This window comes from Meriones unguiculatus (genome assembly GCF_030254825.1).
Source record: "Meriones unguiculatus strain TT.TT164.6M chromosome 13 unlocalized genomic scaffold, Bangor_MerUng_6.1 Chr13_unordered_Scaffold_37, whole genome shotgun sequence".
Lineage (NCBI taxonomy): Eukaryota > Metazoa > Chordata > Mammalia > Rodentia > Muridae > Meriones > Meriones unguiculatus.
Window position 1 is genome coordinate 4088694 of NW_026843647.1, and position 72089 is coordinate 4160782.

At 39.5% G+C, this 72089-nt stretch overlaps 1 protein-coding gene across 1 annotated transcript; it reads right to left on the reverse strand.

The window, feature by feature from the left end:
• Positions 1-7014: 7014 nt before the first annotated feature.
• On the reverse strand, positions 7015-44880 carry LOC132650985 (zinc finger protein 556-like). The gene is made up of 5 exons (XM_060376312.1): positions 44773-44880; positions 43397-43671; positions 13014-13140; positions 12772-12832; positions 7015-11151 (listed from the first exon to the last, which is right to left on the reverse strand). Exons 1-5 carry the CDS (start codon positions 44876-44878, stop codon positions 10734-10736), a joined length of 987 nt encoding a protein of 328 aa, XP_060232295.1. The 5' UTR covers positions 44879-44880; the 3' UTR covers positions 7015-10733.
• Between the last annotated feature and the right edge of the window lie 27209 nt (positions 44881-72089).

Below are 72089 nucleotides of genomic sequence, written 5' to 3' on the forward strand. Positions count from 1 at the left end.
AGATAAATTCCCACAAGTCCCTGTTAAATATTTTAAAAAGATTATCAGAACTTGCAGGTCATGCCAACCCTTCCTTCAATTACCAGCCCTGCAAAAGTCAAGTATAAATCATAGAGGATTGTGTCCCAATAATCTTTGGCAGATAGATGTGACTAACTATTTCCCGTTTGGCAAAATAAAATACATTTTTCTTTCAGTGGACACATTCTCACATACATGTTGGGCCTCAGCTCATGCTGGAGAGAAGTACAATAATGCTATTAGTCATATGCTTCAGTGTTTTGCCACCTTGGGTCTACCTGACAATATTAAGAGAGACAATGGTCCATGCTTTATAAGCAAACCATTTCAGGAATTCTTACAGACATGGAAAATTTCTCATACTACTGGAATTCCTTATAATCCAAAGGGCCAAACCATAACAAAAAGAGTTAATCATACTTTAAAGATTCAATTACAAAAACAAAAGGGGGAATCATTACCCCCTCATGATCAATTGAAAAATGCATTATTTACTTTAAATATTTTAAAATTTTCAAAAGATAATCAGTCACCGTTTCAGAAACATTGGTCTATATCTACTCCATATAGTTCCATAAGAGTCAGATTGAGAGATTCATTGGAGAGGACCCAACCCTCTTCTCACAGCAGGAAGAGGATTTGGATGTATATTCCCCAAAGATGAGAAGAGGCCCATGTGGGTTCCAGCCAGAAATATAAAATATTTGCCACCACTAAAAGATGAGGATGACAATGGTGACCCCTCTAGGAGGCTATCTACCCCTGAGAAGCATTCTTTTATTCCCCCAGAAACCAATGAAAATGTGGAAGACGATCCTTTTCCTTGTGACCCTTATGATCAGTGAAGGGGGATTTGGAGACCTTGCCAAGGCCCAAGAGGTTATAGAAGAATGGGGCCTAGCTCAGTCTGCTTTGGCATGGAAGGACAGAGGGTCTGTTGGAACTATCTGGCCCCCATTGGCTATACAGACGGTGAGGGTGTTCAAGCCTTAATTACCATCCACTGGTTTTATTTGAATATTTAATATTAAATATTTTAAATTACTCCCCTGTTCCCTTTTCCATGACCTTTCCACAGGGGACTGATTTCAGGTACTACCTCATCCTGATAATGGCAGCATTGATGTTAGGAGTGTCCACCCCTCCCTCTGTCACTCTAACTCCTTCCTGGAGTTGCCTCCCTTCTTTGCCTCCCCCTCCAACAGTGTTTTGTTGTGGGGAAGGAATGGCCTTTAGACTCCCTGCCAGAAGTAGTTCTTCAAAACAAAAAGGTTTTGGGCCCACTAAATGCCAAAAAAGTTGGCATCTGCTTGTTTTTGCAGGAAAAAATGCTGCTTCTACACCAACAAATTGGGCATTGTCAGAGATCAAATCAAAATCCTCTAAGAAGACTTGGAGAGATGATGCCATGAACATCAAGAAAAATCCCTGTGGAATGGCTTTCATGGCCTCCTTCCTTATAGTCTTCCTCTACTTGGACCCTTGCTTTTCCTCCTTCTCCTACTTACCCTTGGGCCATGCATTCTTAACAAGCTTGTGCAGTTTATCCAGCAGAGGTTAAGGGCAATTAAGCTGCATTAAGTAGAAATATATTATCATCCGTTAGTTACTCAGGAATCCAATTGCGCCTAGGCCCAGGCATCTTCCTAGAAAAGACCCCTCTGCTCTACATCTGAACAATAAAGGGTAAGACCCAGATGTGCTAGGAAGACCTAAGACAGGTCCTGGAGGAGCTCCTGACAAGCTCCTGACATGGTACTCAATGAAAGGTAAGATCTCCATGTGGGGTACAACCTAAGATAGGGTCCATGTCTGCTGTCAAATAAAAAAGGGGGAAATGTTGGGCCTCATAAGGCCTGCTGAATCTACCTGAGCCTGGCTCGAGTTTGGAGAACTGTCTTTAGCTTCTGATTTAAGAGTTGCCACTTCTGGGCAAAAGTGATTCAGCATATCTGCCTTAAAATTAACCCTGCCTGGTAACTGTTATGTGGAGTTTTGTCACTGGCCCATCTCTCCTTGCACTACCTAACCTTTCCCTCTATGTCATCTTACCTCACTTCCTTAATGCTGACCCTTGACCCAAACCTATAAAAAGCACTACTTTATTCAATAAACTGAGTTCCTGTTTCGACAGATCTCCCAGCTCGGTAGTGTTTTATTCCCTGGGGCATCTGGGGAGGTTCAGGCTTTTGACAATCATCATCTTGCTTAGCCACAGAGGGCATCCAGCTGGACTGGCCATCCTCCTCTCAGCTCCACCTGCCAGATACTGACCTGGCACACGCCTAAAAATATATTCAAGTTCTAATGAAAATATTTAAGGAAACTATGGGAAGAAAAATGTGAATTTGACCTGTAACTTTTCATTTTATGTGCAAAAAATTAAATGAAACAGACTTCACTGTTCCTACAGAAACAACTGAAAGTGATACCTTAACTGTTGTATTTCTAACCCTTCAGCTACTACTGATCTCTCTTCCAAACAGGGAGGCCCCATAGAAGACGTCTCTCTGGAACATGAAGGTTATCAAAAGATGGGCTATGGCTCTGCAACCTTTCATCCCCAATTGTGTATTCAGGCAAATCCAGTCCTATTGAAGCCCATATACATAACAAGGATGAAACATTATTTAACAACTTCTTCCTCCCACATGTACTGTGTCACAGAATGTGGAATCTGCAATATCCAACCTACTTAACACCATCTACACCTGAGAAACCTCTGCATCTCAGAAATTGCTTTAGTATCCTGAAATTGAATTTCCCTCAATTGTGCCATTAAACCTGGTGGTACTAGAAAGGCAATAAAAAGTCTAATCAAGTATTACTGAAGCATGATCCCCATAACCTTATGTCTACTACTTTCAAAACTTTGTATAGAATTTCTCACACAAATTGGGATGTAGAAAGCAAGGTTCAAAACTTCTAGGAACCAGATATTCTGTTTTCTAATCTGTCTTCCTATTGTACAGCAGAAGCAATGACTGTGTGTGCATACTGACAGTACTAGTATAACAACCGCAACTTTCCACTGCCATGTCTGTAGAGCCTCCATGTCCCCAGGGAAACCACACACTAGAAGAGTCAGACAACAAGGGCTTCTGCCCATCTCACCACGTAGACCAACAAAACCACAGTATGACCCAGGTCCATCTCATTCCCAGTAGACTCTTATATGTAGTTCAGTAGACTTGTTCATACTGGCCTGTGGAGAGCACACTTTACACACATAAAATAGTGTGGTTTGTAGCCTCCCTCCTTCCAATACCTGCATTAGAGGAGAATTTGGGAAAGAATTTGCACACTACCTCCTACTGGTGTTCCTGATTATTAGGGCTTGCCAGAGTCTCTTATTAACTTGGACAATCCAACTGGACATCAGGACACTAGCAGTGAGGAGCTCCTCTTCTTGGGAATCAGAGATCAAGTAACTCAGACAGCTGAGGCCTTCCCAGCTAAGGGCAGACAGGGTCCTAGTCTGAGAAATATTTTTTTTTCTGTATGATTTTCCATTCTCCAGGAGCTCTCCCTGTTCCTCTTAAAAGGCACATTCATTTCCACATTCAAGTCCAGTGTAGATATCCCTACCTCATTGCTGAGAACTCTTGCTGCCAATTTTTAATCAAAGTCAAACAGTAACAACAATTAACAAAGACAGTCGTCATCGATTTAAAATTAATGAGCAGTAAATGAAACTTGCCTTCTGGCTTGACAGGCAAGTCTCCCTGGAGACACTGATTGGACAGAGTGTCTTGAGTGACATGAGCCCTTCCCGTAGGGTTAGTGCTTGATGAAGATATACAGCATAATAGTCCCAGTCCCAGTTAGCCATTCATGCCCATGCCTTTTCCAGACCTGCAGAGATGTGCATTTCAGTAGCAAATGTGTCTGTCTTCTATCTATCTTCCCACCTGTCCCACCAGGCAGGGACCATCATTTCAATCAGCCCTGCTCAGTGGCCTACTCCTACCATTTATGGGCAGTAACACTCCACTCACCATGCTGGGACTTTGGAACTTGCTTGAACTTCCCTCACAACACCTAGCAGCAGTGCTTAGAGCACTTCACATGGAATCATTTAAGCCTGGTCAGCTACAGAACAAAACTTCCAGCATAACTCCCTGAAGAACCTGCCTCTTATCCTGACAGTCAAGTCTACCTGAAGGCCCTGATTGGCCAATTTGTCTTGAGTGATATGAACACTTTTGTTAGGGTTAGAATATTCTGAAGGTACATAGCCTATTGGTTCCTGATTCAGGTTATCCTTTACAGGGACAAAACATTTCTAGGTATGCAGAGATTTGTAATTCAATAACATTTGGTGCCTTATCTAATAGCCTTTCCATCCAGTCCAGGGAGTACCCACTACTCTACCTAGTGATGCACACCATCCTGTGCCTCCCATCTGTGAACAATGACCCTCCCATCACCATTTGGGGCCTTCGGAATGTCCTCGAGCTTGCCTCAAAATCTGTGGTGTCCACTCTCAAATCTCAGAACACTGGGGCTTTCAAGCTTGCTCAGAAACAGAGCAGAACCTAGAGTGCTGCCTCTAGAAGGACCTGCCTTCTCTTCTGCATGGAGGCCCTGATTGGCCCTTTAATCTGGAGTGATATTAACACCTCTGTTAGGGTTAGAATGTGCTTAAGGTACATAGCATATTGGTTCTTGGTTCAGGCTTCCTATCAAAGGACAAAACTTTTCCAGGTCACTCACGAATACTTCCTTCCCCTTCTTCTTACTGGAATCAAGGTGGATAACTAGTATAATGAAATTGAAGTGGAGTTATCAGTCTGTCCCACAATTACAGAGAGTTTAGGAAACAAGGGTTTGAGTTTTTTCTTATGTTGGGTTCAGGTAAACTGCAGCTACTTTTTAAATGGTAGGCATGAGACAAACCTAACAGAATAGCAAGAAAGTAATGATAAACACTGAAGTCCATTATTGTTAGCCTGCACATCTTCCTCAGTGAGGAATGGAAAACAAAACAGATATACACATATATATCTTTCAACGTTCCATAGATGAACAGAACTCATAGAATAAATCTCTATGTATATAGAAAGTTTATTCATTTGAATATCTCACAAGCTGTCGTCCAACTAGTCCAAAAAATGGCTGACTATCAAAGGAAAGTTGAAGAAGCAAATAGTTATTCAGTGCAGGTAGCTGAATATCTCAGATGGTCTTCAGTATATAACAGAATTCCAAGGAGTAGCAAAAAAAAAATGAACTGGGTAGCCAGAGGTAGGGCAAGCAGAAAAAGAGAAAAAGCTAATACTTTCAATGTCCTTTACATAGACAGGATATAATCAGACTAGACACAGCTGTGGATGAGACTAAAGGTGAATTTTATCACCTTAAAACACTCAGATTAAAGAAGGGTTTTTCCACTTCAAAAGCTGTGAGTATGAAAAATTCCCCACAGTACCCAACTCTTTGTGTTTGCCGTAGGTCCAGATATAGTCAAAATGACTGCCTAGACTAGCCAACACACTAGGCAATGCAGAAGAACTGAGAAAGAGTTTTTTGCTGGGGCAGGCAATAAGAGCATGTGAGCCATTTCCAAAGCAATGGTTTTCTTCAACAAAGCAAGCACTGGGATTTCACTTTGGGAATATGGATAGGACCAAATGTGGGTTCAACTACTCTGAGCCATGCTAAATAATATCTATGCTAAATTAAATCCTATTCTGAATGTAATCACAATGTAAAATCAGAGCTTTAAGGGCACACTTTGCACAAAATCATGCTGAAATATATGCAATTTCAAAGAATGATGGACAGAAATGCCTTTGGAACTTTTATTTTGGACCACAATTTCTTACCTGAAAATTAAGTAAATGACTCCACTAAAGTAGATGCTCAGGAGGTAATGCCTTTTAGTAATCATGATTTCTGATCTATCAGATTGATGTTTTAATGCAACATTTCCCACTTATACAAAGGACAGAGAGCACCAATTCAGAAAACTTCAATTCAAAAATACATCTGTCAGCACTGTGGACAGTATCCTTGAGGGGAAACAAACCTATAAATTGCAATACACTGTTTATTTTTTAAATCATTTTGATACATGATACTTCCACATAGCAATGAATATTTTAGAATTTGATCTGTGGATATTGGCATGGCGGCACACACCAACAATAACAGCACTCAGGAAGAATGAGGCCCAAATTTGCTGCCAACCCAGTCTACAAATTGAGAACAGGACAGCCAAGGCTACACAAGAAAATTCTGTCTGAAAAACAAACAAATAAGCAAACAAAAGAATTCACTCTGTGGACCAAGCTGACCACAATCTCAGAGAGATTAGCCTACCATGGACTCCCAGGTCTAGAATGACAGGGATGCACTTCTGAGCCAAGTGGAGATATTTTTATAAAATGACCTATACTTGAATCAAGGAACAAAATTATAAAATAAGATATACAAAGGAACCATTTTTCTTTTAATGAACAGTACTAAGTCTTCAAATGCTACAATTATTTACACCTGAAAAACATTTCTGCCATCAATAAGTGTTATTTTGCTTTAATATTATCTATTTAAAATGTTTTTGTGTATACAACTATGCTACGGTATATATGTGCCAGTGAGAGGACAACTTGTTATTTATTATCTACATCCCATATGTGAGTTCTCAAAATGGAACCCAAAGAGTCTTAGCCGGTGACCAAAATGGCCCTCATTTAGGTTGAAAAAAATTATGTATGTGCTAGTGTGTGAGTTTGCATATACAGCAGCAAACTGTAAAATTTATAATTAAAAGGTATAAATTTTTTAATATTTATACAAATATTAAAAAAATTGTAAGAGTGATAATTGCTACCCAGAGGTTGAGCTCAAATCATCAAGGTTAGCAACAACCAACTTTACCCACTAAGACAATTCTCTGACATTCACTTGTAGTTCTGAGAAAGTGTTAAGAACAAGTATTTACTCCTGAGAATGAAGTAACACATTTCAAACCAGGAAATCAGTAAATTATTTTCATTTGTTAAGAGCATTTATTATTCAAATCACATCATTTTCTTCCATCCTCAGATGACAATTTGTTTATAATCTGAATAGAAGATAATATTGTATGAATATACTCTTTCAACTAAGTTTGAGTACCAATGAGTTCAGGGGGAAAGTTTGTGGTATGTAAAACTGGCAAAGTAACCTTGAAGATCGTGTAACAATGGCAAAAATAATCCCCAGTGTCACACACCCTTCATATATCTGCCATGACCTAAGATCCCTTACTTACATTACAGACACATAACATGCTTTTTTTGAAATAAATCTCGTTTCTGTTACATTATCTAATATCTCTAGATAATTCTCTTAGAAGGCAGTTCTTCAAGATGTGACATATAGTAAATATGGGAACATAAAGAAACATGGGACATCAAACAATATGTACATACATAAACACATACTATTGAACATTTTAACATTAATTAATTACTGACATTTAAGCAAGGCTGAAAGCAAAGGAATTTATGAAAACATTAAAAAAGTACCACGCTTTCTCAGAGACCCTTCCTTGAAAACTATGATCACACACTGCCTGACAGAAATAAGCAATGGACCACATAGATGATGATGGAGATCCCATTCTATACATTCCAGCAGAAAAATACCTATCACGAAGTAAATGCATTAGAACATGAACAGCCGCCACAGAAAGATTACCAGAACAGCCTAATAAACTTCTGTGAATGGATTTGCTACACATACAAAAAACTTCAATACCTACTCCAATGTCTCAAATTACTAACTATAACCACTGTTGGTGATCTCCTCCATTACATTTAAGCGAACATGGTAAATCATTTAATTCCTCCAAGGCTATAGTAAAAACAAATTTAAAAGTTTATTTTCTCAAAATTGAATACATTTACTAAATCCAAAGTCATCAAATCTTATAAACAAATAGGGTCGCTCTCTTCTATGAGTTCTTTTCTACTTCTCGATCTCAAGATATATAAAGATTTAAGATATTTACAGTACTAGAGACATGGCTTGTCAGTGAAGTTCATTCCCAGAACCTAGGTCAGGTTTTTACAATGTTCTATAATTCCTGTTACAAGAAGTTCATAAGGTCTGTTCTTCATGGAAACCAGAATGGACAGGAACATAAACTCAAAAAGACATACTGAGATCACATAACAGAAATTAAAGCAAATTCTTAAACTAATATGTTTACTCATGAGTGTGTTGGGTAGGCATTCATTCCTGGAACTCAGGTGTTGAGGCATCTACCAGTTTCTACAGAGTTTTTCTTCATAAAGTCCTTCATGTAATAGAAATCAAACATGTAGTTTTGAAGTCAGAGAAATGAATCCTCATTGTTGGAATCATTTGTGAATGTTTAGGAAAAGCAGCACTCTTGAAGAAGTATGTTACTTGGCGTGGGATTGATAGTTTCAACTGCATAGCATCTGTAATTGCCACTCTCTGCTTCATGCTGCAGGTTGAGGATGTGAGCTCTGAGCTTCCTGCTTTAGCCACCATGTATGACACTTGCGATTCCCATTTCACAGAGATCCCATATCCCACTGGATCCGTAAGGCAAAACCAACACATTTGGAAGTTGACATTGTGTTTTGTTACAGAAATAGCACTAATACACACACATAAATTTTATAACTGGATGATTTATTTCAAGTAATTGAAGAGAATTGAGAAATCTAAGAAGGTTACCTTACGGTTTAAATTCCTAGGCTTTTTTTCCATATCGACTTTTAATTGGAAACAAAAGAAGGATGGAAGGTCATAATGCATGAATACTTGTTAGAATTTTCCTCCCAAATAATCTCCTGTAATTGAATGCAAGTTAGTTGATCAAAAACCCTAACAAATCTTTTATCCTAACAGATTTTCTTGAGAATGAGTTATTTCAGGTTCTCAAAGACTACTGTGATATGCAAAGGCTTTAAGAAGTTGCTCACACACCAAAGCTTTTACTCTTCTATAACGGTACCATGAAGTGCAAAAGTTTACCATACTGATTGCATTCATAGGGTTTCTCTAGAAGATGACTTTTTCTTCTGATTTCAAAGACAATTCCATGAAAAGGATTTACCACATTGCTTATCCAGAGGGTCTTACTTCAGTATGTGTTCTTCTATGTATGTGAAGATAACTGCAGTAAGAAAAGGCTTTATCACATTGATTACATGTGTAAGGTTTGTCTCTTGAAGTTGACTTTGACATGCAAAATATGAAAGATTAATTTGTATGTTGGAACATGGTAAAAAAATTAATTCCTGTGTATTGCTTTTTAGATACCAGCCTCCACTAAATTTTAGAGTGACATTTTACATCAGGTGAAACCTTCAATGACATAAACAAATCCCATATCCCTAAATCATGACTGATTAAAAAATTAGTTGTAACACAGTACATATATTATGACTTTCAAGCTCAGAACCTCTATAACTTTCTGGTTTAATGGTTGGGTATTTATCAGAGATCAGTTCCCAAGAGTGTTATGTTACTAATCATTCAGTAGTTACTGGTGACAATAAATTTTTGTTATTTGCATTGACCTAGTGTTTGAGCTATTTTGGATTCAGCATACTGAAGAATACAAAGGCCTTACCATATTTCTTATATTCTCAGAATTTCTCTCCGGTATAAACTTTTATGATAATGAAGAATATAGATATGTACAAAGCCCTCATATTTTAACACATTTATAATATTTCTCTCGAGTAGGAATTCTTTCATGATGATGAAGAGTATACAAATGTAGAATAGCTTCACCATGTTAAATGCACTCAGTCTTTTTGTCCAATATGAATTCTTTCATGAATTTGAAGATGATTGTGAAGAGCAAGTTTTACCACATTGGTTACATTCGTGAGGCTTCTTCCCAGTATGTGTTCTTTATCTCATAGGAGATTACTATTACATTGAAAGGCTTTATCGCATTGTCTTCTCTCCAGTGTGTACTCTTCAATGTACATGGATATTATTATGGCATTCAAAGACTTTGACACACTGGTTACATTAATAGGGTTTCACTGCATGAGGTGTTCTTGTTCAAGATGAATATTACATGAAAAGACTTTATGATATTGATTATATTCATAGATATTTCCTGCAACATGCATTTTTTTATAATTAGGAGATGGCTGTGTTGTACAAAGGTGATGCCATACTGATTACATTAATAAAGTGTTTTTTTTTTTCTCCAGGGTAAGTTATGTTTTCAGAAATTACTCTGAAATGCATACACATTATCACGTTGGGTACATTCAAAAGATTTCTCTCCAGTATGTGTTCTTTTATGGACTACCAGATGACTGTTCAGTGCAACGGCTTTACCACGTTGGTTATATTTATAAGGTTTCTTTCCACTGTGGGTTCCTTTAGGTCTTAGGAAATCACTGTTACATGCAAAGGATTTACCACATTATTACATTCATTAGTTTTCTCTCCAGTGTGAGTTCTTTTATGTATTAAGAAAACATTCTTGTACGCAAAGGCTTTACCACACTGGTTACATGCATAGGGTTTTTCTCCAGTGTGAGTTCTTTTATGTACGAGGAGATCACTATTATGTGTAAAGGCTTTACCACACTGGTTACGTTCATAGGGTTTCTCTCCAGTGTGAGTTCTGTTATGTAATAGGAGATTATTGCTCTGTGCAAAGGCTTTACCACACTGGTTACATTCATAAGGTTTTTCTCCATTGTGAGTTCTTCTATGTCTTAGGAGATGACTATTACTTGCAAAGGCGTTACCACACTAGTTACATTCATAGGGTTTTCCTCCAGTGTGAGTTCTTTTATGTGATAGGAGATTATTCCTCTGTGCAAAGGCTTTACCACACTGGTTACATTCATAGGTTTCTCTCCACTGTGAGTTCTTCTGTGTCTTAGGAGATAACTATTACTTGCAAAGGTTTTTCCACATTGATTACATTCATGGGGTTTCTCTCCTATATGTGTCCTTTTATGACTTAGCAGATGACTGTTATTTGCAAAAGTGTTACCATATTGTTTTGATTCATAGCGATCCTTACCAGTATGCATACTTTCATATATGTGGACATTCCTGGGATGTGTAAAGACTTTGTCATATTGAGTATCTTCAGGGGGTTTATGTCCACTATGACTGTTTTCATACCTGCAAAGATAATTGGCACATATGAAAGCTTTATGACATTCATTACACTGATGAATCTAATTGTCCATGTCATATAATTTTACAATTTGGTTTAAAGGTAAATAGGAATTACATCTTGAGTTTTCATCATTATTTTTACGTTCTTGGTGTTCTCCTTCTCTAGGGATTGTTTTGCATATTTGAAAATACCTGTGATAGTAAAAATTTTCACCTGGCTCATCTTTATATCATACTTTTTTCTATAAGATATTTTACCACAGATTTGTAGAAAATTGCAAGACCTCAGAGCTTTATCACAATGGCTGGATTAATAAATTTCCCTATACTGTGCTCCATGGTAAGTTGGCAAAGATAACTGTGACAAACAGAAGAATTTTTATATTCCTAAAACTACATTTTCTGATGTGTGATTTTGTGCGAATTCCTAATGAAGTTGAATTGATGTTTGTGTATATTGTGTGAAAGTGTGTCAATGTGTGTGAATGCTGATTGCTGAGCCAGCAGAGAGCTAAGTGCTGACCAGATTGCAGAATTGCTCTTTTTATGGCCCATTACCTGTCCTATATTTTGTAGACATTTGTCCATCCTTACTTATCTATTGTAAATAATAAAGAGCTGACAACTGATAGCAGGGGACAAAATGGAGACCAGAGCTTCTGAGTGAGAGAGGATTGCTGGGAAGAGGAAATCAAATGACAGGCGATTCACCAGCAGGACACTGAGGGTAACAGATGGACATGAACCTGAACAAAGAGGTACAGCTGGACATGTATTGGGACACTGTGCTAGGTTCATTTGAGTTAGGGAAAAAGAGGGTTCAGAATCTGCCTAAATTGCCTAAGCTGTAAAATATTAAAAAAGCCTTTGTGTCATTATTTGTACTGCTTGCATCTCTGAATACCCCATATAAAGCATAATAGGTATCACCTTTTAAACATCTACTCAAAATGGGGAATACTATATATTTTATTTGTTCTGGGTGGTACATTGTTTCTTTCAATAAACCTATACTAATATGACTTGTATTCAGTATGATATATGATAGACCTATTAAAAGAAAATTAATAAATGACATGGTTTTATGTTGCATTTACACATTTGATTTGTGTTCATCATAGACATGTGCTATAGGGATTATGGTTTTTCCACAACAACATTCTTGACTCTAAAAAACTGCACTTCTCACAAAACTTAGCAACATAACTATAAGTACATGAGTAATCCCAGCTTTACTATGGACTAGTTTATTAGTATAATGTTTTGGACATACTTTCATCACCTATTTAATGTGAATACCTTTGGCAATATCTAAATTATAGGAGATTAAACAAATTGCAGATTCTACCTTACAGTGTTAACAAGGCTATGATTTAAACACTGATCTTGTGTAAGGTATGATTTCCATGTATTCTTTGTTAGAGGAGTGCCTTGCAAACACACATCAAATACCTAACATGGAGGTACATGGTTTAGTAACAAGTTAGTAATCCTCAATAAATACACTTAAAACAGTTCATTGACACTGTTCTTTCTTTTTCAAATATGTCTTTAATATGTCTTCCAGGACATACTAAAATTTTCACAGAACCATATTCACATCAGCTTACAGATGAATATTACCTTGCATGTCTTCTAGAACTTTGACAATGCTCTTCAACATTATGACCTTCCCAATTATAACCTAAAATATATTAAAAGAAAATGTATGATTTATTATTGGAAATAAGGCTAAATTTAGGTCATGATATTGGTTCAATCAAAGAACCATTGACCTCCTTCATCCCCAGAAGAAATTACAATAGCGTCCCAATAATGAATATTTTCCCCATATATGAAAAAGTAAAGAAAATTAATTGCTCTACCTATAGCAGTGAGGTTCCCGTAGGTCTCCAGCATCACATCTTTGTAGAGATTCCTCTGGGAAGGATTCAGCAAAGCCCGCTCTTCTCGAGTGAAGTTCACATGCACATCATTGTAGGTCAATGTACTCTGAAATATCCGTACATGTGTACAACAGAAAGCATGATACTTAGAATACTGGAAACATATACTTCATTTACAACATTTTCACAAAATTCTGTTGTTTCTTCTGCTTGTTTTCTGACACAAAATTTCTAATGTAATACCTAACTCCTTTCAGTAGGAAACTGTATAGTGAGGTTCACCTCTCTAATTTCTGTATCTTTTAATAAGGATATATACTTTCAAGAGAAATGCCAATTAAGAAAGAGAGAAAGTATAAAGATCAACAGTAGTAGGCCCACATAAGAGAAATAGTATAAACGATTCCTGACTCTAATAACAATGGACAAGCTGGGTGTATTTTCTGATGTCTTTAATTGCAAAATCATTAGGCGACAGAGTCAGGATTATCTCATAAAGCTGGATGCTATGCAATAAGTTCCAGGACACTCAGAGGTACATAATAAGACCCTGAATATTCTGCAAAAATTGATCAAACAAAAAAGAAAGAACTTAAAAATCTTCTTCAAGTTTCTACAAAGAGTTATACATTCTCTCCAGTTCAGTATATATGTCTAGAAACCTGAAGTGCCTCATTTTAAACTGTAACATTAGTATGATCTTGCTAAAATGAAATATATCATTGAACACTTACAAAGGACAGATGAAAATTTTAGCAATGTAAATGTTGATAATAATAAGCAACATGGGAGATGGAGGTATGGCTCGGTGATTAAGAACACTGTTCTTCCAGAGGACCCAGAGTAAATTCCCAGCACCCACATAAGAGCTCATAGCTGTCTGTAACACAAATATACTCAATAAAAATACTCAAAAACCAAATCCAAGAACACATCAAAGATATACATGATGAACCCATAGGCTTCATCTCAGGGATATAGGAATGGTTTGACATTCATGGTTCCATCAATGTAATCCACCATATAAACAAACTGAAAGTATCAAAAATCACATGATAATCTCATTAGATGAGAAAAAGACTTTGCAAAAATCCAACATTCCTTCCTGTTAAAAGACTTGGAGAAATCAGGCATGCAAGGAATCAAGCACATACTTAACATAATAAAGGCAGTAAAATGCAAGCTGATATTCAACATCAAATTATTTGAAGAGAAACTTTAAGAAATTCCACTCATATGAGGTACAGGACAAGGATGCCTCCCCTCTCCATATCTCTTTAATATATTTCTTAATTCCTAGCCAGAGCAATAAGACAACTGAAGGTTATCAAGGAGATACAAAGCAGAAAGGAAGAAGTATCACTATTCAAAGATGACTTACTAGCATACATAGGTGACCCAAGAAATTCTACCAGAGAATTCTTACAGTTGATATACACTTTCCACAAAGTGGCTGAGAATACAATAAACTAAAATTTCACTAGCCCTTCTGTATACAAATGAAAGAAAAAATTGGGCTGAGAATGAAATTTGGGAAACAACACCCTGAACAGTAGCCACAAACAGTATAAAATATTTTGTTGTAACTCTAACCAAGCAAGTGAAAGACCTCTAAGACTAGAATTTCAAGTATTCAAAGAAAGAAACTGAACATATCAGAAGATGGTAAGATCTCCCAAAATCATGGATATATAGGATTAACATAGTAAAAGAGCATTCTTTAAAAAACTTCAGTCTACAGGTTCAATCCATTTCCCAAAAACATTCCAACATAATTCTTTACAGACCTTGAAAGAGCAAACATTAACTTCATATGGAAAAATAAAATACCCTTGATAGCAGACCAATCCTGTAAAATTGGAATAAGGACACAGAAATAAACCCACACTCCTACTGGAATTTTACTTTCAACAAAGATAAAATCATATAATGGGAAAAAAGACAGCATTTCAACAAATGGTGGTGGTGCAACTATATGTCTGCATGTAGAAAAATGAAAATAGACCCTTTGTATCACTCTGCAGAAACTCAAGTCCAAGGGGATCAAAGACCTTGACATAAAACCAGAAACTCTAAATCATTTAGAAGACAAGGTGGAGAAAAATTTGGAACTCATTAACACGGGAGATAATAGAACAAGAACAGCACAGGATCTAAGATCAACAATTCATAAATGGGATCTCAAGAAACTGAAAAGCTTCTATAAGTCAAAGGACACTATCACTCAAACAGCAGTCAACAGTTTGGGAAAATATCTACATCAACCCTACATCAGACAGAAAGATAATATCAAAAATATACAAAGAACTTAGGATATTAAACACTAACAAATCAAATAATCCAATTTAAAAATGGGGTTCAGAGCTAAACTGAGAAGCCACAAGAGAGGAATCTCAAAAGCCATAGAAGCACTTAAAATGATTGAAGTCCTTGGACATCACACAAATGGAAATCAAAATGACTCTAAGATTCGATCTTACACCACTCAAATGACTAAGATAAAAAACTCAAGTAACAACACATTCTGGTGAGGATGTGGAGAAAAGGGAACTTTCCTCCACTGCTCATGGGAGTGTAAACTTGTACAACTTCTCTGAAATCAATCTGGTACATTCTCAGAAAACTGGTAAGAGTTCTACCTCAATACCCAGCTATACCACTCCAGGGAATATATCCAAAAGATGGCCCATTATAGAACAAGGACATTTTTTCTACGATGTTCAGACCTGTTTTATTCATAACAGCCAGAAACTAAGGAATGGATAAAGAACTTCTAGTACATTTACACAATGGAATACTACCCAGGTATTAAAAATAAGAAATCATGGAAATTGCAGGCAAATGGATTCAACTAGAAAAGATCATCCTGAGAGAGTTAACCCAGACATAGAAACACATAGTTTGTAAACTGATATTAGACCTATAGTACAGGATAACCCTAATACAATCCATATACCCAAAGAAGCTAAGAAACAAGAAGGGTCCATGGGAGGTTGCCAGAATGTCACTCATAATAGAAAACAGAACAGATAGAAGAAGTAGATAAAGAGAGCGAACTGGCCAGAAGTTGAAATGGGGAGGGAAACAAATGTGGGCATCAGATGTGGGAAGAATTGTAGTAGGAGGTGAGAGGGCTGAGAACAAGAAGGGAAACTGAGAGGGGCATCTCTTTGACAAGCTGGAGTCATTTGACAGGGAAGGTTCCAGAGAGGATATGGGTGTGACTCTCACTGAGACTCCTAATGGAGGGGCAGAGGAAAGAGACATGGAAACTGAAGTGACCACCTCCTATCAGACAGGACTAGTGGAGAGAGGGAACAACAACTGAATCACAAAAATCATGATCTAAAAATTACTCTGCCTACAAGAAGTTTAGGGATAATGAGGGAATAAAGATTGAGGGAAAGTCCAACCAATAATTGGGCCAACCTGAGACCCACCTTACACTAGAGAGCCAGCCAATAAAACTGTAAATGTTGCTTTACTGTACTTGTAGAAAAGAGCCTAAACATGCCTGTTATCTCAGAGGCTCCACCTAGCAGCCAATGGAGACAGATGCTGGGATTTGCAACTAAGCATGGGGTAGATCTCTGTTATCTTATGGAAGTACTAGGAGAAAGATGGGAGAACCTGGGGGGATAGAAAGCCACAAGAAGACCAACAGAGACAAATAATCCAGATCCAGGGCCGGGGGCTTACAGAAAATGTGACATCAACTAAGGAGTATGTTCTAAACCTAGTCCTCTTGAACTTATCTGTACTGTTCAGGGCTTGGTCCATGTGGTTGAATGGCAATTGAAGGGGACTGTTTCTAATATAAACTCTATTGCCTGCTATAGATCCTCTCCCCCTGTCAGGGGTGTCTTGCCTGGCCTTAGTGAATGAGGATATGCTCAGTCCTGACGTGACTTGATATGCTGCAATTGGGTGATACAGGGAGAGTAGGGTTCCCTTTTTCTGGGTGTGGAGAAAGAAGAATGAGGGTGGGTTGAAAGCAGAGGAAGGAGGGATTACCCGATGGATGTGAAGTGAAAAAACAAAGTAATTTCTTTAAAAAAATTAATACAATCAGAGAGAGACAGTGGGCTTGAGAGGGGATAAGGGAGGGGGCTATAGCTGGGATACAAAATGAAAGTAAAACATAAAAGAGAAAAAATAATATTTATACATTCTCTGAAAAATGCAGAGTGAAAACTGGCAACATGACCTTGACCATCAAATTAGAATGTTCAAAATGAACCCCCAAAAGTGTCATCAAGTTTTCATATAATATATGTCACAGCCTAAGAAAACATAGTCATATTACACACATACAAGTTTTTTTTGAAATAAATCTCATTGTTGTTGCAATATCTAGAACCTCTAGAAAATTCTCTGACAAGGCAGACCTTTAGCATGATGTGCCATATAGTAACAAATGAGGACATAAAGACGCATGTAACTTCAAAGAATACATACATACATACATTCTATTAAGCATTTTAATATTAACATTGGCAAAATATGCTGACAAAACAGAAAACATTGGGGGTACATCTTCCATCCTTGCACTTGTACTCAGAAAGCTGACACATGAGAATAAAGAATTCAAATGTAGCCTTGACTAATTACTAACATCCAAGCCAGGTTTGAAAACAAAAATCACCATCTAAGAAATCAGTCCCGAATTTTTAGTTCTCCCTTACTTATTTTAGATCATGAGCAGGATAAGAAATATCTGAGGCCAAATTACCACACAAATGACCTCTAGCTTAATTATTCATGGAGTCTATTTTCCACTGAAATCCTATCACCTCCCCTTCCTATGTATGTACACTCAACATTCTAAACTTCCAGGTCCTACAGGAAGTGCCAATTAAGGTTTGGACTTTTGCCATCTCAAGTCCTGAAACTTTCCACATTCCTCTAAAAAGAACATTCTCAGGTCTTTCCAGGAGCAAAGACACTTTTGATATAACTTTTTTTTTCTACTAACTTACTACTGTGCTGCTGTGATTGAATCACCTAACCACAAACATCTCAGGTGATGAATGGGTTTACTTGTTTGGTCCTGTCAGACGACAGTCCATCATATTGGAAGCATAGGATAGAAATTCAAGTTTCAAGAAAACTTAGGCAAAAACCATGGCAAATATTTTTTCCTGCCTTGCTCTCGTTTCTTCATCGTCTCATGCTCAGCTAGCATTCTTGTCCAGCTCAAGGCTGCTGGCTGAGGGATACTGCCACCCTCAATTGAAGATCCTTCTATAAAAATGTCAGTCAACACAGTCTCTCACTTTCACAGAAACCAGCCATTTTCTTATTACTTTATATATTTTTTCACTTTATATTCTTCTTACAGCTCGTAGTCCTCTTTTCTAGGTATCATCCTCCCACCCACTTTGCCTACTCCTCCTCCCCTTCTTCTCAGGCAAGGGAAGCCTCCCCATAACAACTCTACTCATCACGTTAAGTTGCATGCGAAATAAGTACATCTTCTTCCACTGAGGCCAGACAACACAGCCCAGTTAGGGCAAAGTGATTCATAAACAGGCAACTGTGTCCATGTCACACATAGTGCCCATTTCAAATGCTAGGTGACAGACATGAAGACAAAGCTGCCCATCAGCTAAATATGTGTAGGGTGCCTAGGTCCAGTCCATGCATGCTCTTTGGATGCCATTTTATGATGGCATGCTGCCAACTGAATTTACCATGTGAAAAAAATTCAGAATTCTCAGCAGGATTATGAAGATGTATTAAACACACAGACAAAGTATGACTTCTGTACTTACTTTACAATGACAATGATGAAAACTGTGCACAATTTTGTGAAAGAATTAAGAAAAAATGACAAGAATATAAGCCCAAATATATAGTCAAGATTTCAACAAGATACCTAAGGAAACTCAACCAAGAAAAAATGTGAAGTAGACCAATGTTACCTATGATTGTAAACACACAGAAATTAAATAAACACAAACATCACCACTCCCACAAAATAACTCAAAGTGACCCCTACACTGTTCAAATTACCTTCTAGATATAACTGATTCTTTTTCAAAGAAAGTCCCCATGCTCTAGACCTCTCTCTGTAAATGGAGGTCACCATAAAGGTGGGCTATGGGGCTATAGTTCATGGCCCCCTAATGATTGAAGGTAAACCCAGTCCTACTGATTCCCATAAACAAAACAATGTGAAATAGTAATTTTATGTCTCGTTCTTGCCACATGTATTTCAGCACAAGACATGAAATCTGTACTACGTGACTGCATAACAGCATGTACACTTGAGACATCTAACACCATGTATACTTGAGACATCTCTGCAACTCAGAAACTCCTTTTAACCATGGAATTGAGTTCCTTAAGTCACATCACTGTGGTTCCTGTTAGTGGAAAGGTAAAAGGATGATAATTAAATATTGCTGAAGTCTGATCCACATTTCTTCCTTGACACCATTTTGTACCCTATTTGTAAACTTGTAACATTTATCACAAAACAACTGAATAAGGAAACAAGGTTTAAAACTTCCAGAAACCTGACCTTCATTTTTTTTCAAGCTGTCTTCCTACTGCACACACAATAGAAAAATCACTATATCTCTCAAATGAGTAATTTTTAAAACTCTGTTGTTTATAGCCTTTAACTTGAGAATTTAGGAATTTTAACCAAGAGGAAAGCAAAGCCATGCATATGGAGAACAATAGATTGTGATCAATGTAAATTGAGCCAACAACACTTGTCTCAAATATTTTTCTAAGAATGAAGATGCAGCTATTCTAGAATATCCACCACCAGGAAGAACGTATGCCACACACAATTAAATGGTTAATTAAAAAAATTTTCTTTAATAGTACCATATATCTAGTTCTAGTTAATGCTATAAGAGAAGATAGCCTAAAACTGATTTTGTACTCCATACATGCAGTCCTCTTTAAGTCTCTACTATGTTCCAGGTTATATATGAAACAATTTCAATATAGATTACAGAGTTCAAGTGTAGCCACTGAGCCACTTGAGCGATTTACACAACAAACATATTCTTAGAATGATTTATGTACTCCACTCTCCTAATACAGCAGGTCATTACTCAGTGACATGGTATAAGTGAGAGGTCTCAGAGGTTTCAAATTTTCAGAAAAGTAGAAGGCAGAAAATGTAAAAGCTAGGATGGGAAAGTTTGGCATAAGCTATGTCTTATCCTAAGTAAGCTTCTTAAGAAGTATAGCATATTGCATACTACCTGGGGAAAAATGGAAGGAGATGGGAAATATCTGAGTTGATCAGAAACACTCATACAATGGCATAAAACCATGAGGAGTCTAATAAAACAACACTGCACAAGGGGAACACAGGATCTCAAGAACATGATTTACCAAGACCACAGTGACTTTGGAACTGATGAGGGTATCTCCATGTGTTGCACAGAGCTGGGTTCTCAGAATCAGAGGCAAGCCCTCCTTAAATGCCCTGACCCTGAAGATCACCCTATTGCTGGTTTTAGAAAAACAAAAACAACAACAAAAAAACCACTGCTTTATTTTAAATACCTCAGAATCTGGGGGCAATCTCCCAAAGCCTAGGCCACAGGTTGTACTGGCACTGCCAAGCATATTTGAGGACTTTGAGAAGAAGTTAAATGATTCTACATACATGAGGCTCTTGGGGAAAGCTTTATTTGATAAGGGCATCCCTCAACACAATAGGGCTTTCCCTGTTCAATTGGTTTTCACTAGATGTCTTCCACATATGACAGAGCTATGCTTTTGGTTTTCAAGAAAAAAAAAAAACTGCAACTTTATGGTACACCAGTCTTTAATTGCCCCAGGCTGACCCAGTCGGGAGTCCCTCACCCATGGGAGAATTAGGCGTTCAGATATCAGGTTAGACATAGGTAGGCGAAATGACAGAGACCACACCACGTAGTGTTGGTTTGGATCCACTTCACTTTACTAAAGTCAAGCCAACACTTATATAGTGATTACATAAAGAAGCACCTGAAGTTGACATATTTCCCAGAGCATTCAGACTTTTTACCAACAATATAAAGTTTACATTTTAACTGAAAGAATAACCTGGTAGAAGCAGTGTCTACAAAAAATCTTGGCCTAAAAGCTTTTAATCAAAGCAAATACAAAACCTTAAACTAGTGGTGTTTACGCAGTTTACTGCTACTAAATAGTGAGTGGAAGGCCAGGGGCTGTCATTGCTCTCTGAACCAAGTTGGCTAAAGATTTACAACCCCCCTAGAGTTAAGCACGGAGGGGAATTCCTCCTGTTTGTCTTGCTAAAGATTTAAAATCTTTCCTTAGAGACAAGATGCTGGAGCTAGCCTATCCGCAAAACTCATAGTACAATATAAAACTCTCTGACCTCCTATGTTTGCCTATCTTCTTTTTGCCTCATCATAAACACCTGTGTTTGGTAATGATGTTATAGTAGTTTTACCGCAGTGGGAATATCCAGAGCATTTATCCTAACACATCCTGATTAAACATTTTCTTTAGAAAGCCCTAAAACTCTTGTCGTTTTACTACCTATGTTTGGTTTTTCCAAAAGCAATTCCTGATGCTGAATCTGATTTATTACCTCTCCTAAAATTTTATTTTCCTTCTACTCTTATTTGCTAAAGCTTTTAGTAATCTATTAGTAATGTTTTCTTGAATAAATAATTGTGCTGTTCCAGGAATCATAGAGAAACAGCAAAAAGGCTCATCGATACAATCTTGCAACTGCATAAGCGTGGGACTTTCAGAATATGTCTTTTTGGCTTAGATGGCCATGTTAGGGTTCTTGCTAGGGACCTCCGGGAAGAATATTTCCGAAGAAAAGTTATCTCCCACCTAGTAGCACAATCTATTGATATGCTACACAGACAACACTGGAGAGGGTGTAGCATTTAATGTTGGCTGTGAGTATGTAATGGCAATTAAACAAGTTGTTAGATGCTTTGACATGGAGATGGGCCAATGGTTGGTATGAATCAGGGCTGAATTCTTGGTTATGGTTGGAGACAAATTTGTTGAATATTTACTTGAGCAAATATGTGTTTTCTAGCATCCTAATCTCTAACAGGCCTGCTTGTCATATTACTTATCTACTTAGCCCTTTGCTAAACTCTATGTGGTGTGATTTTCTGTCACCTAAATATTGGCAAATCACTTACATCAACAATTCTACTCATTTACATCACAGCTTTATAATGAAGTGCTACTCAACACATGTTATTTACAACCTCCACAAAATTAACTACAAAGGAATCTTATACCTGAATGTTAAATGCCAAGGTCAGAACTTGTAATAGATACTAGAATCTAGGCCTCTCTGAGTTTTCACACTACCAAGGACATTTCTATGATCAAGCCCCTGCTGCAAATACTTTGTGAACATGCAACCCCATATTGTGTAAGGAGGCAGCCTCCAGAGCCCCAGCCCTCTCTAAGCAGCTCTTCCATTTTACTAGCAAGATTAAACTAACTACACATTCCCAAGCTTGCAACGCCATCTCCCACTCAACCCCTTGAAACATTTTCCTAATTGTCAGTTAAGTGGTGAAACTTGCTGTTCCCTTAACCAATGTGCCTAAATTGCAAAAATATATCACTTACAAAGCCCTGCCTTATTACGGACAGAGCACTCATGTCTTTGTTTCTTTATCACCTTGAGCTCCAGAACACATGTCAAGGGATATAAATGAAGGGCCTTGGAATCCAGACCAAATGTCTTGGAAAACAGTTAAAGACCTTGAGCCCAGTGACGTGGATCAACACAGCCTCCAACAGAAACTCCCTTGCCTAACCCACAATGTTAAAATTTAATTGGATGACCCCAGGACTCACCAAGGGGCCCTCCCCTTGTGGATTTAACTCTTTAAATATACAATAAAGCTTAATCTGGGTCACCGTGCAGATCCTGAACTGGTTGCCTCCCTGAGCTCAGAAAATAAAGATTTCATTTTAAACTTCTGTTCCGGAAATGAGTTTTCTCTGCTCCCAACCAATATAGTCAAGATATTCAGATGCTCTGCTCTGTTCAGGGCTAGAAAAAGGAACATCTCCCATGGCTGATTCTGGCTGCTGGTTCCCACCCAGCCTAATGAAAGACCCTACCCAGCAGCTCCTGTCATTCAGCCTCCTGCTCCACCAGGATGGGGTCACTGATGACAAACTCACCACGTTGCATCTTTGGAAATTGTCTGAAATCCCCTCACAGCACACAGCAGCTGCGCTCATACCAGAGCACACCAGCCATTCAATCCAGCTCAGCTATAGAGAAAACATGCACCATGGCGTCAGGAAGAACCGGCCTTTTCCTCAAATGGAGCGATGGAAGATCCTGATTGGCCAGTGAATCTTGAGTGACATGAGCACCTCCCTTAGGTTTAGACTGTACTGAAGGGACAAGGCTTAGTGATCTATGGCTCAGGCTTTCCTTTCAGTACCAAATCTTCAGATCTACAGAGATTTGCATTTCATCATCATTTGTGCCTGTCCTCCCCTAGCTTACCCTATGTCTTCCAGCATTCAGGATGCAATATCCCTCTTTCTGCTGGAATCAAGGTGGATATTGCACAACTGTTATTCAACCTGTAGCAGAATGAACAGTCTGTCCCACAGGTGGAAGGGTGCTAAGAGTATTAAGAATTAGAGAGAGATTTTAGAAAATGCAAGGAGATTTTTGTTCTGTGAATTCATGCTGGGGTTAGGTAAACTGCAGCCACTTTTTTCCTGGAAGATAAGAGACAACACAGGAGAAAAAACAGCAGGAAAAACATGACACATTGGAGTACTAGTATCAGGTAAAAATTCTTCTTCAATGGGAAGATGAAGAAAACAGAAAGCTGTACTAGTGAAGGCTCTACACATAAAAAGAACTGACAGAATAAATTTCTCTGTGTATGTATACAGTTAATATATATATATATATATATTACACATACACACACATACACACACAGATATATATATTATGATTTGATATTTTGAGACAGGGATTCTATTTTAGCATTCGCTGTCTTGGACTAGATCTGTAGACTAGGCTGACCTTGAACTCCCAGAGACTGGCCAGCTTCTTCCTGCCAGAGGACTGGGATTCAAGGCCTGTGCCACCAAATCCATCTCAGATTTTCTGTTTTATTTTTTTAAGACCGAGTTTCATTGTGTAGGCCTGTCTGTGTTGGACTCTCTTTGTCAACCAGGCCAACATTGAACCCACAGAGAAAAGCCTGTGTCTGCCTTTCATGTGCCTAGATTAAAGGCTTGTCCAAGCATGGCTGGCAAGACCTTAGGCTTTTAAGTATTTGTTTAAGGGAGGGTTTCTTATATAATTAACTTTTTATGAGATTTCTGAGGGGGTGGATGAGGGGACCTCTGATTATTATTATCTGTGTGTATCTGCATGCACAGTCATTAAATCAGACATTGTTGCCATCCTCACAGACCTTAGATCAGAGCTTTTATTCTTATGCTTAAGAAATTGTATTTTATTTTTTTAGAAAAACATCTTCCAAGGCAGTGAGTTCTGTGCTGAGCATCACTTGTACTGTGGGTCTGGTCCTCTGAGGACAAGGAATCATATGAAAAAAGAGAGAGTATGAGTATCACCTGGAGATTTGATCACAAGAAACAAATACATCTGGGCACAGGGTCTTTTATGAGACTGTATCTCCAATCAAGGACCATGTATGGATATAACCTAGAACCCCTGCTCAGATGGAGCCCATGGTAGCTTAGCATCCAAGTGTGTTCTCTAGTAAAGAGTACAGGGACTATTTCTGACATGAACTCAATGGCTGGCTCTTTGAACACACCCCCTAAGGGAGGAGCAGCCTTGCTGGACCTCAAAGGTGGACATTGCAACCAGTCCTTAAGATACCTGATAAGCTAAGGTCAGATGGAAGGTGGACTTGGAAAGGTGCATGGAGGAGATGAGGGAGGGTGGGATTGGAAGTGAATGAGGGAGCAGGCTACAGTTGAGATAAAAAGTTGATAAACTGTAAATGATATTAAAAAATAAAATAAATTAAATTAAAAAAAACAGATTGCAGATCTCAACAGGAGAATCTCAGATGGCTGAGAAACACTGTTCAGGTTCAGCATCCTTAGCATTTAAGGAAATGCAAATGAAACTACTTTGAGCTTTAATTTTATACATCAGAATGGTGAGGTTTAACAGGACAAGAGACAGCTCACTCATACTGACAAGGGTGTTGGAGAAGGGGATCACTCCTCCCCTACTGGTAGGAGGGCAAACAAATATACCCAACATTGTATTTTCTCAGGCAACTGGGTTGTTGTCCCAGAAGGTCCGTATGGAGATGCCTAAAAGCCCAGGCTCATGTTAGGCAGAGCCTTGCTCTCTGAAAAATAACAGGGCCAACTGGGGAGGAGAGCTTACACACAGTGCTTTGAAGGTTGAGAGGTGGACCAAATGCAGGCTGAAAGACTTCTGCCTTATGTTTTATTCTCTTTGGGGTGACACAGTATTGTACAGGCTACAGAAAGAGAAACCTAGACATGAACCCAGGATAAAAACCCTTCCACCTAAAATCTGTACTGCTTGCAAGATGTAAAGGGGGCACGGTGGCACAAAACTTGCTTGAGTGGTGGCAAGCATTTGTATGCATGTGTCAGCACCAGGTCCTCTGCTGAGATGTCATGGCTTTTAGCTCAGTACTTCTGTGGGACTCCTAACATTAGGAACAAGTGTAGCTTTGACTGTCTCACCTGCACTTGAGATTCTTTTTCCCCTATTAGGTTCCATTTCCACCCTCAGTGTGAGGTCTGTTTGTCTTGTCTTTTTTGTATCTTGTTTGGTCTTGTTTGGCAGTCCTATCTTGGAAGCCTGTTCTTTTCTGAAAAGGATGCAGAGGTGAGGGAGTGGATCTGGGGAAGAAGGGAGGTATGCCGGAAGTGGGAGAAGTAGAGGGAGGGAAAACAGTGGTCAGAATATATTATATGAAGGAATAATCCTTTTCAATTAAAAAGCATTAAATCACTTTTCCTACCTAAAAATGCAAAGAAGAGAAGTAATCAAAGAGAAGTGAAATAGTGAAGACGAGGAAAACACAACCATGACATACAGTTATTGTTCTGTGTGCATAGAGGGAAAGCATCACTCAGGAATTTAACAAGCTTATTCTTTAGTCCAATCTAGATCTGTGAAATCAGAAATTTTGCTCTCAACAATGTGAAATATATATCATGAAGGTAAAAAAAAGGTAATTTTCTGTTGTTATGTGGAATTACAAGGGTCTCTGCTCACTTAATTCCAAAAGAGTACTCTTTCATCTCTATAATAAAAACCAAAGATTGAAGATGGAGAGATAACTCGGCAGATAAGAACACTCTGTTCCTTCAGAGGTCCTGAGTTCAATTCTCAGCAACCACATTTATCACAAATATCTATACTGAGATCTGTTGCCCTCTTCTGGCATGCAGGCACACATGCAGACAGAACATTAATTAAATCAATAAAATCTTTAAAAAAAACAAAAAAACAAAGTTTGTATAATATTCACAATAATAGAAATAAATACATAATGTTATACACTATACATTAACTATATAATACATTAAGTATATACAAACTGATATTTTAAAATACTAACTGAACATGTTTTCCCAATAAAAATAAAAGTGTTACCATCTAAGGCAGGGTAGCTGATCAGAACAAAACTATGAAAAGTGTCACTTGTCTAAGACTATTACATTTTTACTCAACTGTAATTTATTGTCATTATTTGAATCCAAACAAAACAAGTCTGTCTTTTTCTTAAAACTCATTTTCACTTCATGCAGCATGACTCATTGGCAGAAAGCTCTCATACCATCAAAATAAACCACCTGCTGCATTTTTATAGTATGCAATAAAAGCACATTTGCTTTTTATTCCTATAACAACTTTTTCTCTAAAAAGCCTGATACTTGATTTTCCTTCTCCACATACCAACTAAAAATATGTTTAAAAAATTCAGATAGGTTGTGTTGTTTCTGCCTTTCATTTTCTATTGTGAACCATAAGGCAGACAAGATAACTGAAAGTCTCCTACCCAATGGACAAAAAGGAATGCAGCAAGAGTGAAATCAGAGAGAGAGAGAGAGAGGTTTGTTGATTTGACACTGCTTACGCTGTAATTATACACTGTTTCATGACCAATAATAGAGCACTGACTGTGAAAGTCTTTTATAAGTGTGTAATCCTTTAACCATTGATATGGTTTTCATTCATTTATCATACTGTCCTTCTGAGGCATCAAGCGTGACTTCAAAAAATAAGGAATTAGTTTATTTTAAAAGTTGTGCCACCACAAATATAAATGCAGTAAGCATGAGAATTCAGATAATTCCTTAAAACTAATAAAAGTACATGAAAAATTACTGAGAAGACTGTTGGGATCCATAGCAATTCTGTCATTTTATGAGAGCGCCATGCAATGTAGGCACACATAAACATGGATACAATGAGAATGTGTGAAAACATGGTTTATTTTGTTGTTTTTGGTAATGAGAGGATGTGGGTGTAGGTATTATCTGCAAATGCATCAAATTACAAACACTAAATATTTGCAGTTTTACATGAACTATAACAACACAACTTAATGTTACCTAATTTTAGTTTGTATTTGTGGGAAATCCCAAATTCTTCTATCAAGAGATTATTTTGTATGCTAATACACGATCCCATATCACATTCAAATTTATTGTTCAATTCTGGACCATTTTTTATTTTCACTTTTTGTCTTCTCAAATTATACTTGGTGGGATAGCTTTCACGACCATAATAATGTATTTTGTGTCCGTAAACTCTATTCTGAAGTCTTCTTTCTATGGCTGTGTAAATTATTTCATATCACTTTCAATTTTATATACTAACCACAGTTTGCTAAAGAAATGGTCATGTAGGATATCATTTACCTTTTTATACTAAACAACACCAATGGAATGATGTATTTAAAAAAAACTAAGATGATGGCTATTTTCTATTTCAACATGAATTCAACAGAATCCAAAGAAAATTTCTATGAATTTCTAAGAGGAAAGCTGATTCCAAAGCTATGTGCAATGAAAAACAACACAGAATTCCAAATAGGATTATGAAATAAGAGTACACACATGGGCAGCTGTGACCTCAGAATGTATCTCAGAGCTACAACTATCAAGAATGTGTAAAACAGTTGTGACAAATTGGGAGATGAAGAGAAAAAGCCAAAATCGTAAGCCTAAAAAGATATTCAAATTTTCCTCAAAAGACCCAAGTAAACTCTGCCAGGAAAAATGTGTACTTGACCAAGGTTACCTATAGTTATATGTATATAGAAATTAAATAAACAGACTTCAAAATTCGTACAAAAGCAACTCAAACTGACCTCTAAAGTATAATTCTGACCCACCAGCTACTGTATATCAAGTTCCAAAAGGAGAGACCACATGCTCTATGCTCTGGAGCGCTCTGTGGAAATAAATTGATCAAAAAGTGAGCTATGATTCTACAGCCCCTAATGCTTTCTTGTGGTTTCAGGCAAATCCAGCCCTACTACTGAAAGCCACACACTAACCAATGTGTTGCGTGTTTTCCTGTTTGCTTACTTCCACATGGATTGTGCCACAAGATGTGGAAACTGCCTTATCTACTTACCCAACCCCATGCACACCTTAAAAACCTCTGCATCTCAGAAACCCCTTTTGTGTCCTGAAATTAAATTTTCCTGAATCACATCACTGTGGTTGAAAGTTGCGCAATTAAAGTTTCTAAACAAAAATGGCTGAAGAATGTACATCGCCCTCTTTCTACCAGCTTCAAAACTATTTATAAAAATTGCCACACAAACCTGAATGTGGAATGCAAGGTTCAGAACTTCTAGAGAGCAGACCATCAGTTTTCCAATCTGTCTTCCCACCACACACCAAAAGCAATGTGCATGTGGACACTGGACAGTGATATTTTAAGCATCACAGCTTTAAACTGCCAGGGCTACAGAGGAATTCTACCAGCCCACCACCAACCACCCCTAAGGAATCCACACTCAAGGGAGAATCAGCAACCAAGGACTGCTCCCCAAGCCACCACATAGATCAACAGAACGACAGTTGACCCTCGGTCTCAGCACCAACATATCAGACTCTGAGATCTTAGCAGACCTCTTCCTCCTGGTTTGGGGAGAGTGATTCACATACTCAGCATTGCATGCTTTGTGGTACCCCTCACAGTTCTCTTCAGATGCATCAGAGAAAAATCCTGGAAAGAAACTATGAGCTACCTCACACTGGTGCTGCTGATTGGCAGGTCTGCCCAGGGTCCCTCATTCCCTCATTTCCTTTGACCACCCAGCTGTGCTTAAGGACACTAGCAGCTACTCTACTGGGGGATCAGATCAAATGACTCAGGCAGCTGAGACCTTCCCAGCTGGGCCCACACCTTAGGCACACACAGAGCCCTACTCTAAGAAATCTGTATTTTAGTACAACGTTCTAGTCTCCAAGACACAAGGAGACAGTTCCTCATCCAAGTCACAGGGTCCTTTGTGTGCACATTCCAACACACAATCATGTTCAGTGCAGTAATCTCTACCTCATAGCTGAGAAGTCCTGAAGCCAAACCAAAGTAAAAGAGTAACAACAATTAAAGCAAAAAGTGACCATGAATTTGAAAGTGAGGAGTGGTAACAGGGAAATGTATGAAAAAAAAAAAAAAAAGGAAAGGACATAGATGATTCTCGGTATGAGAGGGTAGAAAGTTTATTATACATAAAAGGGACAGAATAGCCAGAGGCAGGGACATCAGGGAGAGTCTAGAGGGTACATGACTGTGAGCCTTATGAGGAAAGGGAGGAGGGGACAGGGTAAAGACAGACCAAGCGTCCAGGGTAGTAAATGATAGATGAAAAAGACCAGGTAACCAAAATGGCCTGTTAGGCTTGGCCACACCAGTTTGTCCAGAACTGTGTTTGTTGAACCAATGTAACTACGGAAATTTGGTTTCTAGAAATGAGTTTAGTTCCTCTTCCAGAATCTTGATTGACTTGGTCTGTGAACTCCAACTATTGCTAGTTTGAACTTTTCCTAATCATCTAAAATTGAATAATTGACACTTCCTGTCCAAGCAGGAAAGTTCTCAACATCCTTCTTCTCCATCCCTTTCTATGCTTTGATGACATCAACTTCAAAGTTGGTCAGTGAGCCCGATTCATACACAGATCCCTCTTTGTTTGTAATTGCCCACCCTAGGAAAGCCAGGGATGTTTGAGGAACCTCATTCACTGGTCTCTTTTCACTGACCAGGTTAAGGTCCAGCCTGAAATGAGTGGCAAGACATTGGGACACAGAGGCAAGATTAGGTGTTCAAAGAAAGTCTTAAATAAATACATTTCATGAAGAAAGGCTGAATTTTGGGAGACATTGCTCTAAACAGAAACTAATAAGAAATCCCTTTTGAAATAGGAAATAAACTATTTTTTTAAAAAAAATATTTAATTTTATTTTCTGTACATTAGTGTGAATGTGTCAGATCCATTGGAATTGGCATTACAGACAGTTGTGATCTGCTACATGGGTGCTGGGAATTGAATTCTGAAGAGGAAACAGTGCTCTTAACCAGTGCTTCATCTCTCCAGTCCCAGAAATGAAATTCTTAACGACTGGGAAATGTTGGAGAAGAGAAAGAAATAAGAGATTAGAGCAGTGATGCATAAAGAAAATAAAACTTAGTAAATAATACCAACAATTGGCATTTTTAGAAAGATAAATATAATTGAAAAAATATATAGGTATACTGACTTTGAACAAAAGCAGGCCCTGCTCTGGTAGAGCTAATGGCATTAATCAGACACTGTTTGACCTTGATTCTACCTGCAGTGTTAGCTGCTGAGATTGGTAACCTGACATATAAAGCTACTGCAAATAGCTGAGTCTCAAATTTCTGAGCAGCCATAGCCCTGTCTACGAAGACTATAAATAAATGTATAGGATAGACCTACTTGGAAATTCAATATTCACTAGCTCCATCTAATTGAACACTCACCAATCTGGTTTCACTCATATGCAATAGTTAATACATGCTAGAAATTTAAAAATCACCAAACCTGTGGGAATCATGTCCTTCTTCATAGGGTGACTCCTGCAGCTGACTGCCTTAAACTTTATTCTTTGGTTTTGCTATTGCCTACCCTGTTTCACCCAGCAATTGTACATAATTAACTGTTCTTCCTGTTCTGAACAGAAGGCAGAAACCATGCTCCACACGCAAATCCTTTCACTGTAACTACAATGGACAGTATTACACTCCCAAATATGTTCTTGGCTTTTGAGAAGGAACTGTATTTTATTTTCAATACATGGATAACTTAGTGAAAGCTCTCAAGGCCTAGGCCTCAGTCTGTTAGTGGCTATGCCAAGAATGTTAATGGATTTGAGAAAGAACTATGTCATTCCCCTTATTCATAGGCTTCATGGAATGCCTTCATTATTCAGGTCAGACATGAACACAAGTTTTGTTTTGTTTTTCCTTTTCAAAGCATTGTAAACCAGTATAGACTTGACCCTGTGGGGAAAAAAAAAAAAAAAAAAAACTATTCTTTAATCAAAAAGAAAAAATGGAACTTTAGGTAAATGAATTTTAATTCAGAACATGGCTGTTCTGGCAAGAGATCATACCCAAAGACTTTCTAGGTCTATATGATCTGGTTGGAATACAGACACACCTTTAATCCCAGGAGAAAAAGATAAACAGATCTTTGTGGTCAAAATCAGCCAGGTAGAGAGCAAGCTTCAGGAAAAGAAAAGCTTAGGTCAGGGTGTGGTGGTACAAACCTTTAACCTAGCCCTCAGGAAACAGAGAGATGCAGATGCTTGAGTTCTAGCCATTTCTAATCAGGCTGTTAAGCTGAGTCAGTGAGTTGAGAGGCAATGCAGTCAAGTTGAGTTTTCAGAATTCAGAAAAAGTTTTACTGGGAGCCTTTTACAGACACAAGTTGAAGAGAGAAACTAGACACAGGTGAAGACAGAGCCAGAGAATGAGAAGCATCCACAAGATTATGACATATTGCCAAAGTCAGTATGAGGCCAAGTGGAGCAATTCAGTCACAAACTATGAAAAGCCAGATTGATTCAGTCACCTTGGAGGGGAGTCTGAGTCAGAACAGCTGAGTTGAACAGGCCAGCAAGAGTTCAGAAAGAACTAGAAAGGGTGAGCTTATTCAGCACTAAGTCTCAGAGGATGAAATCATTCTAGGCCTAGATTGGATTGTTTGGAGGCTAAAAGTATGCAGCACCAGGCCTAGGTTAGCAGATGAAGGCAGTAGGCTCCTGGAGGACAATTACATCAGGGGAATAAAAGTTACTTTAACACCTTTATGTCACCACAGGCTGTAATGTTGGTAGTGACCCTATAAGACCGCCTTGAGCACCTTGGTAGTGCCCTGTTCTTTGATATGAGGATCTGCCTGGTAGCTGGTTGTAAATCACAGTTGTCTCTCTCCTTTGCTAGGGTTGGGGCCAAATTTCTGGACAAGCCCGGTCAACATGTATATGCTAGTATGCTAATCTCTAACAGGCCTGGTTAGCATACTATTTACCTGTGGGGTGATTTAGAGTCAGCCCTCCCTTGGCTAAATTCTGTTTAGTGTCACCTATTATTTCCCACACACTGGAAATCCTTTACATCATCAATTCTACTCTTCCTCATCACAGCTTAATATTTGAGTGCTATTCAACACACGAGATGCCGTTTACAACCCCCACAAAACTACCTCCGAATGGATCTCACACCTAAAGGTTAAATGCTAAGAGCAAAACTTGTAGAAGACATGAGAGAAACTGGAATAGCGAAGACAAACTGATGTACTCCGACTTTTGCATCCAGCCACAAGGGTGATTCTGCCCACAAACCCCTGCTGCAAATGCTCTGCGCAGATGCGGCTCCTGCACTGGAGTGACTCAGTTGCAACCACTGGGTCCAGCGAGTATCGAGGACCACAAGGTCCCTCCCCAGGGGCCGCCATTGACCAACCAGTCTTGGAAGAGACCCCAAACACCAGCTCCCACCGATCAGCCACCTTCTCCTCCCCGAACTCACCATGCCGCGATTTCGGAGCTGAACCAGCAGAAAAGCTTTCTGGAAAGACACGCCCCATCTCATTACTGGGGGGTCCGGCCGGAGGCCCTGATTGGACAGAGAGACTTGAGTGACAGGAGCCCCTTCCTTATGGTTAGGATGTCTCCCTTAGGGTTAGAATGTGCAGAAGGTACACAGCCCAGTAGTCCCTGACCCCGGCTTCCAGTCCAGGACTGAGTCTTCGCCAGATCTGCAGATTCACATTTCAGCAGCGCTAATGCATGTCCTCCTATAGTCTACACATCTGCCTGCACACCCAGCCTCAGAACAGCCTTGGGACCGCCTAGCCTTCCCACCCTGGCCACTCAGCCACTACTTGCTCCCCTCTGTGGGAGGAAACCCTAGGCTCCCCAACTCAAGCTCTCAGGGCCTGCCTGAGCTCCCCCACAGCACTCAGTAGGGTGCTTCTGCTTCTTCCTCCTGGAGAATCAGGCTTCTATAGCCCATTACTCAACTGCAGTGGAGATACCCATCTGTCCGACAAATGGAAGGGGTCCTAGAATAATTAACAGGTAAGGAGAACGTTTTTAATTATTCATACATTTTATAATTAAGGAACAAAATACAAATCAAGGTGACTTCTCTATTAAATTGCCATGGTGTTTAAAAGCTTTGGCGGTAATATACATATATAATATATATATATATATATATATATATATATATACATATATACATGTGTACATATATAATATACATATATACACATATATACCTATGTATATATTTATATATGTGTATATATATGTATATATGTATATATGTATATTACTACCAAAGCTTTTAAACCTAAAATATAAAAGGTAGGAATCACATACTCCAAGAACCCCATTCTTGTGAGATGATTAACATATCTAGAGAACATATTCAGTACAATTAAAAAATTCTGACAAAATGATTGCAGTATTCTTAAGTTGTGCTAAATCATATTCATCTTTGGTGGAATGTCTAGTTTATAGTGATTTACAAGTACTACAAAGGAATTTATTAGATCTTATAAATGACTCTCACAGGAGTTATATAGTCTTCTCAGAGAACAATATGAATTGTGTTTTGTAATAAATGCAAAATGCACGCTTGGCAAAAAGTATAAAAGCTGATAGCAGAATTTTGGTTGGGACTGTGTGTTCCTTATATATTTCATTTCTTAATGTAAAGAATATATTTATTTTTTATATTAATTAAAGTTTATTCACTTAGTATCCCAGCTGTAACCCCCTCACTCAATCCCTCCCAGTCTCATCATCCTTCCCTCATTTCCATCCATGCCCCACTCCATCTGTCTTTTCTGAGACTGATTCTCCAACCAAGGACCGTGCATGGAGATAACCCAGAACTTCATCACAGATGTAGCCCATGGTAGCTCAGTATCCATGTGGGATCCATAGTAATGGGAACAGGGACTGTCTCTGACATGACTCAGTGGCTAGCTCTTTGATCACCTCCTCCTAAATGGGGAGCAGGCCATAGAGGAAGACAATACAGCCAGATCTGATGATAGGCTAGGGTCAGATGAAAGGGGAGGAGGACCTTCCCTATCAGAGAAATTTCAAGAAACAAGATTTGTGTTTTGTGGCTTCATACTGGGCTCAGATAACTGCACCTACATTTCACCTGGTACCTGTGAACACCCTGAGAGAAAAACAGTTAACAGATGGCAAACTTTGTGGAGCAGGGTTTTTAGCAGCCATAGGCAAATGGGAAGGGAAACAAAACAAAACATCTGTATTAGTAAAGATTCTCTAGCTGAACAGAACAAATGGAATGAATGTACATATGTAGAAAGTGGGTTTTTTACAATGGCTCACAGGCTGTGTTCCAACTGGTCCAACAATGCCTGTATACCAATGGGAAGTTGAAGAACCCATGTTACAGGATTATTTAGTTATACTGTGAACCCTGAGATGGTATCCTGGAAAAATCTGTCTCTAGTTGTAGTGGTTTAGTGTAAGCATATACCTTTAATCCACAAGCTCTCTGTTGAAACAGGCTTAGATAAACTCAACCATAGGTCAACAGGCCAAGCAAGCATCCAGTTGGGAAAGATTCACATGAAATAGAATGTAGGGACATTCAGTTTGAGAGGATTTTTAAAAAGCATGGAAGGAGAAGTAGTTTTTGTTTTGTTTTGTTTTCTGAGCCTTTGGCTGAGTAGGAAGGTAGGCTGGGTACTTTCTCTGCCTCCCTGGGATAGTAAGTTTTCACCCAGGTATCTGACTCCAGCATCTTTATTGGTGACATCATGTTTTGGATTTTGCTTAAAAACAAAACAAAACAAAAATACAGTAATGGTTCAGCCAATGTAGCTGGATGTCTCAGATGGTCTTCAGTATATACCATAATTCTTAAAAAATAAGCTTTAAAGCCAGGTTTAAAAAAATGAGCTTGCTAGACAGAGGTAGGGCCAGGAGACAAAGAAAAAGAGCTGCCATCTCCAATATTATATGTATGTATTGTGAGTGTGTGTGTATATGTATGTATGTTACCATCAGAGACTGTGGATGAGATTAAAGGTGGGTTTTATCACATCAAAAATCTAGATCTAGATTGAAGAGTTTTTCTACTTCACAACAGTTTGGGTTTTAGTTAATTCCAGACATATAGTCAATTTGACTGCCTAGAATAGCCATCATAACAGTGAAAACAGAAGAGCTGAGAAAGATTTTTTTTTTCCTGTGGCAGGAAAGGAGAGCATGGGAGTCTTTTCCAAAGCATGATTTTCTTTAATAAAGGAAGCTTTGATGTTTTACTTAGGGAATCTGGAAAAGTTCAATTATAGGTTTGCCTGTGTTAAAGCATGCTAAGTTAAATCATTTTCTTAACATGGTGGTAGTGTATAAGGAGATATATTTAAATGCATCTTAGCTCAAAGTCATGCAGAAACATATGTAAATTATAAAAGTGGACAGAAATGCCTCTGGAATATTCATCTTGTACCACAAGGTCTTAGATGAAAATAAGGGACAGTAGAAATCATTTGCATGAGGCCAGCGCTACCTGTCAATCATGTTGTATGATTTCACAGATAGAAGTATCAAGGCCATTTTCTCACACATACAAAGACAGAGAATACAGATTCAGAAAATATTAAGGAAGTCACCTATCAGCACCATGGACACTATTCTTAGAGGAGCAGCTTTGCTGAGCTAGTCTAACTTCACAATGAGCCTGTTTTTGCCTATGAGATGGCTGGTTCAGAGGAATGCTGCAGCTACTTTCATACAGAAGTAGAAAGAGTTCGTTTTAACTAGCCCTGGCTGCTGTCTGTCTCACTGCTGTGATATCTCTGTAGAGATTACTACAATTTTAAGCTTTATTTTTATTTTATATACATGGGTGTTTTTCTGCGTGTGTCTATGTTCAGTAACAACAGAAGCCAGAAGATGGCAGGAGATGACATTGTCTGGAATTAGAGCAAATGGCTAGCTACCATGTGGTTTCTGGAGATGGAACCTCTATCTTCTGTACCAATATCCATTGTTTTTTAACTGCTAAACTATCTCTTTAGCCATGTTCTAATTTAAAATGTATTTTTATATATTTTAATTAAAATATATTACATTGCTTTACTCATTTCTTGTCCTCTCTCTATCCCTTCTTATTCTTCCCAGGCGAGTTCTTCCATGCTAAGTATGGGTGAATAAGTATGCTCAAATATTTGAAGAAAACTTGCTGAGTCCCTTTCTGTTGATTGTGTATATATGGTTTCAGGACTGACCATATTGTATTGGAAAAGCAATTAGGGAGCTCATCCTTGTTTGATGCTAATTATCCTACTTTCAGGAAAACTCCACTTTGAACAACAGGATGTTGAACCACAAAGGTCCTTGTACCCACAGATCACTAGGGAAACCAGGAATGTTAAACATGCAAAGGCCTCTTCTCAGTGCAGAAGATAAACTATCTGCATTCAATCCAAAAGGCTGGGAGTGGAATTTGTTAATGACCTCTTTACTAGCTGTGGGGGCAGACCTCACCTACCTCTTGCTACAGAGGCAGACTTTACCAAAATTTTCCAGAATGATTATCTCGGACTATTTCTTTCCTAGACAGTTACCTATCTGAGTGACCAAAGATGTGCCCCTATATGTAAAGGGTGACAGAATACCCAGTTTTCTATGATCTTTGGATCTTGGAGGGGACAGATGCACCCCTATCTGTAAAGGGTGAGAGGGTACCCAGTTTTCTATGAGGACAAGGTAGGTATGTTGTGCCCGATCTGAGAGATACCAAAAGACCACTAGGAGTCCAGTCCATTGAAAATCACAGAAGGATCTTTATTCAAGCTAAATCTCAGGCCGCCAATCTTCCCCAACATAGCAGGTTAGAAACTGAGGCTCTGAATCTCAGGGAGGCAGACTTTTTAAAGGAAAAAATGGCAAGCGGGGGATTCCAAGCCTTAGAGCTACAGAGAAGAATAAGTTTTGGGTAGGAGGTTCAGCAACCTTTTGGTTAATTGTTCCAAGCCACCTGGCCAAACCTACAGATAGCAATCTCTATGATAGCCAGCTGGGTGGAGTGGAGGATCCACTAACACATTCTGTGGCATTTATGATAACATGTGGGGTAGAGGCCTGGTTATAATTATCTATTTACACATTTTGTGGTATCCACAAAACCTGCAGGGGTGGAGGGCCATGTGGCCCTTTTTGGAACCCAAAGGTGGTGACCAAATCATTCCAAGGTCATTCAACTTAAGATAGAGTCTGAGAAATAAAATGGAGCCACCCCTGCCATCCTCAGTTCCTTCAATACAAACAAACTGCATCTGAAAAGGCCAGAATGAACCTGAGTTCTGTGTTATTTGTATACCACTAGCTTAAGACAGTCACACTGTGAATCCCAAATCTGTCTATAGATTAAGAAATTCTGTTGCCCTGGAACTCAGTATGAGTGGTGAAATTGCCATCCTGACTCACAGGGACCCATAGCCCTGCTAATGCATTCTCTAGTCCATGTCTCCTCACAAGTGTCAGTGGATGTTCCCCTGAACTGTAAAAGACTGAAGAGCTAGCAAAGAGGGAAGCTCAGGCAGCAGGTCTCTATGAGTTTGAGGCCAGAAGGGTCTATGCAATGAGTGCAGGTGTCCTCAGACTCCCAAAGAAGGCCTTTTGCACAACAGGAGCACTGCAGACACAATGGATTGTCACAGGACACCGCATAGATACATGCAAATTTTTAAATGCTCATGGTGTGTACTGTTCGGCTTTAAATTGAATGAGTGCAGATGAGAAATTGGGTAGGTGATGCATTTTCCATTGTCAATGGTTTTTAAACTATGAGAATATTCACTCCGAGGCATTCCTGAGACATAAACAAAAGGCTGGGAAGATGACTCAGCAGTTAGGACATTGGCTCGGTCGCCTCCCCACTATCTCCCGGGCGACCACGTTTCTGAACTGTAAACACAAAGCGGCAAAGCACAGGAGCCATTTACCCCTTTTGTTGATCAATACAGGGCTCACCAAAGTCAGGGAACTACAAACAATCCCAGAGTGCATTGTGCCCACAGCAAGCTTCTGTGAGAACTACAAGCATGTCTCCTCAATGAGAACTACAAACATGGCGGGCTGCAGAGCAAAGACTTCTGGGATTGTTTGCAGTCATCTCAGCTTATGGCCAATCTGTAACATGATGCAGGCGCAGAAATACAATTGGCAACCTGGACAGGAAGTCGCCCCGTTTACCACCGCTGCAGAGGCCCCTGACTGGGAAGTTACCGGCCGACCAGGGCACACAGCATTTAATAATCAAGACCTTTCTAGGAGCATCTCCGAGACGTCATCAACCCGCCCACTGGTAATGGAAGTAAACACCAGCTGCTGGAAGTCGCTGGTGTAGAGGAAGAATGTGCAGTTTGAATTCTCCTGCTCAGAGGCCGTCCAGCTGGTCTATGGAAAAGGAATCCTGGGTTCTCGGCCCCCCTTTTTTGGAATTGCGGCCCTCCCAGTCAAAGCAACGCTGCTCTCTCGGGAAGGCAGAAATGGGCTCACCCTGATGCGTATTTTTAAAGATTAAAAAACAACATCAACAACAAAAGGCGGCGCAGTGACATACACCTGGGATCCCAGCACTGGGGAGGCAGGGGCAGGCGGGTCTCAGTGTGTTCCAGACCAGCGTGCTCCAGAAAGCGAGTCCAGGACAGACAGGGACACAGAATCCCTATTTCTTTCCCAGGTGCCAGGTTGGATCCCCAGGGACAACAGGGTGGTGCACAAATGTCTGATTCCCTCTGGTGATGCGCACGTGTCCATGAAGACAGAGCGCTCCTGCACCTAATAGCTAGATTTATATATGTGATAATTTTAATACTATATATTTTAATTTAGTAAAGACAGAACTGTCTTGAGTACCCACATCCTCTAGTCCTGTGGCATCGCTGGATGAACCACTGAACGATAATGGCCTTATTCCGCCCTAAGCATGGAGGGACCCTGTGCCAGAATTAAGCTCAACGGAGTGGAGGGGAGGGGGATGCTATGGCGTTTACCTGGGCCCCTGCACCTGTATTCAACCTCTAAAAGTTGTTGCTGCAGGCTATGGAAGACACAGGTTTTCCCTTAATTTAGAAAAAAAAAAAAAGCCTGAGAGAATTTATTCCAAATTTTAATACAAACAAGTAATTGACCTGTATTATACATGCACAACAATTTCAGTTCCTCTCCTCTGGTCACACACAAAAAAAGCAAATAGTGTACATGACACTACTTCACTCTTGGAGGAAAACATGGCTGTGCTTTGGGCTGGTTTTGTGTTTCTGAGTTTTCTGCAGTGCTGTGGCAGTTATGATCCCACAGGTGATAACACATAGGGTGATCAGGTGTACCCACCCAGGTACATAAAGGGGCAAGGTGCAGCAACTTTGATACAAAGGATAAAGACCAAACAAGCCATTCCCGGATGTGTAAATGGACAAACACACACACACACACACACACACACACACACACTTGAGGACCACTTCATTCCTTCTCAAATAACAAGGGTTCCAAGTCCAGATGTAGTTTTGAACAAGTTTTGTTTCATTTTCATTTTAATGGCCCATATATAGATAAAAAATTGGCCAGGGATTTGGTTCTGGCTCCTGATTGGTATCAAATGAGAGCAAATTCCCACTGATCTCCATTTATTGAGGAATATCTGAGGATGCATATGTCTTCAGTCATGGCCTCTTAAAAGACTATCATATTATTTAGTGTAGTTTAAATAGCAAATGATGATGTTATTCCTATTACTCAATTTCATCTCTGGTGAAAATTCATATTCTGAGGAACATGTGGAAGGTTTTCTAAAAGGACTCTCCCCTACATGCACCACTTTCACACACTCAAAAAAATACAGCATTATTCTTTTCCCATGTCTGACAAAATCATAATTTCTGAAGAGCCTACGCTGCCAAAAACTCACTAGCTAGCACCCAGAACACATGCACCTATCATGAAGTATAAGAACCTTTGATACAATGACCATCATCATGTACCAAATTGGCCAGTATGAACCAGACCATCAGTGAGGCTGCCCACTGACCAGTGTTATAGTGGAATTCAAATAAAATTATAGTCTTTAGCCCAATAATCACTCTGCATGGTAGACTGTCCAGGTGAGTCAGTGAGGGTGACTTGTGCTTGTGAGAGTAGCATCACTCTCAGCAGCCACAGAAGTAGACATGCAGCTCAGCTCTTCCTGCCAATCTTCACATTCTCCCAAACTGTGCTCAGCCTAAACCCAGAATACCATCAGTACCCCTACCTTCCAGCTAGCTCCAAATGATAGTGAAGCATCTCCAACTGTTCCAAGAACATGAACACTGCCTGATGTGTGCTTGACATCACTGAACCAGCCAGGAAAATGTCTGTTATTATCCTGGAAGTAGGAACTGCTTGGCTTTCACCACGATCATACAAAATGTTTAAATAATGTGACATCTTCCAAAATACACAACAGAAAGCATCAATGTAACTTGGTATTGTTGCTTTTTTCCCCCTCTCATTCATCACAGCAAATTCTCAGTGTAGCTATGATTTTCTAGGTCCCAAAGTTCCTTTCTTACAATCCCAGTATCTTCTCAAACCAAAATGAATGTTATAACCCAGCAGCTATTTGTTTCCTACTGAGGAAACGTAGTTATCAAAATGGAATTGGTGAATTCCTTTTTGATGGGTCACCCAAGCTGGTGCACCTCTCCAAAGAAGATGGAAAAGAGTAAATTCTCCAGGATGGTGTCCTAAAGTGAATCAAGTATGGCAAAGCATGATAACAGGAGCCATGTTGGACCTGCCTTGATTTCCAGAGTCTTCAATATTTCACAAGGACAAACAGTGAGGTCAACCAAATCTCAGCATACGGTTCCTATATTATCATTTAAGATATGCTCAGGAAAACAATAGGTTTTTTTATTAGGATTTCCCCCAAATACCTTCACATTGGCTGTTTTTGCACGAGGTGCCCACAAATACCCAAAGTCTCATGGGTCTGAAAAAGGTAAGAAATAATGGTGAGAGAACCAAAAAACACCCTTGAGAGAAGACAAATCCTGTACAATTGGAATAAGGACACAGAAATAAACCCACACTCCTACTAAAACTTTACTTTCATCAAAGACAAAGCCATACAATGGAAAAATGACAGCATCTTCAACAAATAGTGGTGATCTAACTAGATGTCTGCCTGTAGAAAAATGCAAATTGACCCCTTTGTATCACCATGCAGAAACTCAAGTCCAAGTGGATCAAAGACCTCAACATAAAACCAGAGACTCTAAATCATTTAGAAGACAAGGTAGAAAAAAGTCTGGAACTCATTAACATGGGAGACAATAGAACAAATCAGCACAGGCTCTGAGATCAACGATTAATAAATGGGATCTCAAGAAACTGAAAAGCTTCTGTAAGTCAAAGGACATGATCAAAAGAACAAAATGGCAGCCAACAAATTGGGAAAATAGCAACACCAATCCTACAGACAGAGCATTAAAAATTAAAAATATACAAAGAACTTAAGAAATTAAACACCAACAAATCAACTAATCCAATTTAAAAATGAGGTTCAGAGCTAAACTGAGAATTCACCACAGAGGAATCTCGAATAGCTGAGAAGCACTAAAGGAAATCATCAACGTCCTTAGTCATCAGACAAACAGAAATCAAAATGACTCAAGGATTCCATCTTACACCACTCGATTGGCTAAGATAAAAAACTCAAGTGACAAAATATGCTGGTGAGGATGTGGTAAAAAGGGAACATTCCTCCACTGCTGATGGGAGTGCAAACTTGTACAATTTCTCTGGAAATCAATCTGGTGCATTCGCATAAAATTGGGAATAGTTCTACCTCCAGACCCACCTATATCACTCCAGGGAATATATCTAAAAGATGTTCCATTATAGAACAAGAACATTTGTTCTGCTATGTTCATAGCTTTTTATTCATAACAGCTAGAAACTGGAAACAACCTAGGTGTCCCTCAAATCTAGAAGAATGGATAAAGTACTTCTGGTACATTTACACAATGGAATACTAATCAGTTATTAAAAATAATAATTCATGGAAACTGCAGGCAAATGGATTGAACTAGAAAAAATCATCCTGAGTGAGGTAGCACAGACACAGACAGAAACACAGAGTATATACTCACTTATGAGCAGATATTAGACCTATAATACAGGATAACCGTACTACAATCCACAGACCTAAAGAAGCTAAATAACAAGGAGGGTCCACAGGAGGGTGCCAGAATGTCGCCCAGAATAAAAAACAGAATAGACAGCAGAAGTGGATGAAGAAAGGGAACTGAGCAGAATTTTTTTTTCTGACTCTAAGACAGGCTATTTATTGTCCACAAAAGAATCTTTTTATGTTTTTTTTTTTTGCCATAAATATAGATTCTATTTTATGTGAAATGGTTGCTTTGGATACAGTCCTCTCGTATATATATCTTATGGCACTGGACATATTCCATGAAATCATAAAAATTTTGGTTATTGAACTTGCCATATTTTTACATATTTACACATATATCTTACAGAATTTCATCTCACACTAGGAAAACATTTGTTGAAAGACATTCAAATTAAATGTCTTCAAATGAGTGCTTTCAGTCTCCAAATCATTTAAGATACAGATATATACACATACACGTTGTCAGAACCTTTTTCTATTTTAATTTGTACTTTCAACTATAAGGTGAAAATGTTTTATTGGCTTGATAACAGTGAATTACTACCAATAATATAAGATCCTGAGGCTACCCTTGCTTACCAGTGAGGCTTACCTGGCATGGAAGAAGCCGGTCCATGTTTCTGTATGCTTTAGATCCCATTTCAATTTTGCTCAACAGAGTTCTATGGAGGGCACGGGCCACTACATAAACTGCATACCATATGGAATAGCTGGGCTCAGAAACGGTCACCACATCATTTTCTTCTGGTTTAATCTCTACAGAAATTGGGTATGGGTCATGATTTTCACATAGCAAAGCAGGAGGTGAGCAATTAAACCTGTCAATCCAGAATTTATGGAAGTAAAAATCTCCTGGGTACTGGGAGGCTGTAGAAGACAGAAAGTTCATTAAGCCAGTGATAGCTCTTGTTTTCGAATATGAGAAGCTTCCTCTGAAAAGGTTCATCAAGTCATTCCTATCTGATAGGGACTCAAAATAAAATGTGTTGGTTTGCCATGTTCTACACCTTCCTTCTGGTTGAAAATAATTTATTTACCATGTGAAAAAACTTCAGTTTCTTATATGACTACAGAATACCTGTGTATGTTGGTTCAAATTCAGCAAATCAACAGCAAATAGTACCCAAGTTTCAATTAGCTGGCTGTTTTTCTGCACAACCACACAAATCTTTCTTTCTTTCTTCCTTTCTCCCTTTCTTTCTTTCTTCCTTCCTTCCTTCCTTCTTTCCTTCCTCCCTCCCTCCCTCTCTCTCTCTCCGTCTCTCTCTCCTTCCTTCCTTCCCTCTTCTTCCTCCTCCATCTCTTACTTTTTCTCTTTGCCCATATGTATATGCCTTTAGAACAGCAGAGGTGGCCAGATCCTTCTGCATTGAGTCCCCAGCATCCTAACAAGTAAGCCTAGTGCACCTTACCTACTCAACCCCCAGCCCCCTAAACATTATTTATAGGGTCGTCCCTGCTCGTGCACCTGCGGGCCAAAAGAGGGCGCCAGAACAACCAATACAGGGTCGTGCACAGCCTCACCCAGGACCGGGTGCACCCATCTCCCCCAGGAAGCATGCAGGCCTGGAGGGAGCGGACGACTGTGCGTCTTCTTGTCCCGCCATCCCCCTGCCTACAGTTCTGCCCCCGCACCAGCAGCTCGGGGACTCCAGGCAGATGGATGGAAGGCGAGGAGTGGAGAGGGGAGGGAGGCGGGGAACCCCCAAATCCCTCCTACTCCCCTTCCTCCCCGCCACCACCCCACGTGTGAGCAGGACTATGATTTCATAACTGCTTGGGATAAGAAGATTGCTGACCTGGGAAAACCGTTCCGAGTAGCAGCGCGTCTCTGGCGGAAGTCCCGCCCCTTAGGGCTTCGCTTCCAGATCCGCCCTGCAGACTTTCTGGCTTGGAGGCACAGAGGCCTCCCTGCCATCTCCCTGGCCCACGGGGCTGTAAACACAAACCCTCTACTCACAGACAGACCTTTATCCCTTCGTTTCTCACTTCGGAGCTCTTGCTGGTCACGGAAGTCCCAAGAGTCCCAAGATGAATCGCGGCAGAGACTCAGAGGCGCGAGAACTACAAACATGGCTTCGGAGCAAGGACTTCTGGGATTGTATACTAGAACTACAAAAATGGCGTCCAGGCGGCGCCATGCATACTGGGATTGTTTGTAGTCACGAGCCTGCTTCTCTCCCTCTCTGTTGCCTGGACCGTGGCCCCAGAGTCGCCTACAAATCCCAGAATCCGCTGCGTGCCGTTGCCAGCATCATTTGCATGTGTTCCTTAGGATTACCACCATTTGGCTTGGCGAGGAGCGTGGAAGTAGGCGCGGGAAACCTCTTTGTCCTCAGACCCCACACAGCCTTTCCCCTGCTCTCCGTGTCTGTAAATCTCTCTGCCACGCCATACCGTCATAGGGAGCAGGAGCTTTGTGACGTCATTGCCCCGCCCCTTGTCCACGAAGTCAACACACTTAAGCTGCTCCTGCTACTACAGTAAAAAGTCCTGTCCCTGGTAGCTTGTCCTTGGGTCTCTGCACCTTTGATTATGTCCCTGGGAGTGAGACACAGACAATATTTTTTTTTTACATGAATACCACTCTGCCTTCTTTTGGAGGGGGACTTTTTTTAAATTTTTTTATTAATTACACTATTCATTTTGTATCCCCCATGTAGCTCTCTCCGCCCTCCCTTCCCAATTCCTCCCTTCCTCTCCCCTTCTCCACACATGCCCCTCCCCAAGTCCACTGATAAGGGAGGTCTTCTTTTCCTTCCTTCTGATCCTAGTCTATTAGGTCTCATCAGGAGTGGCTGCATTGTCTCCCTCTGTGGCTTCTCCTTTCAAAATGGAGTCACCCAAGCTAACTTAAACTCTTCAATCACATAAGTAGAAAAGTAACTAAGATACCATGCACACATGATATATACCCAAAGTTAAAACGTAAGATTTTGCTGGAGACATAAATGTATTCTACTGCCAATCTGTGACTAGTGTTTCCCTTCTGTATCGCTTGTTTTGACTGGAGTATGTTTTCACAAACTCCACAGGAAAATGAGTGTCACAAATTACAGGCTAAAAATCGGGACTGGAGAGATAGCTCAGCAGTTAAGAGGACTTCTTGCCCTGCCAGTGAATTGAATTTAGCTTCCAGCATTCATATTGGGCTACTCCCAATGGTCTGTAACACCAGATCCAAGTGATCTGACACCCTCTTCTGGCCTCCGTGAGGACCCACATTGCTCTGTAAACACACACACACACACACACAGAGAGAGAGAGAGAGAGAGAGAGAGAGAGAGAGAGAGAGGAAAGTGAGAGGGGGAAAGGATAGGTTTGTGTGTGTGTGTGTGTGACAGGATCTCCCATCTGTATTGTCTTTTAAAATCACATATAAACTAAAATGACCTTGATCCAATCATCTTGCCTCTAACTCCTGGGTGCTTGGATTCCAGGGGTGCAGCACCACACCTCAGTTCAAGCATTGGTGAAGATGGGACTCAGATTTTCTTGTGGTTGCTAAGCATTTGGTCAACAGAGGGATCCTGAGACCATAGGTACCATTTCTCTGTAAAACAACTTAAGTCTTTTCAAGGGAGAAAACTAGTTCAAGCTCAAGGCATGTGCTCTAGGCCAGGCACATGGTCTCACTGTGGGAGATGGAAATGAGGTTTACAACAGGTGTTAGTTAGCTTTTTAAAATGAGGTTTTCGGTATTACACATCAGTGCCTGTGATTATGTGGAAGTGTTCCATCTCTTTGGATAAGCTGCTGTATTAAGATCAGTGGTGTGGGATTGCAGAAAAATCACAGGCCTGGCCAGGCTCAGGTCCAGCAAGCCAGGAGGCAGATACAGTAAGGTGCAGGCCTCTTGGACTGAAAGGCAGGTCTCAGCCCAGTAGGTGCTTCACCTGAGGTCAGGAGAGTTTGTGGATATACTGCACTATCCAGCCACCAGAGCTGGCGGCCAAGCCCTGGGAATTCAATGGCAAATCTCCAGAGAGGAGGGGAGTACTCCATCCCCCCAGGATAAATGACTGACAAATTTCAAGTAGCCATGGTGGAAAGCTGATTATATCATGAAACACAATTTTGTCATTTTGTCGTGTGATATCAAGGATTTATAAACCTTGGGCCATGAGAGGGGCTTAAAGGGTACATGTGTTTGATTGCCTGGGAATAGAGATACTAGGGATAGTTGATTTACATATTGTGGTACAGTACCTCATTTGCATGTAGTATCACAGTACTATTACAAGGAGAATATGTTAATTAATGATCCTATTCATGGGGGAACATCTCCAGGTAAGATCTCCTTACGATAGGGTGGAGTATTTTCAGGAATCCACAGGTGCTTGCTGAACAGGTTTCTTATCAGGAAAAGGACAGGCCTGTAATCTTCACTTAAGGCTATGTGATGCTCCTTATAGGATCTGAGGTTCCCCAGATCAGGCAAAGAGAGAATCCCACTGAGAAAGTGAGTCCACTGTTACACACCAAGCTCAGAGGCTATCTGGAATTGTCATACTACAAAATTATATTCAGAGTTCCCCAACTGAGGTTCTGCAACAACTCCTCAGTATCAACAGTTTGTTTAACAGTGCTCCTTATGCATTACCAGCCTGTCTGTTGGCTGTTCTGTGATGATGAGAATCAAGGCCAGGGCCTTCTGCCCCGGCAGGTCCTCTAGCAATCACCAACATCATTTTGTTTCCATTATCAGTGACAGCATCTTATATACTAATGGTTTTGCATTTCTGTGAAGATTTTTAAATTGTGCAAACATATATTTTAAATATATTATATCATAAAAGAAATCATGCCTTGTCAACACCAAGAAACACTTAAGAGCAGTCAAGGTCAGTATGTAAACTGTTACAAGACTGAAGGACACACTGGCTGCCTGAGTCAACAATCCTTAGAAACTTCTCTAGGTTGTAGAATTCAGTCAAAAATAGTTACAAGAATCAGATGATAGTGTCTTTAGTGAAGGAAAAGGAAAGTAAGAATGTCCAGATGAAAGAACACAGAAAATCGGAGAAAACTCACTCTTGCCATTTTTACACAACTAGGGTCTTACACAACAGGGTCTGACAAAACTTATGTACCTAAAATAAATCAATTTTAATTTCTAAAGAAAAAAATAACATATAGAAGAAGAAAACTTTAGGAAATTACATGTGCGTGTGTATTGTCACTATTTTCATTATCTTATCCTCTAGGATGCCAGAAGATTACATTCGATATCCTGGACTTGGAAACATACACTTCTGAGCCCTTGATGTAAGTGCTAGGAATTAAAATTGGCGTCAAAATGGAGTAGTACCACTAACTCTCTAGTTCCCAATGATGTCATTATAATGCAGAGGGTGAAGATGCTGCATTACCCCTTCTTTCTCCTAGCACTTAAAGGTGATGAAGACTCTGATAAATGGCTGCTGGATTTCTCTCCCTTTGTGAATGGACTTCCCATATTCTTATTGTCATTGCTACCACAGTTCTCTTGATATGAGTAAATGTAACAAAAGGCTTTGTTGAAACCAGTCAGATTATATTAGAAAAATATTCATTATTTGAGATATAGCCTAACTTTTTGGAATCAATCAGAGACAGGATATGTCTACATAGCCATGGCTGTTTCAGAACGCAATCTGTGGATCTCGGCATGGTGGCACACACTTGTAATTCCAGAACTCAGGGAAGAAGAGGTAAGCAGATCTCTGTGACTTTAAGGACAGCCTGGTCTAGAAAGTGAGTCCAACACATCCAAGGATACACAAGCAAATTTTCTCTCAAAAACAAACAAATTCCAGATACACCTGCCTCTGCCTCCTTCAGCAAATCCTACTGGCCTGCACCACCAGAACTGGAACTTGAAAGAAAAATTCTCAACTTCATATGAAAAAACAAATAAACTCAGAATTGCCAAAATGATCCTATACACCAACCTATTGTCTGGAGGTATATCCATCCCTGATCTCAACCTGTACTACAGAGCAATAGTAATAAAAACCACATGGTACTAGCATAGAAACAGAATGGTGGCTCAATGGACTCAAATTGAAGATCAAGAAATAAACCCATACACCTACAGTTACTTGATTTTTGACAAACCAGCCAAAACCACATAACGGAAAAAAGACAGCATCTTCAACAAATGGTGCTGGTCTAACTGGATGTCTACATGTAGAACAATGCAAATACATTCATATTTAGCGCCCTACACAAAACTAAAGTCCAAGTGGATCAAAGACCTCAATATAAAACCAGACACACTAAATTGGCTAGAAGAAAAAGTGGGGAAGAGCCTTGTCCTCATTGGCACAGGAGACAACTTCCTGAACAGAACACCAACAGCACAGGCTCTAAGAACAACAATCAATAAATGGGATCTCATGAAACTGAAAAGCTTCTGTAAAGCAAAGGACACTGTCATTAGAAGAAAAGGATAGCCTACACACTGGGAAAGGATCTTCACCAACCCTGTATCTCACAAAGAACGAATATCCAGAATGTATAAATATCTGAAGAAGTTAAAAAGCAACCAAGTAATCCAAATAAAAAAAAATGGTGTACAGAGTTAAACTGAGAATTCTCTGTAGAGGAATATAGAATGGCAAAGAAACACTTAACTAAATGTTCAATGTCCATATTCATCAGGGAAATCAAAACTACCCTGATATTTTACCTTACACCCATCAGAATAGCTAAGATCAAAACTCAAGGGATGACACATGCTAGAGATATTGTGGAGAAAGGAGAACCCTCATTGACGGTGGGAATGTACCTTTGTACAACCACTTTGGAAATCAATCCAGCACTTTCTCAGAAAATTACGACTAGTGCTACCTCAAGATCCAGCTCTACTACTCCTGAGCATATACCCAAAAGATGCTCAAATATAGAACAAGGACATATGTTTATAGCATTTTCTTAATAGCCAGAATATGGAAACAACCTAGATGGCCCTCAACAGAGGAATGGATATAGAAATTGTGGCATATTTATACAACGGAATACTACTCAGCAATTAAAAACAAGAAAATCATGAAATTTGTAGGCAAATAGATGAAACTAGAAAATATCATCATGAATGAGGTATCCCAGAAGCAGAAAAACACATATGTAATATACTCACATAAGTATATAGTAGCCATATAAGGTGAACATACTAAAATGTATAGTACTAAAGAAGCTAAAACAAGGAGGACCCTATGAGAGACTACAACCTTGATTAGAAGGACAAACAGGATAAGACTTTGGAAGTAGGGAACAGAACACAGGGAACAGGACAGGAGCTTCCACGGGGTCCACTGAAAGACTCTACCCATCAGGGTTTTGAAGGAGATACTGAGACTCATAGCCAAATTTTGAGCAGAGGGCAGAGATTATGGAAAAATGGGGAGATAAAAGGAGCTGGAAGGGACAGGTGCTTCACAAGGAGACTAACAGAGCCAAAAAACCTGGTCCCAGGGTGGCCTGCATAGACTGATACTCCAACCAACAACCATGGAGGGAGAGAACCTAGAAGCCCTGTACATAGGAAGCCCATAGGCTGCTCAATTTCCAAGTGGGTACCCTAGAAAGGGGTTCAGGGGATCTCTCTGAAATGGACTCAGTGGTCAGCCTTTCATAACCTCTCCCTGGGGATGGGGGATGCAGCCTTACCAAGCCACAGAGAAAGATGCCATCCCTGATGAGACCTGATAAGCTAGCTTCAGATAGAAGAAGAGGAGGTCCTCCCCAGTCAGTGAACTAGGTGAGGGGTATATGAAGAGTGAGTCAGACTGGGAGGAGACTGGGATGGGGGTGGAGGTGGGGGCTACAGCTGAGATACAAAGTGAATAAATTGTAATAAATAATAAAAAATAAAGCAAAATATTTGAAATAAAAATATTAAATAATAGCTTAAAATTTTTCCTGATTTATCTATAAATTATACTTTTACTATAAGCATAATTTTCACACCCCAAGAGGCCAAACTATAAAGAGAAAATCAAGAAAAACCATTAAAAAAGGGTGAAGGACATGGAAAAATTAAAATGGTGGAGAATAATAAAGTATTTAAAGTTTTAGAAGAATGTTCTATGTTCTGAGACTATTGCTTCAAGAACAAAAAAGAAATAAACTTTATCACATAAGGAAAAGCTGAAAGTGTGTATTTTTAATCATCTGCACTATACAAAAAGCTATCAAAAAATTGCTGCAGCCTTCAGCTTTCAGTATATCTGGAAGTAGTAACTATCACTAAATTTTTCAAGAAGCATTTCTTTGTAAATGTTCCCAGGCTGTTAGAGAATTCTAAGCCCAAAGGAGTGTGGACTCAATTTGCAAGTTTTGAACTAAATCACTGAGGTCTTTTTCCTTCAAAGTCTTAGTAAACTACAAAGAGAGCAAAGCTTAGATTTTTGGTAATCCTTACACAGTCAGAACGTTCTTGCATGCTGAATACACAGGCAAGGACAAAAAGAATGAATGCTCTTGACAGAATTCCTCTAACTGTGATGCTGTGGTGTATAGTAGAATTTCCAATCAACTGTGAACTGTCCACACACTTTTTCAAACATATATCATATCAAAACCTTTCCAGAATGTTAATTGTTCATGGAAGCTCCTAAAGCAAACATTATGACATAAAAAAATGGAATATTTTTATTAAAAAAATGTTGCAGGGTAAAATAGAAAACCAATAGGATCTTGTGTGAAAATCAGTAGAAATAATTATTTTAAAGGAACTGAGTTTATGTTACAATATTGTTTAAAGACATCAGTGAGATTGCTGATGTACAATTCTGAACATTTGCCACAGTTGAAATCAGTCAAGGAGAGGCAAGAGAGTATTCCTATACAGGAATATTTCTTTTTCTCTGCCTGAAGATAGACGTATCTGGTTCAGCAAAGCTGGTGAGAGTGTTCTCCAATTTATGTTACTGACTAGTACTTAACTTTATATTACACCTTTTTGTTTAATTATTGTTTTGTATAACCTAGACCTGGTATAAGAACATATCACTTTGGTGATCTAAAATTTCTTAATAATAAACACCTTTGTTATTCTAGGACAATTTCTACAGTGATATGTTAGAATATTGACTCTAAATGTGTTTTATAACCCATTGTGTTTATGAAAGTCAAAGACACGGTTATTCTTTCAGCTACATTTCATCCTGTTCTTAGGAAGGAATGCTCTGAATTCTACATAATAGTTAAACTGATGATCTGCACTGAATCCAATTGTGTAAAAAACAATATTAGAAGAATAGAAAATTATTTAATAGATAAGGGTGTAACTCATTGTGTAGTATGTATGAGGTCATGTGAGGTCATGAGCTCTATCTTAAGTACCATACAGTTAGTCTCTCTCGCTCTCTCTCACACACACAATCAAGTCTATAAAGGTGATTTTTAAGCAGAAGTTACATGAAAAGACATCCTTATGCCTAGGAGATTCACATAGATATATGGAAAAAAAGACAAGACTATATAGCTGGGCTTTAAAATAAGGTGCTAGAGTACACATTGAGAGAAAGAATACAGGCCATAATTAAAAATGTAAAACGTCACCAATCAGGTAAATATGAAGATCAAATGTTAATCCTTTGTAATATTTTGCTTAAAATTTGTTTATATTAATTTTCTATTAGAATTATTTATGATTAGACAAATTTATTTTACAATATAAGCAATAGTGGAAAAACACAGAAGTCTATATATAAGCAATAAGAACCAGGAGAAAACAGTTTAATTATGGTAGGAATGTTTGGATTGAAATTGTATGGGAGTGGATCATTTAACAGTAGTTTCTCTTTTTTGGCACTGTAACTAATGTGGAACAATCTTGCTTCATATTGCTTTCTACATATCATACTGTAAATACTTTTTTTTCTGTAAATACTTTTATGTGCATGGAATACACATACTGTTTCTATATACCACTGCCTAAATTCTCACTCTCTCTCCTCTACCCTATTCTTATATCCCCATATTTCATTATTCTACAAACTGTCTCTCTCCTAGTCATGAACATGTAATGAATGTCATTTTTGGTTTTATATTCACATACAGTGGCACAGTTTATGATGTCCTCAATGAACATCTTCAGTGGAAGGGGTTTCCTGTTTCCCTTATTGGCATCGTTAATGGATCTGCTCAAATGCAATAAAAAAATACAGTAAAGTGAATCTGTAAGTAGAGTATTACAAGCTAATCACTGTCAATATTTTATCAATATCATCTTAGCTTTAAACACATCTTCAGGACTATGCATTATTAGAATTGGGAATATTCAAAAATGTTTCAGAAAGAAAGACATGGTCATATAATAGCACATTGATCTAGCAAGAACAGCCAGTCTTCAAAATTTTTGTCTGTGAGGGAAGGGCAGAAACCTCCTTGACTTCAAAGCAGAAAGCATCAGATGATTTGAGCATACATGGGAGAGTAACATCTACCGAGTGGAAATTAAAATGACTCTGGAGAAAACTGCTCACTCCAATAGAAAGAGGAGATGATGAAGAGCATAGCATATAAAACTCCCTCATAATAAAGCAAAATATGCATTTGAACAAGAAAATTTAAAGCAGTAGCTAGGAAAGATCTAATCAACAGCACATTTGAAAACAGTCCATCAAATACATTTTTGTAAAAGAAATAGAGCACAGACTGCCATTCCTTTATCAATGAGGAATTAAAATGAGTAAAATACCTTTGGGGAAAAAAGTACCACCACTCTTTCTAGTCCATAAAACTATAATTTAAAAAGTGAAAAAAAATAGACTCTTGAAAAATGCTAAGGTATTTAATATTATTCCTCATTAAAAATAATATAAAGTCAATTTCCATCTATAAGCATGCAGGTGTAGCTGGCATTCTTCACATGATTGGGCTGCTGTTAGATCTGTTATTTCACTGGAAAACATACATGATAGGAATTAAACAATAGTGGTGATGCTGGTTGGAAATGTCTTGTTCACATAGAAAGGAATTATTATTTCATTATTCACACTAATGCAAACATAAAGAATGTGACCTTTGGTTAGAACACACACTTAAGCAGGGAAAACACCTTTTATGATAAAAATTTATCATTATTTTCTCATATGAATTTAGCACACTAAGATTTCATAAAGTGAAAAGTATTATATTGAATGAGTTAGACCACAGTTATATTGAATATATTCCAAGGGTCTTATCATTTTGTTGATGAACATTTTTTTTTATCCAAAGTACAACCCTTACCCATTTCTCTATTCTTTTCTACAATCTTTTTTAATTGATTTACTTTATTTATTATAATTTATTCACTTTGTATGCTTGTTGTAATTTCCTCCCTCTTTTCCTCCCAATCATGCCCTCCCTCCTCCTTCGCCTCCCCAGGAACTCCTGCCCTTCCATCTTACCCTAGCCCATCAGGTCTCATCGGGACTGGCTGCATTGTCTTCCTCTGTGGCTTCATAAGGCTGCCCACAACCCCTCATGGGGAAGTGATCAAAAAGCCAGCCACTGAGTTCATGTCAGAGACAGCACCTGTTCTATATAATAGGGAACCCCATTTGGACACTGAGATGCCATGGGCTACATCTGTACAGTGATTCTAGACTATCTTCATGTATGATCCTTCCTTGGAGAATCAGTCTCAGAAAAGACACCTGGGCCCAGATTTTTGGTTCTGTTGCTCTCCTTGTGGAGCTCCTGTCCCCTCCAGGTCTTTCTGTCTCCCCCTTCTTTCATAAGGTTCCATGCACTTTGCCCAAAGTTTGGCTATGAGTCTCAGCATCTCCTTCGCAAGATCCAGCTTTACAACTCCTAAGCATATATCCAAAATATCCTCAAATATATAACAAGGAAATTTACTCAACCATGTTCATAGCAGCTTTATTCATAATAGACAGAATCTGCAAAGAACCAAGATGTACCTCAAAGGAGGAATGGATACAGAAATTGTGGTACATTTACACAATGGAATATTACTCAGCAATAAAAACAAGGATATCATGAAATTTGTAAGCAAATAGTGGAAACTAGGAAAGATCATCCTGAGTAAGTTATCCCGGAAGGAGAAAGATACACATAGTATATACTCACTTATAAGTGGATATTAGACATAATATACAGGGTAAACATACTAAAATCTGTATACCAAAAGAAGCTAAGTAAGAAGGATGACCCTGGGTAAGATGATCAATGCTCATTCACAAATGCAAATGGGATAGACATTGGAAGAGGGAGAAAACAGGGAACAGGGAAGAATCCTACCACACAGGGCCTCTGAAAGACTCATTCCACTATTCTTAATTCTATTATTTTATAGCCCTATGCCAGGTACTGTTTTTCATTCATAAGCTAAAATGTGAGTTATTTCAGATTTCTGAAAATTGTGATCCTTGTTGCCAGGAACATTCAGATACATTTCACTTTTCTTTTGCCATAGTTCTACATCCATAAATGGAGCTGCACATTCATACTGAAATTCTCTGTGAATGATTCTTGACAAGAGACTCTCACCTTTCATGTTTCCACTATTAACTGCTTACCCACTTTATATTCTGCCTGAAACCACTCTTATCAGAAGGGTAGATTATGCTTGTGGCCCTCAATATGCAAGTGTAAAGAGATAATACATCTAATATCACCAAATTAAAATGTGACACAGAAACATCAAAGGAATTTGGTTATATGCATTATTGAAAATGCCTGGTGCGGGAGGAGGGGCAAGATGGCGGAGCCGGGAGGACTCTCATTCTGAGCAGCAGCACAGCAGGATCAGCACAGTGACCAGCAATCAGAACTCTCGGCCATAAAACACAGTCATTGTGTTTCCCAGGTGAGAGGATACCCCACGGTGGGGGATTCAATCAGCTTTTAACTCACCCGGCTAAACCGCGGAAGAGATCCCAGTTCCGCCAGACGCTTGGCTGCCGGCCGCCAGCCCCAGCCCCAGCCCAGAGCCACAAGCCAGTGTCTCTGGTCACGGTCCCAGACTGAACCTTGGGCACCACACTATCAGAGACTGGAATTTTCAGTCGAGAGATAACCCCAGGGTACAGGAAACGATTGGGACCGGCCTTAGGTCACCCAGACATCCCCTGGAAAAGACTCGGGCGGGTTCCACGGGCACCCCAGGAGCCAGCCCGGAGCCAGAGCCGGGGACCCAGGTTCCAGCACAGAGCCCTGCCTGCCTGCGCGCCTGATTCGCCGCCGGAGATAGAAACGGCGGGTCTGATCTCAGAGCACTCAGCTCACCCCCAACCTGAAAAGGTCCCCGGAAAATTACCCAGCTTAGGGAGCAACTCAGGCTCCCAAAAGCCGCAAAGGCAGACACAGGCAGTTTCTGCGCACCAGACAGCTGGCAGAGACTGAGCCGCCATCACACAGCTGTGCTCCAAGCACAGGCAATTTCTGCGGCCAGCCAGCTGGCAGACACTGAGCAGTGTGCACCAGCGCAAAAAAAGACACTAGGAGTCCGAGTCTCCAGAGAATCCACGGGGAAGGAAGGAAACTGTACTGATCTAAATCACCCAATCCTTCCCTAGAAAAAGTCTAGCAGTCTAGTGGGGCCGAGGCGCCAGCACTCAGCTGTGCTCCAGACACAAGCACAAACAGCTGAGGCGCGCCTGATGTCCAACTGGGTCACAGCAGCTGATCATTAAATTTGCAACAAGAAACCCAGAAACAGGGCAGTTGCCCTCAGGACTTCCTGGGTGAGAGGAGAACCCTCTCGACTAACAAAGACCACAGTTACCACTCAGGTCTATATCCCTGAGGTGAGCAACTCCTGAAAAAACACCAGCCATCCAGGGACTATACCCAAAAAGCTGAGAAGACATCCTTCAGGAAAAACCAGCTTTCTGCAAAGGGGATTCTCTCCACCACAGGATCCCCAGGAACCACCAGAAAATAACCCCAAACACCTAAGATAACACAATGGGTAGAGGCCAGCGTAAAAGCTCAAGCAACAAAAGACAGAGCAATATGGCATCTCCAGAACCCAGCTACCCAGGGGCAAGTAGCCCTGGACACCCCACCATAACTGAAATCCAAGAAGATGACCTAACAAGTATGCTCATGAAGATGATAACAGAGGAAACAAATAAGATTCGTAAAGACATAGAGGAAGATAAACTCAAACAGAATATTGCCATCCGTAAAGAAATAGAGGAAGCTGCAGCCAAAGTTTATGGCCTTTAGAAAGGAGATGCTTAAAACACTGAATGAAATGATAGAAACAGAGTTGAAGGAACTAAAAGAAAAACAGGAAAGTACAATCAGACAGGTGAAGGAAGTAAACAAAACAACTCAAGACCTGAAGATAGAATTGGAAAAATTAAAGAAAACACAAATGGAAGAAATAATGGAAAGGAAGAATCTAGGGAAGAAAACAGGAACTACAGAAGTAAGCATAACCAACAGACTACAAGAGATGGAAGAAAGAATCTCAGGTGTAGAAGATACAATGGAAGAAATCGATGTATCTGTCAAAGAAAATGTTAAATCTGAAAAATTCCTGACACAGACCGTCCAAGAAATGCAAGACAATATGAAAAGACAAAACCTAAGAATAATAGGTATAGAGGAAAAAGAAGACTCCCTTCTCCAAGGCCCAGAAAATATTTTCAACAAAATCATTGAAGAAAATTTTCCCAAGCTAAAGGAGAGGCCAATTAGAATACATGAGGCCTACAGAACACCCAACAAATTTGACCAGAAAAGAAAATCCTCCCGCCACATAATAATCAAAACAGTAAGTATACAGAACAAAGAAAAAATACTAAAAGCTGCAAGGGAAAAAGGCCAAGTAACATATAATGGCAAACCCATTAGAATCACACCTGACTTTTCAACAGAGACTATGAAAGCCAGAAGGGCCTGGACGGATATCATGCAGACCCTAAGAGAACACAGATGTCAGCCCAGGCTACTATACCCAGCAAAACTCTCAGTCCTCATAGATGGAGAAAACAAGATATTCAATGACAAAAACAAATTTCAACAATACCTACAAACAAATCCAGCATTACAGAAGACACTGGAAGGGAAAATACAACCCAAGAAAGCTAGCTACATTCAAGAAAACACAGGAAATAAATAACCTCACTTCAGTAAAACAAAAAGCAACCAAGCACACAAACTGATGACCACAGCCAACATCAAAATCAAGAGATCTAACAGCCACTGGTCATTAATCTCTCTCAACATCAATGGACTCAACTCTCCAATAAAAAGACACAGATTAACAGAATGGATACATAAACAAAACCCAGCAATCTGTTGCATACAAGAAACACACCTAAGACACAAAGATAGACATTACCTGAGGGTAAAGGGTTGGAAGACGACTTTCCAAGCAAACGGACCCAAGAAGCAAGCAGGAGTAGCCATTCTAATATCTGATAAAATAGACTTTCAACCAAAATTAATCAAAAGAGATGGGGAAGGACACTTCATACTCATCAAGGGAAAATTCCACCAGGAAGACATCACAATCCTGAACATCTATGCCCCAAATACAAGGGCACCCACATTTGTGAAAGAAACATTGATAAAATTTAAAGCACATATAGATCCACACACATTAATAGTGGGAGACTTCAACACCCCACTCTCAACAAAGGACAGGTCAACAAAACAGAAATTAAACAAAGAAACAATGTCTCTGACAGAGGTCATGAATCAAATGGACCTAACAGACATTTACAGAACTTTACACCAAACACAAAAGAATTTACCTTCTTCTCAGCACCTCATGGAACCTTCTCCAAAATAGACCACATAGTGGGTCACAAAGCAAGCCTCAACAGATACAAGAAGATTGAAATAATCCCATGTATCTTGTCTGATCACCATGGAATAAAGCTGGACCTCAACAATAACAGAAATAACAAAAAGCCTACACACACATGGAAACTGAACAACTTGTTACTAAATGACAGCTGGGTCAGGGAAGAAATAAAGAAAGAAATTAAAGTCTTTCTAGAAATCAATGAAAATGAAGACACAACATACCCGAACTTGTTGGACACAATGAAAGCAGTGCTAAGAGGAAAGTTCATAGCACTAAGTGCCTTCAAGAAGAAATTCGAGACAGCTCATTCAAGCACCCTAATGGCTCACTTAAAAACCCTAGAAAAAGAAGAAGCAGACACACCAAGAAGGAGTAGACGGCTGGAAATAATCAAACTCAGGGCTGAAATCAATCAATTGGAAACAAATAAAACAATTCAAAGAATCAATGAAACCAAGAGCTGGTTCTTTGAGAAAATCAACAAGATTGACAAACCCTTAGCCAGGCTAACTAAAAGGCAGAGAGACACCACCCAAATCAACAAAATCAGAAATGAAAAGGGGGATATAACTACAGACACCGAGGAAATCCAAACAATCATTAGGACTTACTTCAAAAGTCTATATGCCACAAAATTTGAAAATCTAAATGAAATGGACAATTTTCTTGATCGATTTGACTTACCAAAGCTGAACCAGGACCAGGTAAATCAACTAAATAGACCTATATCCCCCAAAGAAATAGAAGCGGTCATCAAAAGTCTCCCATCCAAAAAAAGCCCAGGACCAGATGGCTTCAGCGCAGAATTCTACCAGACCTTCAAAGAAGAGCTAACACTAATTCTCTTCAAACTATTCCACAAAATAGAAACAGAAGGAATATTACCAAATTCATTCTATGAAGCCACAGTCACCTTGGTACCTAAACCTCACAAAGACTCAACAAAGAAAGAGAATTTCCGGCCAATCACCCTTATGAACATTGATGCAAAAATACTTAATAAAATACTTGCAAACCGAATCCAAGAACACATCAAAGATATTATCCACTATGACCAAGTAGGCTTCATCCCAGGTATGCAGGGGTGGTTCAATATACGGAAATCCATCAATGTGATCCACCATATTAACAAACTGAAAGAAAAAAAACACATGATAATCTGCCTAGATGCTGAAAAAGCCTTTGACAAAATCCAACATCCATTCATGTGTAAAGTATTGGAGAGATCAGGGATACAAGGCACATATCTAAGCATAGTAAAAGCGATATACAGCAAAACTATAGCCAACATCAAACTGAACGGAGAGAAACTTAAAGCAATCCCACTGAAATCAGGGACAAGACAAGGCTGCCCACTCTCTCCATATCTCTTCAACATAGTTCTGGAAGTTCTGATAGAGCAATAAGACAGTTGAAGGAGATCAAGGGGATACAAATTGGAAAGGAAGAAGTCAAATTATCACTATTTGCAGATGATATGATAGTATACGTGAGTGACCCCAAAAACTTTACCAGGGAACTCCTACAGCTGATAAACACCTTCAGCAAAGTGGCAGGATACAAAATTAACTCAAAAAAATCAGTAGCCCTCCTGTATACAAAAGACAAAAGGGCTGAGAAAGAAATTAAGGAAACAACACCCTTCACAATAGCCACAAATGACATAAGGTACCTCGGAGTAACCCTAACCAAGGAAGTCAAAGACTTGTATGAAAAAAATTTCAAGTCTCTGAAGAAAGAATTAGAAGAAGATCTGAGAAGATGGAAAGATCTCCCATGCTCATGGCTTGGCAGGATTAACATAGTAAAAATGGCCATCTTACCAAAAGCAATTTACAGATTCAATGCAATTTCCATCAAATTACCAACATAATTCTTTACAGACCTGGAAAGAAAAATTCTCAACTTCATATGGAATAACAAGAAACCCAGAATTGCTAAAACAATCCTCTACAATAAAAGATCTTCTGGAGGCATCTCCATCCCTGATCTTATGTTGTACTATAGAGCAACAGTTTTAAAAACTGCAATGGTACTGGCATAGAAACAGAATGGTGAATCAATGTAACCGAACAGAGGACCCAGAAATAAACCCACACATTTATGGACACCTGATCTTTGACAAAGATGCCAAAACCATACAATGGAAAAAAGATAGCATCTTTAACAAATGGTGCTGGTCCAACTGGATGTCTACATGTAGAAAAATAAAAATGGATCCATACTTACTACCCTGCACAAAACTGAAGTCCAAGTGGATCAAAGACCTCAACATAAACCAGACACATTAAATCCGCTTGAAAAAAAAAAAGTGGGAAATACCCTAGAACTCATTGGTACAGGATAAAACTTCCTGAACAGAACACCAACAGCACAGACTCTAAGAGTAACAATCAATAAATGGGACCTCATGAAACTGAAAAGCTTCTGCAAAGCAAAGCACACCGTCATCAAAACAAAGCGACTGCCTACAGATTGGGAAAGAATCTTCACCAACCCTTTATCTGATAGAGGACTCATATCCAGTATATATAAAGAACTAAAGAAGCTGAAAAGCAGCAAACCAAATAATCCACTTAAAAAATGGGGAACAGAGATAAACAGAGAATTCTCTGTAGAGGAATATCGAATGGCAGAGAAGCACTTAAAGAAATGCTCAGCCTCATTAGCCATTAGGGAAATGCAAATCAAAACAACCCTGAGATTTCACCTTACACCCATGAGAATGGCCAAGATCAAAAACTCAAGTGACAACACATGCTGGAGAGGTTGTGGAGAAAGGGGAACCCTTCTCCACTGCTGGTGGGAATGTAAACTTGTACAACCACTCTGGAAATCAATCTGGCACTTTCTCAGATAACTAGGAATAGCGTTTCCCCAAGATCCAGCCATACCACTCCTGGGCATATATCCAAAAGAGGCTCAAGTACACAAAAAGGACATTTGCTCAACCATGTTTGTAGCAGCTTTATTTCTAATAGTCAGAAGCTGGAAACAGTCCAGATACCCCTCAACTGAAGAATGGATGCAGAAACTGTGGTACATCTATACAATGGAGTATTACTCAGCAATGAAAGATAAGAAAATCATGAAGTTTGAAGGTAAATGGTGGGACCTGGAAAGGATCATCCTGAGTGAGTTGTCCCAGAAGCAAAAAGACACACATGGTATATACTCATTCAAATAGACATACAACATAGGACAAACCCACTAAAACCTGTGCATCTAAAGAAACTAAGCAAGAGAGAGGACCCTAACTAAAACGGTAAATCCCCATCCTGAAAGGCAAAGAGGATGGACATCAGAAGAAGAAGAAAACAGGACACAATCTAGGAACCTTCTACAGAGGGCTTCTGAAAGCCAGAAAAAGAAAACAGGAAACAAACTAGGAACCTACCACAGAGGGCCTCTGAAAGCCTCTGCCCTACAGACTATCAAAGCAGATGCTGAGCCTGATGGTCAACTATTGGGCAGAGTGAATGCAATTTTATGTAAGAAGTGGGAAATAATAAGAGCTGGAGAGGACAGGGTCTCCACAAGGAGAGCAACAGAACAAGAAAATTTGAACACAGGGAACTTCCCAGAGACTCATACTCCAACCAAGGACTATTCATGGAGATAACCTAGAACCCCTGCACAGATGTAGCCCATGGCAGTTCAGTGTCCAAGTAGGTTACATAATAATGGGAAGAGGGACTGCCTCTGACATAATCTGGTTGGCCTGCTCTTTGATCACCTCCACCTGAGGGGGGAGCAACCTTACCAGGCCACAATAGAGTACAATGCAGCCACTTTTGATGTGAACTGATAGACTAAGATCAGAAAGGAGAGGAGAACCTCCCCTATCACTGGACTTGGGGAGTGGCATGCATGCAGAAAGGGGAGGGAGGATGGGATTGGGAGAGGAGGAGGGAGGGGCTTATGGCGGGATACAAAATGAATAAAGTGTAATTAATAAAATAAAATAAAGAAATGTGAAAGATATTCCTGTAACATCACTGTACTGGTGGTGGTGTGAGCTGGGGGAAAGGGTGGATTAAACAGGAAACAACTATATATATATATAGACCCTATGTAGGGTCTAGATAGTGTCAGACATGTTGAAATATGACTTTTATCATATAGTAGCAGACAATAAAATAACATATATGTGTGTGTGTGTGTTTGTGTGTGTGTGTGTGTGTGTGTGTCTGTGTGTGTGTGTATTCAAGCTTGTAATTCAAGGGAGTAAAACTGAAAGGATAGGTCAATTTTCCAAAGTTTCAAAATTGCAACTTATCTATATAAATTAATCAGCCCTTAATCTAGATGCTTCTAGACTCAAACAATTTTTTAAATCTTCATCAACTAACTTAATGGGTATAGAATAATCATTATGTTTTCAGATTAAAATCAAAAGAAGAAATATTACATCAATTAAAATGTAAATTTGTTGTTTTATAAAGATTACTTTTCCCTTAAAAGTAGAAACTATGATGCTTGTTTAGCTGAATTATGATCTGGTCATGAAAGCTGTGAGCATGTTTTCAGATAACATCAAGGTTTTCTCAAAGTTGGGACAATGGGTGGCAAACAGGTACAAAACCAAAGATGACCCATCCTATTCCACTGTATTTATGAATCCCTTCTTGTGATGACTTTGTTATAGCCCAGTTAGTGTTGTTAAGAGTAGAGAAAGGGAGCTGGAGCTACAGCCCAGTGACAACGCTCTTGCCTGGTATGCAGAAGGCCCTGGGTTCAATCCCAAGTACTTCCAAAAAAAAAAAAGAATAGGGAATGAAATATCTCCTCAGACTATTTCCACCATTAATCACCCAAAAATCAAACTCATTTTTGGCCAGAATATGAAATCCAGGAAAGGAACCTTAGAGAAACCTAACAATAATGGAATTATCTGCTGGCCCTTCTGTAGTGTCTAGATACTGTCTGACATGTTTAATATGACTTTTATCATATAGTAGCAGACAATAAAATAAGTCAGATAATATCCCTTTAAGAGACCACAGCCTGCAAAGGAGTAAGCAATACCTTACAAACTGTGCAAGTGACATAAAAGTTATTCTCTGGCTTTATCACCCTTTCATTTTCACCATTTAGAAAATCTTATTTCAGTGTTCCAGCCTTGCTTCAGCATTTCTCAGAAAGTAAAGAGAAGGTTATTTGGTTCAGGGAGACTTGGGCCAAAATATTAAAAATGTGTTATTCTAAGAGAGCATGAATAAATAAAACTGAAGCCCCGAGGTCAAGCCCCAAGGAGGGGCTTTCCTTACACTGTCAACTTTAGAGGACTGGACTTTCATGTTATTAAACTAGGAAGTGCCTGTACTGGTCCTTAGAAACAAATTTACTGTGACAAGCTCTAAAGAGATAGACAGCACACTTTAAGATTTTGCAAATACGTACTATTTCAATAAGACAGAAAAGAATTATAAATATGTAAGTGAACATGCACCAGGAATGCCCAAAAAACTACATAGTTGAGTTGAAACTAAGTAGAAAAGCAGAGTGAGCAGAGCTCAGTGGCACAGGACACCCTTAGTAAGAGAGGGAGATAAAACATTAAAAAAAATAAAGATCAGAAGCTGGGCATCTTGGTGCAAGCCTATAATTTTAGCAAATCAGTCAGGCCCACCTGAAGGAATGGTACATCCACAATAGACTGGGCCCTCCTATGTCAATTAGCAATTTTAAAAAATGCCTATACCCTCCCCAACTCCCATAAATCTGATGGAAGCAATTCTTTAGTAAGTTTAGATTCCTTCCTCTCAGGTGAGTCAACCTGAGTTAGCCATCATAACAGTGTACAGCTATTCAAAAAGACACAGGGCTGGGGATATAGCTCAGTGGGGTAGGAGGGTAAGGAGGGGGGAGAAAAAAGAGAGGGAGGGGAAAGAAAGAAAAAAATTATGTGTTTTCTAGGTACAATCCCTTGTACAGGAGGAAAAAAAGAAGGAAAGAAAGTAGGTAAAGAAGAAAGGAAAGGAAAGAATAGGGTAAAACAAGGCCTCCTAATCCTCCTCAATGTCCAGGACTGAGAATTGAACCTGAAGCCTCACTAGACAGGTGCTTCACTACTGAGCTATGGCCACAACCATTTTTCCATTTTTACTTTTTGTTTTGATATTAAGTTGCCCAGTCAGGCCTTGAACTCATTCTGGAATTCACAAAAACCTGGAACTTGCCATCTTCAGGCATCTGCCATCCAAAGAGCTGGGATTATAGACATGTACCATAAGGCTAAACAAAGAAATTATTTTTATGAAAGAAAGAAAAATATTCAAACAAAGAAAACCATATGAAGAGAGGACCAAATGACAGAACACTGTGGAACACCAGAAACTAGAAGAGATGAATATTCTTCCCAGAAACCTTCAAAGGAGGTTACTTCCTGACACCTGAATTTCAGAGCCACCCACCAAAATTATGCAAGAATAACCACCTGTTGTTTTAAGCCCTCAAATTTATGATGCTTTGTTATTGCAGCCCCAATGCTGAAAAACTAACTTGTAACTATTATGTAATACATTATTAAGAAATGGAATTAAGCCTGGTGATGATGGCCTTTAATTCCAGAATTCAAGAGGCAGAAGCCAGCAGATCTGAGTTCCAGGACAACCAGGATTAAACGGAGAAACTCTATCTCAAAAATCTGAAATACAAAAGGTGAAAATAAAATAAACTGAAAGAGAGGGAGATAAAACATTAAAAAAAATAAAGATCAGAAGCTGGGCATCTTGGTGCAAGCCTATAATTTTAGCAAATCAGGTAGGCAGAGGCAGGCAGATATCTGTGAGTTCCAGGCAAGCCTGGTCTACAAAGTGAGTCCAGGACATCCAAAGCTACACAGAGAAACCCTGTCTCAAAAAATTACTTCCTTTGTATTTTCCTCTTAAAATGTAAAGTTTGCAATTCCTGGTGGCACTACCTAGTGAGTTACAGGCCAGACTAGACTACAGAGATCTGTCTCAAAAGGAAAAAGGAAGGAAGGAAAGAAGGAAGGAAGGGAAGGAAGGAGGGAGGAAAGAAGGAAGAAAGGAAGCAATGAAGGAAGGAAAGAAAAAAGCCAGACCACACTAGTACATGGAGCTGGTCTTTTTAAGTTTTAATAAGATACTTTCATAGTTTTCCAAACATATATTCATACCTATCACAATAAGATTTCTCACATGGGGTGTGTTTAACCCCAATTCTTATCATTTCCAATATTCTGCAATTTGGTTAATAAAACAACAATCAACTAAGAAAATCCAGAGCTAAAAATGATACTATACGCCAGGCAGTGGTGGCACATGCCTTTAATCCGAGGCTCAAGAGGCAGAGACAGGCAGATCTTTGAGTTTGAGAGCAGTCTCGATTTACAGAGAAAGTTCCACCATAATCAGGGTTACAAGGAGTAACCCTGTCTTGATGAAACAAACAAACAAAACAACAACAAAAAAAAAAAAAAACAGAAAAAAGGGAAAAACCCTGTATAAATTCTCAAAGAGTACATCATGCACTAGAGTAAACTTGCAGTTCATGATTTGCCATTCAATGATAGAGTTAAATACTCAGAAGAAAAAAAAAATAGGAGGTCACAGGGAGGAGGGAGACTTTACAGTCTCCTCCTTATCTGTACATTGCATATAAGTAGATCATCTGTACATTCAACCACAAAGTTCTTCAATAACTGCTTCTCTCAATTGCCCTCAATTGGTTACACATAACACTGAAAAAAAAATTCCTTCACTATTTATGTCCCTGGATCCTGATAACCCATCCTGTCACCTTCTACCTGTTTTGCCAGCATGAAACTGAAAATTCAGATCTATAGTGCTTTAAACATGTAATGTTATTATTTATCATGTTAAAAACAAAGAAAAACAAAACACAAAGCAGCTATCTAGATCTGCTATGGTAACCCTACTGTCAGTCATTAGTTATCCAGGATCTTTCTAGCTCTTTGCTCTGTTACTCCTACCCAAGATGGCTGCTACATTTCCAGTCCTTTGCTTTCTTGCTTGCTTGCTTTCTTTGATTGGGTTTCTCTGTGGCAGTTTCCTGACTGTCCTGAAACTAGATCTATAGACCAGGCTGGCTTTTAATGCAGAGATCCAAATGCTACTGCCTCGCCTCCCAAACTCTGGGGTTAAAAGCCTGAGCAAGCACCACTCAGCTGTTCTCCAGTCTCAGCTAAAGAAAACTTGGGAATATACACCATTACCTCCTTAGAACACTTTTGAAACATTGTATTCAGACATAATCACATGATTATATCTGTTAAAAATTTAAAGAGAGCTGGAGATAGGTTAGGGATTAAGAGTACTGAAGGAGGGGAAGGGAGAGGTGGGGAAGGGAGGGGAGGGCATGGAAGGGAATGGAAGAGAAGGGACAGCAATTAGTATAGTTTAGTGGAAGAGTACATGCTTAGCATGAGTGAGTCCCTGAGTACAATACTCAGCAACAAAGGGAAAGGGGAACAGTGCATCAGTACAATTACACAAAATGAATAGGTCTCAGTGTATGAATCTAAGTGGAAAGTAAGCCAAACATTAAAAAAAAAACTGTCTGATTCGATTTATATGCCACTCTGCAAACAACAAAATCATACAGACAGAAAGCAGATCTGCAACCAGTGGCTAAGGAGAAAACAGATTGCAAAAGAGCATAAGAGGAGTTTTGTTTTTCAAGACAGGATTTCTCTGTGTAGCCTTGGCTATCATCTCTTTGAAAACCAGGCTGGCCCCGAATTCACAGAGATACAATTGCCTCTGCATCCCTGAATGCTGGGATTACAGGCATGCACTACCATGCCCAGCTTTATAAGAGGACTTTTTATAGAGAGGAAAATGTTCTTGACTGTGGTAGTAATCATGCTAGTGTATATAATTGCTTAAAACCACCGAACTGTTTGCCTATTTTTTTGCTCATAAATTATGCTTGCATAAACTACATAAATAACACAAAAATATAACAGAAAAAGTATACATTTCTTACTATAGATTATAATCTATGCAGCATTCTGAGTTTCATTTAAAAAAAAACAAAAGGAAAGAAAGAAATCTTCCCTTTGTTCAGTGTGGGAGAAGAATAGTCATAGTAGCCACAGGATAGAGATGAGATTTGCAAAATTTCAAGCAAGCTTGGGAAATGGAAGAATTCATGTGGTCAGAGAATGGCCAAAGCCAAACACAAACAGTGTATCAGAAACTGTGGATCAAAGCTGGAGGAACAAACTTGCCTGGAGCATTAAGATGCAAAGGGAGTCAGCGTGAAGATGTCTAAGTATGAGGGCAGAACATAAGCAGAACAAGAAGTGTGTCCACAGAATCCATCATAAGCACAAATACATCAGAGCACAAGCAAGTTGGGCAGACCCTGTGTGGTGGCATCCTAACATGGGCTTTTAGATCCAACAGGGCTGGAAATGAGGGATGAGGATATGAAATGAAGAAATAGCATTAGTAGGGAGAGATAAAACGAGTCACTATAAACAACAGCAAAAAAAAAATAAAAAAGATGTGTGTGTGTGTGTGTGTGTGTGTGCGTGCATGTGTGCACAAAGCCTGACTTCTCACTGTTTGGGAAGACCATTACAACATGAAAAATGCAAATGCTAGATTTCTGGGCTGAAATCAGAAGTACTGACTTAGTTCACAGTTTTCAATGCACAGAGACAGAAATATAGATATATGGGAAAATATGGATAAATATATCCTCTAGCTCCACATGAAGAGAACTTGGGAATACTTGTAACTCAAAAATAATAATGATGCTAGCCATAAGAAATTAGCCTCTATGGGAGAAAGCAGGGATCCCAAGAGGGATAGTTGATTAGAGTCACACTTGGCCTATTGTGTAAGCGGCCCCATGTCAGAGGCTTAGCACCACAAAGGAGAAGAAATGGGTGTGCTTGGATGCCAGAAATACCTTAGGTCAAAAAGTAATGATGCTCAACGAATGATGGAAATGGGACATGTCAAAAAGACACAGAAGGGGCTAGAAAGATTGCTCTGAGGTTAAGAGCACTGTCTGCTCTTCCAAAGGTCCTGAGTTTAATTCCCAGCAATCACATGGTGGCTTATCACCATCTATAATGAGATCTGCTACCTTTTTCTGGCCTGCAAGCATGCAGGCAGGCAGAACCCTGTATAAATAATAAAAATTCCTTTTTAATAATTATTTTTATTAATTACAATTTATTCACATTGTATCCCCCCTGTAGATCACTCTTTCCTCCCTTCACAACCACACCCTCTCTCCCTCTTCCCCACCCATACTCCACTCTCAGTCTACTGATAAGGGACTGAGAGTCCACTCTCAGTCTACTGATAAGGGACTTCCTCCCCTTCCTTTCCCTCTGACCATAGTCTATCAATTCTCATCAGGAGTGGCTTCATTGTCTTCCTCTGTGGCCTGGGAAATCTTCTCCCCCCTCAGGAGGAGTTGATCAAAGCACAGGCAAATCAGTTCCTGTCAGAGACAGTCCCTGTCCCCATTACTATGTAACCCACTTGGACACTGAACTGCTATGGGCTACCTTTGTGCAGGGGTTTCAGGCCATCTCCATGAGTGGTCCTTGGCTGCAGTATCATTTTCAGAAAAGACCCCTCTTCCCAGACTTTTTGAATCTGTTGCTCTCCTTGTGGAGCTCCTGTTCTCTCCAGGTCTTACTATTCCCACTTCTTTCATAAGATTCCCTGCACTCTGCCCAAAGTTTGGCTATGAGTCTCAGCATCTGCCTTGATACCCTATAGTGTAGAGCCTTTCAGAGGCCCTCTGTGGTCGGCTCCTGTCCTGTTGCCTGTTTTCTCCCTCCTCCAATATCCATCCTCCTTACCTTTCTGAATAGAGATTGAACATTTTAGCCAGAGTCCTTCTTGATTAGCTTCCTTAGGTATACAGATTTTAATATGTTTATCCTATATTATATGACTAATATCCACTCATGAGTGAGTATATACCCTGTGTGTCTTTCTGCTTCTGAGAAACCTCACTGAGTATGATCTTCTTCAGTAGACACAGAAGCTGGATATTTGAGCTCTTGGTCAAATGACAAAACAATTTAAACATCAAAATGAATGGTTAGAATATCTATGTCCTCCCCAAATTCCTATGTTGAAGTCCTAAGACACAAAGTAACAAAACTGCATGAGATCTCTGGGAGGTACTCAGGTCTTGGGGGTGAAGTCCTTATAAATAGATAAATAGGTTCATAACCTTATTAAAGAGATCCTATAACATCATGTGGCCCTTTAGGCCACTGAGATTAAAGTGAGAACAGGACTGTAGACAAGCATGCCCCCAACTAGACTTCATATTTTAACATTAGACTTTCCAGAGTTGACAACTGTGAAAAATAAAGTCTTTGTTTATAAATCATTTGTCATAGAAACCCCCACAGACTAAAACAAAACAATAACAGTACAGTCCACTACAGAAGGCACATAAATCATAAATCCATATTGATGTAAGTGTATGGCAAATGCATTAACATTCTGATGAAGACCAAGACACAGTGTCATGGTATTCATGGGGTTCCAGGGTATTAACTCTGTAGTAGAAAAGCCTGACAGACACTGATTACAAGTAATTAAAGTTAAAGTATGTACCACCTGACAGGACAGTATGTTACACTGGTGTGATAACCTTGTCCAAGTTTATATATTCATCCATGAGAACACAGAGAGCTGAGAGAGAGTCTACAAAAAGAAAGACATAAAGAAACAATGCAACACTTACATGTACCATCTTCCTTCGACATATGTTTGAGTAATAACATAGTCAACAAAATCCAAATTAAATGGAATGCCGTGTCAGCATGAACTTCCTATTTTGATAACTGCACTGTCATTATTTAGGACAATGTTCTTGTTTGTAAAAAGTTGACACTAAACCATTCTGAGTGACAGCGCATCAGGTCAGCAGCTTCCTCTCAAAAAGTCCAAAGTAAAACAGCAATTAACTGTGTGCCATACTTGGAACTTTTTAAAGTTTGTTATTGTTTTAAAATTGTTGTGGGGGAAGCTGGGCATGGTCTTTAACCCCAGCACTTGGGAGGCAGAGGAAGGTGGATCTGTGTAGGTTCAAGGCCAGCCTGTTCTACATAAGGAATCCCAGGAGAGCCAGGGCTCTGTAGAGCAAATTTGTCTCAAAACAAACAAAGAAACTAAATAAATAAAATTGTTGTAAGGGAAAGAAAAATGTAACTAAAAACTGAACAAAATTAAAAACAAAACTGATTCTCCACACTAGCAGTCTGGGTAAGACTATGTCTGTAAGAGACTGACAAGTGAAATCACATGACATTTTGGAGCAGCAAGAAGATTCTCTAAATACAGCACAATGTCTTCTTTTTTAGTGTGTGTGTGTGTGTGTGTGTGTGTGTGCGTGTGTTTTCATGCTGCCGGTGAAGCATGCATACTAGGGAACACATAGGAAGGTTAAAAGACAACTCTGTGCAATCGCTTCTTGCCTTCCACCTTTTCATGAATTCAGGGATCGAATTCAGGTCTCCCCGCTTGCCCAGCAAAAGCCTTTATCTGCTGAGCCATCTCACCGGCCTGCAAGCTATTCTCTTAAGTGATCTCAATTAGGCATTAGTGAGAGAAAAATGTGAACGATCCCTTCTCTTAAACAAATTCTTAGGGATAAATAAACAATAAAAATAGATGAGTAGAACAGTGGTACTCTAGTGCTACCAATGACTAACAATCAGGAAAACACAGCCCAAGCCCCTCCTTAAACAGGGAGCTTCAAGCCTGGCAGCTAAAATTCCTTACAAGTGTAAAACTGGAATTACCCTGAAGTAAAAGAGTTTTCCCAGCACTACAGTAACCTTGTTATTACATCACGCTTATCTATACATAGAAACACAAAGAGATACAAATAGGAAAGTAAGCCTGCGTGAACCCTGTATACTCTTGGTTGTGCAAGTCCATCAAAGTATAAACAGGAATGTATCTACCAAACTGTTCCTTATGAAGAATTCTCTGACGAATAAAGAGAACAATCAAAACACATGAAAGTTAACTGAGAGAGAGCACCCGCAGTGGCTGTCTTTACTTAAGAAGAGTCACTTCATTCTGGAATGCTGGCACGTACGTCTGGAAACAATGTCCCTAGATATGTGCATGGATCCTATGGCCTTTCCAAGTACCCAGCATTCTTTGGACATGGATGTCCAAGCTCCTCCACTCCACCGCACCCCCAGGGCAGGCGGGAGGCAGCACCGGACTCTCTGTACTTCCTTTCCAGGAAAACTACCCCCAGCATCACTCTTCCTCAGGATGCAGGGCACAAGTGTATTCCTAGGAACTCGGCACAGAGTGCTCCCAACCCAGCTTCCCAAGGGCGCGGTCCCGGGTACCAACAGGCCCCACAGATTCTCTTGGCAGAACTCACTCGGGCAGGCTCTTCCGGCCCGCCCAGCCTGCCAGCCCCAAATGCACAGCCCTGGCCTTGCCCGGCGACCGCCATCCTGCGGGTCCCTCACACATGCCCACAGCCAGCCAGGCTGGGCTGCTCCGCGATGGCTGAC

What these genes read in the sequence shown, in the direction of transcription:
- LOC132650985 (XM_060376312.1), bottom strand. Translation starts at nt 44,878, where the DNA reads ATGTTTGTAGTTCTCGCGCCTCTGAGTCTCTGCCGCGATTCATCTTGG. An exon ending in ACCGGCTTCTTCCATGCCAG is followed by an intron (nt 13,141 to 43,396) that starts GTAAGCCTCACT and finishes CGGATATTTCAG; the next exon opens with AGTACATTGACCTACAATGA. An exon ending in AGTTCTAGAAGACATGCAAG is followed by an intron (nt 11,152 to 12,771) that starts GTAATATTCATC and finishes TTATCTTTGCAG; the next exon opens with GTATGAAAACAGTCATAGTG.